General features: G+C 37.5%; 5 protein-coding genes, 1 long non-coding RNA gene and 1 pseudogene across 7 annotated transcripts in view; 2 read left to right on the plus strand and 5 right to left on the minus strand.

Annotated features, from left to right (window-relative positions):
• Positions 1–752, plus strand: part of LOC130472578 (uncharacterized) — a 2,466-nt gene extending 1,714 nt beyond the window's left edge. The window contains exon 5 of the long non-coding RNA XR_008933173.1: positions 556–752. This is a non-coding gene — a long non-coding RNA (uncharacterized lncRNA). The remainder of the gene's footprint in view (positions 1–555) is intronic.
• Positions 753–13,062: 12,310 nt separating this feature from the next.
• On the plus strand, positions 13,063–14,930 carry LOC110784648 (berberine bridge enzyme-like 21). Its single transcript, XM_021989106.2, has one exon. The coding sequence runs from the start codon at positions 13,089–13,091 to the stop codon at positions 14,679–14,681; it is 1,593 nt and encodes a 530-aa protein (XP_021844798.1). The 5' UTR covers positions 13,063–13,088; the 3' UTR covers positions 14,682–14,930.
• Positions 14,931–31,423: 16,493 nt separating this feature from the next.
• On the minus strand, positions 31,424–32,610 carry LOC130472042 (ribosomal protein S4, mitochondrial-like; annotated as a pseudogene).
• A 7,144-nt stretch (positions 32,611–39,754) lies between these two features.
• On the minus strand, positions 39,755–41,020 carry LOC130472043 (uncharacterized). Its single transcript, XM_056842455.1, has one exon. The coding sequence runs from the start codon at positions 41,018–41,020 to the stop codon at positions 39,755–39,757; it is 1,266 nt and encodes a 421-aa protein (XP_056698433.1).
• Positions 41,021–42,013: 993 nt separating this feature from the next.
• On the minus strand, positions 42,014–45,108 carry LOC110784649 (NAC domain-containing protein 76-like). Of its 2 annotated transcripts, XM_021989108.2 has the most exons (4): positions 44,977–45,108; positions 44,576–44,806; positions 43,508–43,782; positions 42,014–42,806 (listed from the first exon to the last, which is right to left on the minus strand). In XM_021989108.2, the coding sequence occupies exons 2-4, from the start codon at positions 44,751–44,753 to the stop codon at positions 42,192–42,194; spliced, it is 1,068 nt and encodes a 355-aa protein (XP_021844800.2). In that variant the 5' UTR covers positions 44,754–44,806; positions 44,977–45,108; the 3' UTR covers positions 42,014–42,191. The 2 variants fall into 2 exon arrangements, with proteins under 2 accessions (XP_021844800.2, XP_056682431.1); XM_056826453.1 differs by lacking the exon at positions 44,977–45,108 and having other exon boundaries at positions 44,576–44,882.
• An 11,856-nt stretch (positions 45,109–56,964) lies between these two features.
• On the minus strand, positions 56,965–58,522 carry LOC110784654 (uncharacterized). Its single transcript, XM_021989111.2, has 4 exons — positions 58,502–58,522; positions 58,338–58,452; positions 57,844–58,232; positions 56,965–57,699 (listed from the first exon to the last, which is right to left on the minus strand). The coding sequence occupies exons 1-4, from the start codon at positions 58,520–58,522 to the stop codon at positions 56,965–56,967; spliced, it is 1,260 nt and encodes a 419-aa protein (XP_021844803.2).
• Positions 58,523–58,624: 102 nt separating this feature from the next.
• LOC130472044 (uncharacterized) lies at positions 58,625–60,205 on the minus strand. The gene is made up of 2 exons (XM_056842456.1): positions 59,992–60,205; positions 58,625–59,886 (listed from the first exon to the last, which is right to left on the minus strand). Exons 1-2 carry the CDS (start codon positions 60,203–60,205, stop codon positions 58,625–58,627), a joined length of 1,476 nt encoding a protein of 491 aa, XP_056698434.1.
• Between the last annotated feature and the right edge of the window lie 11,884 nt (positions 60,206–72,089).

Below are 72,089 nucleotides of genomic sequence, written 5' to 3' on the forward strand. Positions count from 1 at the left end.
TGGTGGATCATTTTGTGAAGGTATTCTCAACAATTACGGTATTGAAAAGCTAAGTGATGTATTATCGATTTATCGGAAACTCACTTGAGAAGGGTGAAGGATAGCTACTGTATTTTGATGTAGTCTAAAACTCACTGCAACCCGCAAGATGTGTATGATGGAACTTAATGTTTTTATAGAAATATAATAGAACTTGCTATTTTCTCATTTTTTGTCTACACTTGCTTAAATCATTGTGGTATGCTTTTGTTATTTTCTCAATATTATTGGTCTGCTTTCTTTTTCTAAATTTCGGAATTAGTTGAGGTTAAGGTTGAGTTTGATTTGTGTTACTCTTTGTTAGCCTGCACTTCCTTGTTAATTGTCTTGTTGAAGTGGCTTCTACATACAGATACACTTTCTTGCTTGACCTTTTCTTTCAGCATTTCATTTTCAAAATAAAAATTAGAAAGCTTTATTTGTTTTGTTCTAATGCATGTCTTTTCATTAATAAAGATATGACATAGGTATGTACTTATTAAATAATTTGACATGCCTTTCATTTTTAATTTGCAGGGACTTCGGTTGAAAAAATTAAGCCAAGTGAATGACATCTTTATTTACTTTATTTTGTTAGATGAATAAACATTTGATTAGTTATTTATTTGTATGTTTTGTATTTGTTAAGTTTAGAAACTTGCTAATGCAAGAGGATGTAATGTATGAATTATTTTTGAAATAATAGAATTTCAATATCAATATTTGTTCCTTAATTACTACGTATTCCTACGTTTATAAAAAAAAAAAAAAATCAAAATATACAAATATTGTAAAACAAGTATTGTAATTGATAATATCATAATATTCAGAAATGCCAGTACATGCATTCCAATAGTTTTGGAAGTGTCGTTACCTTTCTATTGTAACGAGGGTTAAACCTAGTGTAACACTCTGTCCTTGATAATAGCAAGCGTTACAATAGGCTTCTAAAGCCGTTACAATACATCTTACCCTGTTACAATAGGTCTATTGTAGCGGCCGCGGATGTAACGAGTGGAATGGCGTTACAATAGGCCTATTGTAACGGAGTTAGGCCTTTTAGAAACGAATTTCGATGTTACAATAGGCCTTAAAATGTAGTAGTGACGTTGCCGCCCAGCCTGCATCGCTGCGCCGCCGCGTTCCTTGCCCACACCAACCAACGTCTTCCTTCTTCTTTGTATTTCGTTCTCTTTTTTTTTTTTTTCTGTTTCGTTCATGGGCTCATTCGTGTTTTGTTTGTGCCGACAACAACCTCCAGTCGCAGCCACCTCGCCTAGCCGCACCACCCTGTCCGCCGGCCAGCACTCCCCTCTCCCTCTTGAATTGGTTATTTTCTTAAACCCTAAGTAACTAATTATTTTAATTAATTATAGTTTTAATTTAAATTACGTTCTTGATATTAAATTTATAATTTTTATGGCTTGAATTTGATTTTCAGATTTGGTGTTGCTAATTATAAACGAATTATTTTCAGTTTTGGTTAATTAAAAATAAGTTAGGGCTTAATCATGTTTTATTAATTCGAATTATGTTTTCGTGAATTAAAGTTATGGTTTTGTGATTAAATTATAAATTTAAGATTATACGAATTTTATAATAAAGTTATTAATTTTCAGATTATCTAATTACATTGAAATATTGGTTTTTGATTGTTTAAAGTATGAAATTCAAGGTTTTTATGATTTAAAATCATGGTAGGTTGAGTATGGATTATTAAATTTGTTGTTTTGAGATACTAGGAGCGTAGATTGACCTTGGTGAAGCTTTTAAATGAATTTATATTGCTGAAAATTTAAAGTACGATGTTTGCAAAAAGTTTCCAACGAATTTCAATCACTAGTTCAATAATTATGATGCTAGGAAATCAAATGTTTAAGTTTTGATATTGGGGAAAGTTCTAAATATGTTTAGGATGCATTTAGAATGCTTTATTATGGTTGCCAATGATTAGAAATTGATTGGGATAACTTTTTGGTTGTTTTAGGCGGAGAATTCTCTTTAGGCGACTTTTGAAAGTGTTAAAGTGGCCTATCAGTTTGTTTAAACAAGGTACATACATACCTGTGTGCTTGGAATGCGTGCTATTTGTTGAAACCATGTTGAAATTGTTGATGAACTTGGTTATGTTGAGATTGTTGATGAACTTGGTTATGTTGATAGTGTTGATGAACTTGATCAGGTTGAAATTGCATGTTTAATACTGTTGCATGGACATATTGAACCTATATTGCATTATGAGAATTATAACATGTTAGTTGGGAACACTAGATTATTCTATATATGTTGGTTTGAATCGATTGATCATCGTTCCCTTTTTAGCTTTTCACTACTTTATGAGGGCCGTGGACCTTGCTTAGTAAGTTGAAACCTTATACCCATATAGAGGGGTTGATGTATTAAAGGAAAGGTTGGGTTTAATTGGAATGAGTCTTGTTTGATACCTTTGTGATCACTTACTTAATTCCAAGATAAAAACAATTGTGAATAAATGTGGATTGTATGCCTTATGTGATTGTTGAGTCATAACAGGGTGTCAATTTGTAAATCATGTAAAGTGAAACTGAGTAGCAATAGCTTTAGACTGTGCACATCTAAAGTGACGGACAAACATGAGTTGGGGTTCATGGTGGTAGTCCATGGCCTTTATCTCGGACCGGATTGATCACCGTGTCCTATTTTTATTCAAACGTTCCTCGATATCGCAGGTCACTGAGGTTACGGAGTCGCGCCCGTACCTCGTCTTCCTTAGTGAAGCTTCTAGGTAGAAAACTCGGTCCATTGCCTATTTCAATTAAATAACATTATTGTTATAAAAGTCTAGTCCAGTCTAGCCTAGTCTAGCCAAGTGTGGTCGTCAACTTATCATGTTTTGCCTGCCCTTACTTATGTTTAATAGTATCATGTTAGGATTGTTATTGTTTTAGTATGTAATAATCAGCTTTGCTGATTACGTGCTTTGTTTGTGTGTGTTGATCATGGCTATGCCTTATTGATCCTGTGATGACCCATCTTTGGTGAGCAGTCTCTAAGGATCAATAAGCATTGCCCATCTACAGGTTTGAAGATGATGCATCATTGAGATCGTGATTAGAGAGCTTGTATTTAGATTTGTTTTGTTAAACGATTTGGTTTGTTAATTTGGACTTGAAATTTGTCGTACTGTTCGTGTTTCCTTATTTCCGTTAATTGGTTTTTTTGGGACTTAATATGTAATCTATTATTTATAAACCTAAAAGTTAGTTTTATGTTTTCCATTGCAAAATTCTGAATAAGCCGTTACGTTTTCACACGGGAGATAATGCCTTGATAATTCTCTACGTTTTATATTAAAAGGTTTTTTAGAAAAGAGAGAATTGTCGGGGTGTTACAGACTAAGTAGAGGAGCAACAAGTGGGGCTCTCAGATCTTCGAAGCTTGCATACGAACGGGAGAACACGCTACAAAGGTGATTATTCTTTCGTCTTAATATGATCTATACTATTGTTATGCATGTGATCCTGTGATAGATGTTAGGAAATTGTTTCCTGAAATTCCGCTTTATGCATCTATATTATCTTACAGTGGTATCAGTTTTAGCCTCTTGCATAATATTTTATGATCATGATTGTATTCAACATTATTATTATGATTCATTTAAGGGAAGATTTATTTATGGCTTGAATTTGCAAAATTAATATATGATATTAATTCATTGAAATTAATAAATCGTGATTTATTTAATTTATGCTTAAAATAAATTTATAAAATTCAGAAATTTTTATCTTAGGGCCGAAATTAACAGTTAATTTCACACAAAAAAATTTCGGATTTCTTAAAATTAAATTCGTCAGATTTTAAATTATTTAATAATTAATAAGATTAATCATGAAAATAATTTGTTAACAATTAAATATTTGATTTTTTATTTGTTAAATAAATCTACCTATTATCCCCTAATTTTTATACAATAGCCGAAATTATATTTTTTGGTAATTGTTTAACTATTTTTTCGGAATTTTTGTATATTAATTATTGAATTTGGTTAATTTTTATGTTTAATTCGATTAATCATAAATTTAAGGATAACAATTAAAATTCTTGATTTTATTTGTTAAGAAAATTCAATAGATCAACCTGGTAATTAAGTTCGAATTTTTTGGATAATAATTTTTATTTTTCTGAATTTTTTGAATAAAAATTTTGAATTCTTGTTAGATTTAATTTTAATAAAAATTCTAATTGAAATCTAATTTTTTTAACAAACCTAAAATTCAGTTTTAGTTTTGTTGATTTATTCAATATTTATGCCATTATTTGCGTAACAGCCCGCTCAATCGAGCTGTTAATAAAGAACACTTAACCCTTAAAGATCACAATTAACGCTTAACACGCAGCGGAATAATTAACCTTAATCTTAATTAAACACGATTTTGGACCTGTGGATTATGGACCCACAAAATAACCTTAAATATCTCAAATGAATAATCCTTGAATAAATAATAAACCTTTCACCTCACAATTAAACTTACAACAATTCATATACTAAATAAATACAACCTTAATATATAAAACATAATTTAGATCCATTGAATACAATCAAGCTCCATTAGGATTCAACTTAAGCCTCCATAAACCTCTCTCCAGAAATGATGACGACAACAACAACCCGCAGCTAAGGCGGCAGCTATCACACAAAGAAGTTATAACGTTTTATCAAGTTATAATTAAGTCAAACTACGTGCCAAAGTAATATTATATTAGAGTCTCAAGTTAATTTATGTTTAAGGATATCACATTAGAAGTCGAATTATGGGTTAGTGGTTTAAGAAAGTTTAATCAAAGGAGTAAATCAAGAAAGGCGCTCATGTCCTATCAGTTCACTATAGTCTAAGTGTTGTAAGGTTAAAGAGTCAACGAGTCTTGAGGATGATAATTAATTGGGGTTAGAATTTTTCGGAGAAAGGAATTGAGTTGAACTATATAAGAATGAAGCTAACACTTGAATAAGGGAATGCGAATAAGTTTTGGGCAATGAATTAAGATAATTGATAATATAATGCTTAAGGAGGGGAAAGTAGCCGTGTATGTGTTGCATAGTGCTCACGTGCATCGGTGATGAAAAACAATGGAAGCGAGTGCTACATCAGTAGACTCGTGGTAAGCGGGCTTGACCCGTAGTTCGGCGGGATAGACCCGTTAAAGCGGCTTGGCCGTAAAGCGAGTGCTACAAAAGTAGACTCGTAATTAGGGACATGTCCTAGTTAAGTCTTGCAAGCGTATGTTTATCAGGAGGGTGACGACCCCCACCAAATAGAGACAGTTGGTCATAGTGACCCTTCGGCTTTTGTTATGCTTAAAATAGTTTAGAGATTTCTCATTTACTACATTAAAAGAATCCTTTTATATTAACCCTTGATTAAGATAAAATATATGTCCTTGTTGAGTTGGGTGTCATCCTAATGATGATAACAGCCCGCCCTTAACGAGCTGCTTTCTAAACACACTTAGTCTTAATGAAATTACAACTTTAAACCCTGCTAAACAAACTTTAACTCTTCAAACAACTTCAAAGATTTAATCACAGTTTAAGTCTTAATTAAACTTAATTAACTATTAGAAATTTCGGCAGCACTTCCCCTAAATATGGACAACCTAAAAAAGCTCGCAACTTATTACTCATCTAGTTATTACCATACTAGGACTTATTTCCAATCATAACTCTATCGGTCATTTCCTCATAATATATATTTATTCAAAGTTTAATACGAAACTCACTTTCACAAAGTTTTCAAAGTCGTATTACTTTGCTACATAACAAACTCACAAACACCATTCCAACTCACAATACATGTTCGATATAATTTCATAACTCAATGCGAAAAGAGATAATTATTTAACATATTAGTTTGCAACTGGGAAAAGTGAACACGAATAGAGAGGGGTCAGCACGACCAGATGTCTCTATACGGTGGGGGTCGTCACCCTCCTGATAAGCATACGCTTGCAAGACTTTAACTAGGACATGTCCCTAATTACGGGTCTATCCCGCCTCTACGAGTCTACTTTTGTAGCACTCGCTTTACGGCCAAGCCGCTTTAACGGGTCTATCCCGCCGAACTACGGTCAAGCCCGCTTACCACGAGTCTACTGATGTAGCACTCGCTTCCAATGTTTTTCATCACCTATGCATGTGAGGACTACGCCACACATACTCGGCTACTTTCCCCTACTTAAGAATTTAAACCTAATTAAATTCCTTAATCTTTAAACAAACGTTGTTTAAAAAATAGTTTAAAATTGAGTAATTGTTGCACAAATTTAAATGAAATTGCCCACCATGGCTGGGTGGCACCACCTGCGACGGTGGAGCCACGGTGGAGGGAGAATTAGGGCGGCCTTCCGGCAGCAGAAGGAATGGCGACGGGCGACAGCTAGGCGGCATATTGACGCTGCTGTTGTGCCTGGTTCGCGGCAGTTACGATGGACTCGCTGGTTAGCCTGGCTCGCTGGTCGGTCGGGCTGCCGGATTATTCTGGTGGTCGGATCGGCGGGCGTGACTGGGTTATGCCTGTGGAAGATGACCGGCGTTAGTGGATGCTGGCCGGTGGCCCTGGTGGTTGCTGGCCAGCATACTTGGTGAAGTCGTGGTTTGCTGCTGCTTTAAACAATTAAAAAAAAAGAAAAAAGGGGGGGGGGGGGAATTGAAATCAGAGTGACAGTTTCCTTTTAAATGGAAAATCAGATTTTCCTCCTTAATACTCCGTATGTTCTAAAATTGGAAAAGTTCCCTAAATCAACCTTTATAAATTGAATAAGTTTCCTTAAAATCAGTTTTTGTAATTTTGGAAATATTCTTTTTTGGAATATGATTTTCTAAGTTGAGCATAAATTAATATGTTTCTTTAAATGCAAATTCTTGATTCATGAGATTATTCTAGCCATATTTAAATAGTAATTGAATAAAAATATTAAAGTTTCCTAAGTAATATTAAACTTAAATTGTTTAAGTTTTTATAATTATTTTGGAAATGTTATTTGCTTATTAATAGTTAATAAGTAAATAATTTGTGTCTCAAATATTTTGATATTATATGCGTGTATGGAATATATATGATATTTTGTTACAGGCAAGTGACTAGTATGGCCCAAAATAGGACAGAAAATACGATCTGCGTATCGTTTTGTATTCTTGTAAATTTTTGAAATACGATATGCGTATCGTTCTGTATTATTGTAATTTAATTTAAAAGTTTAAATTAGATTATAACGAACGAACAATGTCAACAAAAATTCAAATATTTTTTAGAATCGAATCCAAAATTTTAAATCGTTCTAAACATTTAAATTTCAGATTTTTACCAATTTGGTTTAAGTGACGATTAAAATTAACGAATCTAATCAAAATTTTAATCCAATAATTTAGAAAACTGCCACTTTATATGAAATTATATTCCCTTTCCCAATTAACCAAATTTCCAGATCTAAATTATTTTAAAAATCAATTTGCGATCTAAAAATTACAAATTTAGGGAAAATAAAATTAGGGTTTATAATTAACATTTATGGCCGAAAATTTTGTCATAAATTTAAAATATACCTAAGAACAGTAGGGAAAAATTTCAATCAATTCCGAGTAGTTAAGGTCGTGCAATTATTTGAAATACTTTCCGAAATTGTTAATTTAATTCGTTAATTAACAAAAACGCCCAAAAACTCATACTTCGAGGCCCGTTTTTGCGATTTTGTTACACACGCACACCCGAAGCCCACAGCGCACGCGGGCATCGCAGCCGTGGGCCTTGGGCCTCGCAGCTTTGCCTACTGCCTCGCTGCACTCAGTGCACGCACACAGCAGCCTTGTGGGCTGGCTCCTCGATGCGCGCGAGCTGCTGGCTCGTCGGGCATTGCGCGCATGCGCGCTTGGCTCGATGGGCCGACAGCTTCGTTGCGGCTCGTATTCGCGACCAACACCTTACGGCTATTATTTATCGTATCGTACTTGACGAATCACCGTCGTACGATACGATTATTTGTTTCGTCTAGCTTACGAATATTCGCGATACGATATACGATTCCCATCCAACGTCATATCGCATAATTATGTTTTCCCGAACAAATTCCCGAAAAGCAATTAAATGAGTTTTCGATTCATTTAATCCGGTGATCTGTTACATGTCATTGGTGTTACCTTATAGGTTCAGTCAAGATTAAGATGTGAGCCTAATATAGATTAGAACTCACTGATCGGAAGCATTGCTCCAGCTAGCTGTTCCGATCACATGATCTCACTGAATTAATTGTTCGTAATTAATCTGAACTTTGGTATTAGACTAATGCACCTTGGGTGAAGAACACATTTCGCCCTCGCCCATTCGTCCATTGCTCACAACCCACGACACAAGGCAGGACTGCTGCCTTGTGCTCGTGCACCATGGCCTTGCTCATTGCATTCGTGCCGCATGGGCGACGAGCTCCCTTGCTCGTCGTCTCATGCCCGCACTATACAACACCCCTTAAGGGTAACACGTAGCGTCCATTGCTTTGTGCGTGCAAGTTATATGAGCGAATCGCATAAAATTTAAAAAATTTATATTTAAAATTAATGACAAATTAATAAATAATATTAATTTCATAATTTTAGGGCGAAAAATCGAAAATTTATTATTCAATTGATTTCCGATTAACATGGATTCAAGCCTAGGTCATAAAAATTTAAAATTTATCATAAATTTACAATTTTTATGGTGGTTTTTCATCATAGGTATCTAATTAAATTATAATTAATTATGAAAATCAAATTAATTCTAAATTATTCTAATTTTCAACAAATTAATCATAATTACAAATTAGATTGCATAATTAACAAGGCTAGGCATTCAAACTTATTAAACATATACAGTAGGTCAATCAAAAATTCAAGATTTATCAACAAGAATCGCAAATATTTAATTTAACATCTTAAATTTACGAAATTTTGCATTCGAAAAACTAAAACCTTCGAAAAGTCATAGTTAGGCTTCGAATTTGAGAATTCTGGGTTCGGCCGAAAATAACTATTTTTGTCAAAATTTTAGAATGCCTTTTACATGCGGAATTGACACAAAAATCACTCGATTTGGATGAGTAACGAAGAAACTGCCGAAAAACTGCGTACGTATAATTAAATAAACGCAATTTGCAATTAATTAACAATTACGAAAATTAATCACCCCTTTTAATTCTTGCAAATTTGTAATATTTAACCATGTTCATGAAATTTAGATTATGAAAATAATAAGAGGCTCGTGATACCACTGTTAGGTTATGATACATATGACAATTCATAAATCATGCGGAAAAACCATAAAGCCAGGAAAACATATTATTTACACATAATCATTTAGCCTAGTTTAGATGCATACTCTTTGTTGCGTGCCTTCCCTAGCTGCGCCCGAACCGAACAAGAACAAGTCTTTAGGACTCCAAGTGTCGTCCCTCCGTAGATAGTCCACAGCACGTCCGGATCCGCCTTAAGATTGACCAACTAGAATCGCCCTTAAGGTACTATTATTTCGGCACTTTATAGGCAAATGTATGACTGAATTTTGCTCTCAAAAACTCACTTTGAATACTTGAATAATCTATGTAAATATGTGACCCTAGGCACCTATTTATAGAGTTATGGAAAAGGATTTGGAATCCTATTAGGATACTAATTTATTTAATTATAACCCTACTAGGACTCTAATTAAATAATCATTATCTAATAGTTTTAGGATTTAATCATATTTCGAATCCCGATTGCTTTAGGATTCCCGCACAAGCATTGCACGAGCACCGTACACCCGCGCAAGCCTTGCGGCCCACGCTAGGCGCACAACGCTCGGCCCACTGCTGTTGTGCTCTCGCGCGCGCGCCCCAGGCCTTGGCTGGGCCTGGCCTTGCGCTGGGCCTGGTCGAGGCTTGGCACGCGATGGTGCGTGTTGGCTCGCTGGGCGATGGCCTGGCTTCGTGCTGGGCCTTCGTCTAGCGGGCCTCGTCCGATGCTAATTCGTACGATACGCTTCCGATTAAATTCCCGATTCCGGAATTCATTTCCGATACGAACAATATTTAATATTTCCGATTCCGGAATCAATTTCCGTTTCGAACAAATATTTAATATTTCCGTTTCCGGAATTATTTTCCGATTCCGATAATATTTCCGATTCTGACAATATTTCCATTTCCGGCAATATTTCCGATTCCGGCAATATTTCCATTTCCGATAATATTTTCCGATACGTACCATGTTTCCGTTTCCGGCAACATCTACGACTTGGATAATATTTATATTTCCGATACGATCCATATTTCCGTTTCCGGCAATATCATCGTTTCCGGAGTATTCATTTCTTGCCTGTGACGATCTCAGCTCCCACTGAAACCAAGATCCGTCGATTCCGAATATCCATAGATGGAGTATTTAATGCCATTAAATACTTGATCCGTTTACGTACTATTTGTGTGACCCTACGGGTTCAGTCAAGAGTAAGCTGTGGATTAATATTATTAATTCCACTTGAACTGAAGCGGCCTCTAGCTAGGCATTCAGCTCACTTGATCTCACTGAATTATTAACTTGTTAATTAATACTGAACCGCATTTATTAGACTTAACATTGAATGCATACTTGGACCAAGGGCATTATTTCCTTCAATAATTGTGTCAGAAAATAATTAATTTCAATTTTTTTAATTTTTTTAAAATTTTTTTTATGGAACGGCAATTGGCGCCAAGGGGAAGAAGAGTGAAAAAGGCGCAATTCCCCCAAATTTCCCCTCCTCATTTTCTTCCACATTGGCGCTACTCACCAAAAATTTGGGCCAATCATGTGTCAGGGTACAATATTATTTGGTACCCTGAGGGTACATATAACCTTTTCGTTTATTGATTATATTATTCACATTGTATTCGTTCTCTCTATTCAAGAGACTTTTTCTATCGATGCATTAGGTTTATCTATCTTCGATATAGACTTCAGGCCTTTTTTATTATTATTTCTATAATTAGTCGATTCTTTGATTGAAATTTGTATAGTATTGCCCCATAAACTATTTTTTAATCAACTAAATTTTTTTAGAAGATATGTTTTCTCTATATTGTAACGACAGGTCTTGCATGCACAAGGTGTAAAATAAATTTATTGTGCACCAACATAACTTTTACCCAGTTTTTTCTAACTTTAACTCAGTTTTCTCTAACTTTTATTTTTTTAATAAATAAACATTTTTAAGTGTTAAATGATTAATTTTATTAAAATTTTTATTACTAAAAAGTAGATAACTTTTACATATATAAGGGTAACTTATAAGCATTTTACATCAACTTTAACTTCGGTGTACAATATTTATCGTACACCCCATGTAAATAAGAATTTGTGATATTGTAAAACACAAAATATACTTTAATGCTATTTTCTGTTTATGTTTTCAACACCTTTGGGTCTTGTTGGGCCTAATATAGTTAAATATCTCTACAAATAAGATTATTTTCGGCCCCATTGTCTTCAGTTTTTGTGTTTCAATTTCAATAAATGTACATGTTATGAAGTACTCCGTAGTCAGATTGTGTTAGAGAGCAATCGAGTATGCATATGTTGCGTTTAGGAGCAAAGATAGGGTCAATGAAGATAGACAATAATCAAAAGAAATAGTAGATAATCAATAAAGAGAAGAAAGGATCAACCCAACAAATTAAAGAGGCAATGATCAAGGTAGATATATGAATATCACAGTACAGTACAATATCAGAGAAGATCATCTTATATGAGAAAATATCCCTATAAAAAAAATTGAAAAATTCTTATAATATGAGAAAATATCCCTATAAAAAAGTTGAAAAAATCTTATAATATGAGAAAATACTCACTTGATTTATGAAAATTGGCTCTCAACGCGTTCCGACTTCCGAACACCTAAGTCCAAAGACTTACGTCACTTGGATATGATGTCATTTAAGTCTGTCAATGTTATTTTGTGTTGAAAACATTAAAATATATTTTTGGATAATCAAATTAATTCATTGATAAATATCAAATATATGTAATGAATACTTAGGCAGTTAGCATATATGAGTCCCTTGATCCTTTGAATAAAACCAAATATCAATCAACTGACCAAATCGATCGATTAAGACTATTCCGCTATTAGATAAGATGTCAATCAACTAACCAAAACGATCGATTAAGATTATTCCAGATATACTAAGGGTTGATATATATACAATTCACCATCTTTCATTGTAATTCTTTCAACATTGAATAATGATACTCTTCTCTAAGAATTATCCCATCTAGCTCTTTGTCATCTAATTTGTCCTTTCATTTTCAAACTCCAGTATCATATTTTTCTCCACTTTTTCTCGTTTCTTATCATTTGACTATTCAACTGCTCAAACCTAACGAATTCAGATCTATTATATTGTGCCCTTTCGTCCCTAATTAAACAGGTATGTTTATATGCTTACTAGTGTTTATTTACGCAATACCAGTACATACATAACATTTTATATGAATTTTATAATTTTAATGAAACAAAAGTCTTAGATAAATGAAAGGATTTTATATTTTTGTTGGAATTTAATAGGTTAGTAAGAGTATAATCGACATACAACAGTTGTTCCCGTACATAATAAAGATATTTTTATAATTATATGTGTATATTTTATGATTAAGACGACACATTGAAACAAGATAAGTCAAATCTAAGTTTGTAAAGTCGTTAGACCAGACCAAATGGTTGATATCTTTACAAAACCATGCATTAAAGTTTGAAGATTTTTCAAAACATGCTAAAATCAATTCATAACGTAAAAAGTCAATCTTAAAGAGGAATTACATACAGAAATAGGTAGCTAAACTTGACAATTACAAATTTATGTTTATATCATCTTTAATGATAAGGAGTAAATTAAGGATTGTTATTAATAATATTAAAAGAAATTGAGAAATAATAGGAAAAATAAACCATACCCATTCATTTTTATTTTTTTTAGTTTTTTTTTGTAACAATATATATACTCATAAGATGTAACATACTTTTTTTGTACAGAAAAGTTGAAAACAAAAAATGGGCACAAATATCAAATACTTTCTATTTCCCTGGTTTGTTCTAATCCTGTTCTCTACTTTTTCAAAAACATTATGTTTGGATCAAACATATGATGCCTTCTCCAAATGCCTACAAAATCAAACAATCTCACCAGCAAACATCTCCACAATTCTGTATTCTGCACAAACCCCGAACTTCAATTCTGTGTTACTAGCTTACATTCGAAACCTTAGATTCACATTACCAACAACACCAAAACCACAACTTATTATCACCCCTTTGAACCCGTCGCAAGTATCGGCGGCGGTCATTTGCGCTCGCAACCTCGGCCACCAAGTTAAAATCCGTAGCGGCGGCCACGACTACGATGGGTTATCCTACACCTCGGAACATCCATTCATCATCCTCGACATGCAAAACTTAAGGCGCATTGATGTAGACCCTAAAGCAGGAACCGCCTATGTTGAGGCAGGTTCAACTTTAGGGGAATTATATTATAGGATACATGAAAAAACTAACACCTTTGGATTTCCGGCTGGGGTGTGTCCTACAGTAGGTGTAGGAGGTCATATTAGCGGTGGTGGTTATGGTAACATGATCAGAAAGTATGGGTTATCTGTAGACCATATTATCGACGCAACAGTTGTTGATGCACAGGGTAAGATTCTAAACCGGAAAACCATGGGGGATGACTTGTTTTGGGCTATACGAGGTGGTGGTGGTGCTAGTTTCGCCGTTGTTGTTTCCTTCACCTTTAATCTTGTCCCGGTACCGGAAACCGTAACTGTTTTTAACATTGAGCGTTATCTTTCTGATAATGCTACTGAATTGGTTTATAAGTGGCAGACACTTATGCAAGATATTGACTATAATTTGTTTATCAGGTTATTAATACAGCCAGTAAATGACCCTATCATTAAGAATAAAAAAACAGGCAGAGCCACTTTTATTGCCCTTTATTTAGGTAATTCCAAAGATTTATTCTCTCTGCTAAGCACTAAATTTCCTGAACTTGGTCTTAAGAAGGAAGATTGTTTAGAAATGAGCTGGATAAATTCAGCTTTGTATTGGGCGAATTTCGACAACACAACTAAACCTGAAGTCCTGTTAAACAGGACATTCACAGCTAATTATAACAAGAGAAAGTCGGATTACGTAACAACACCGATCACAACGGCAGGATTGAATCTAATGTGGCAGAAGTTGATTACATTGGAACAAGTTGGGATGGTATTCAACTCTTATGGTGGAAGGATGAACGAAATTCCGGCAACAGATACGCCAATGCCTCATAGGAAAGGAAGTTTTTACAAGATTCAGTACTCTGACAGTTGGAAAGAACCAGGGACAGCGGCTAATGACAAGCATTTGGGACTAATTAGGGAGCTTCATACTTTTATGACACCCTATGTTTCTAAAAATCCAAGGGGTGCTTACCTTAATTATAGGGATATTGATATTGGTGTTAGTCATAATTGGACTTACCAACAAGGGGAAGTTTATGGGAGGCAGTATTTCATGGGGAACTTTGATAGATTAGTCAAGGTCAAGACTTTGGTTGATCCTACCAACTTTTTTAGGAATGAACAGAGTATTCCAGTTCAGAAATAATCATCCGCTGTTAAAAAACCAACAAGTAACGGATTCAACTAAGGTCTTAAAGCTTAGTAGCTCTGCATTGTCGGATGGAATACCCTAATTAAATGTAATACATAAACTAGTTTAGTCCAACACAATTTTATTATTATCATTAGTAGCTTGTCATTGACAAAATTAAAACAAGATATTTTTGTTATGAAAAATAAAGTAAATCAATATTATTAAAGGAGTTGAGCAGAATAAAAGGCCTCCAAACCTCAATTTACTCTTGTTTACCGGCTATGTTAGAAAATAATATAAATTTAGTTTTTTCTAAAACATAGCAAAATCAACATCATACGGAAAGTCAAATCATCAACATAATGAAACCCATAAGGAAACAATAGTTTAACTGTAAGTATTCAACAAATTAACTATATATTATGACAAATTGAAAATAGAAAACAAAACATTAGAAATTAATGTAAACACAACGAAAAACTTAAAAGGGAATAATCAAAATTTACTTCATATTCTACAAACTATAGTTATACCCGGCACAAACTAGTTTGAATTTATTTATGTAGCACTTGAGTTGACTTGGCCTATCCAATTTATTTATGTAGAACCATTTATTTATGTAGCAGTTTCCCTTCTTGGGCTTTTTGTTAAAAACGCAGCAGCTCCAAATGGTAACGGATTAGGCCGGGCAACAAGCAACAAGTTTAAACTCCGTAGAAAACTTTAAGCATGGATTTTACATTGATGGGCTTCATAAGCCATGACAGGCCCACTATGCATGATCCGTATATTCAATGTTGATTAGCCATTATTTTTCATAGTTTAAAGACTTGTCTCAAAGATGAAATTTTAGAGAAAATCTTTAATAAATACTAAGAAACAGTATGTAGTTACGTAATTGAATATTTTAGAGTAAAGTTTTCTTCTCTCCCAAGCTGAGAGGGTGTACGTTAAGGGTGCTTACTAACGTGCGCCACCTTCACTAATGGCGAAGAAGAAGAAGGCTAGCTTGATTGTAACTTCACCAATGGCTTCGGAGGACGATTCCACTCACTCTAAACCTAGAAATGAGACTCTTTTGATTCCAGAAGGGGGCCAAAAATCGAACCCAGCTGCTGCAAATAGTGCGACGAACTTTGAGAACGAAGAACTTATTTACTCCAATCTAGTGCACTCATCGGCTGGTATGATTCCTAAAGCTCTTCATCACACCATTATTGCTTTGAATCAGTCGTTGGGGCTCACTGGGGAGGGGAGTTTGATTCCACAAAGTCGTACGGACTCTGTTTTTCGAAACCCTGGTTATGTGGGTGTTATTGGTCAACCATTGAAGCATCAAGCTTCTCCTAGTGTTTTGACTCAGGTACCTAAGGAGGGGGGAACTGTTAAGGAACCATGGGTGAATCTATTTGCTGTGGCTAAGCTTGCCTCCAAAGGAGCTCCCCTGGAATTTGTGACACATTTGGTTAAAGATGGGAAAAAAGTAGCGCAACTGCAGCAATCAGAGCTTGCCACTATGGTGGATAAATGGCAGGCTTCACTAGTTATGTATGTTGTTGGAGAATCACCAACATTGGCCTCTGTAAGGAGATTTATGGCTGCTGTGTGGAGTGAGGTTGCTACTCCTCAAGTGTTTTTCCATGATGAAGGGTACTTTATCATTAGATTTGATTGTATTGAGGACAAGAACCGCATTGTTGCAGGGGGTCCTTATGTTAGGTTATGATACATATGATATTACATAAATCATGCGGAAACAACCATTAACCCAGGATTACATATTATTTACACATAATCATATAGCATAATTTAGATGCATACTCTTTGTTGCGTGCCCTCCCTAGCTGCGCCCGAACCGAGCAAGAACAAGTCTTTAGGACTCCAAGTGTCGTCCCTCCGTAGATAGTCCACAGCACGTCCGGATCCGCCTTAAGATTGACCAACTAGAATCGCCCTTAAGGTACTAGAATTTTCGGCACTTTTGAGCAAGATGTGTGGCTGAATTTTTCTCTCAAAAACTCACTTTGAATACTTTGAAACTCGTTATAAATTGTGAACCCAGGCCACATATTTATAGGGTTATGGAAAGGGAATTGGAATCCTATTCAGATACAAATTAATTAAACCTAGAATCCTACAAGAACTCTAATTTAATTAATTTATCAAATAGAATTAGGAATTTAATCATTAACCGAACTCTGCACGTTTTAGGAAACGTGCACGAACACAAACACTTACGCACACACACACGGCAGCCTCGATGGGCCGCCCATGCGTGCGTGCGAGCAGCAGCCCACGCAGTGAGGCCTGCGCGAGCCACAAGCCCACGCAAGCATCCGCGCGCGCTGCGCGCGCTGTGCGCGCTGCCACGGCCTGCTGGGCCTGGCCTTGCGCTGGGCCTGGCGTGGCTGTTTGTGTGGCGCGCTTGGCTTGCTGGGCGATGGCCTGGCTTCGTGCTGGGCCCTCGTCCGGCAGGCCTCGTCCGATGCTTATTCGTACGATACGCTTCCGATTAAATTTCCGATTCCGGAATTCATTTCCGATACGAACAATTTTTAATATTTCCGATTCCGGAATTAATTTCCGTTTCGAACAAATATTTAATATTTCCGTTTCCGGAATTATTTTCCGATTCCGGTAATATTTCCGATTCTGACAATATTTCCGTTTCCGGTAATATTTCCGATTCTGGTAATATTTCCATTTCCGATAATATTTTCCGATACGTACCATGTTTCCGTTTCCGGCAACATCTACGACTTGGATAATATTTATATTTCCGATACGATCCATATTTCCGTTTCCGGCAATATCATCGTTTCCGGAGTATTCATTTCTTGCCTGTGACGATCTCAGCTCCCACTGAAACCAAGATCCGTCGATTCCAAATATCCATAGATAGAGTATTTAATGCCATTAAATACTTGATCCGTTTACGTACTATTTGTGTGACCCTACGGGTTCAGTCAAGAGTAAGCTATGGATTAATATCATTAATTCCACTTGAACTGAAGCGGCCTCTAGCTAGGCATTCAGCTCACTTGATCTCACTGAATTATTAACTTGTTAATTAATACTGAACCGCATTTATTAGACTTAACATAGAATGCATACTTGGACCAAGGGCATTATTTCCTTCAGTCTCCCACTTGTCCTTAGGGACAAGTGTGCATTTCCTAATTCCTTTGTCGCTCGATGCTTGCTCTTGAACATAAGGTAAGAGTTGTCATCCTTATTATGTCCAGAGGTGTTCCTCGGTTTCAGAGTTCAACTGATCAAATAAACAGATAATCATAGCCTATGATTCATCCGAGCACGGCCATGCATTTCACAGTTTCTAGCTCTCCGAGTGGCCTTGTACAACTTTTAAGCATCTCATCCCGATTTATGGGAGGACAATCCCAATCTTGCGATCTTGAGATTAGACTTCGTTTGATAGGTGATTACCTGAGCGTTGCTTTTATAGCCTCCTTTTACGGTGCGACGGTTGGTCAACGTCAAAGCAACCAGTTCTCAAACAAGTAATCTCAAATCACTCAGGTATTGAGGATTTAGTGTCTAATAATTTAATGAAATTTACTTATGACAGATTTTCATCTCTTACAGTAAAGTTTCATAGGTCTTGTCCGATACTAGTCTTCCCAAAGTAAGTATCTATGCAAATGATTATAACATTGCCATGTCCACATAGTTCAAGAAACAGAACTACTAGTCATCTTGCATTCTAATCGTCTAACGTTTTCTATGCGTCCAATTTTATAGAAAACTCCGACTAGGGACCATTTTCATCCTTTGACATTCAAGTTCACTTGATAGACATTTCTTAGTCACAGGACTGGTCCTGACAGTCTATCTTGAATATATCGTCAAATTGAAGGGACTCATCATTTAATAAACCACAAATTAAATGGAAAAATGAATTCTTTTCATTTATTGTGAATGATTAACCAATAATGTTTTACAAAGATTTAAACTCTAAAACTTTAAAACATTAAATAGAGACATCAAAGCCATTCTCCAATATGCTTGATTCCCATAGCTGCAGTGTGCGAGTTGTGCTTCGCCTGCGGCAGAGGTTTAGTTAATGGATCTGATATGTTGTCATCAGTTCCAATTTTGCTTATCTCGACTTCTTTTCTTTCAACGAATTCTCGTAGAAGGTGAAATCTACGAAGTACATGCTTGACTCTCTGGTGGTGTCTAGGCTCTTTTGCCTGTGCAATAGCTCCGTTATTGTCACAATACAGGGCTATTGGTCCTTTAATGGAGGGGACTACACCAAGTTCACCTATGAACTTCCTTAGCCATATAGCTTCCTTTGCTGCTTCATGTGCAGCAATGTACTCCGCTTCAGTTGTAGAATCCGCAATGGTGCTTTGCTTAGCACTTTTCCAGCTTACTGCTCCTCCGTTGAGGCAGAAGACAAACCCAGACTGTGATCTGAAATCATCTTTGTCGGTTTGGAAACTTGCGTCCGTATAGCCTTTAACAATTAATTCATCATCTCCACCATAGACCAGGAAGTCATCTTTGTGCCTTTTCAGGTACTTCAGAATATTCTTGGCAGCAGTCCAATGCGCCTCTCCTGGGTCTGACTGGTATCTGCTCGTAGCACTGAGTGCGTACGCAACATCCGGGCGTGTACATATCATAGCATACATTATTGAACCAATCAATGATGCATATGGAATCCCATTCATTCGTCTACGCTCATCAAGTGTTTTTGGGCACTGAGTCTTGCTTAGAGTCATTCCATGAGACATGGGTAGGTAGCCTCGCTTGGAGTCCGCCATCTTGAACCTATCAAGCACCTTATTGATATAAGTGCTTTGACTAAGTCCAATCATCCTTTTAGATCTATCTCTGTAAATCTTGATGCCCAATATGTACTGTGCTTCTCCTAGATCCTTCATCGAAAAACATTTCCCAAGCCAAATCTTGACAGAGTTCAACATAGGAATGTCATTTCCGATAAGCAATATGTCGTCGACATATAATAATAGGAAAGCAATTTTGCTCCCACTGACCTTCTTGTATACACAAGATTCGTCTGCGTTCTTGATGAAACCAAAGTCACTGACTGCTTCATCAAAACGTATATTTCAGCTCCTGGATGCCTGCTTCAATCCGTAGATTGACTTCTTTAGCTTGCATACCTTTTTAGCATTCTTTGGATCCTCAAAACCTTCAGGCTGTGTTTAGCTGTGTCATAAACACAGTTTCCGTTAAAACGCCGTTTAAGAAAGCAGTTTTGACATCCATCTGCCATATTTCGTAATCGTAATATGCAGCGATTGCTAACATTATCCGAATAGACTTTAGCATTGCAACTGGTGAAAAGGTTTCATCGTAATCCACACCGTGGACTTGCCTGTAACCTTTTGCAACCAATCTAGCTTTGAAAACTTCAAGTTTCCCATCCTTGTCCTTTTTCAGTTTGAAAACCCATTTGCTTCCAATGGCTTGGTAGTCATCTGGCAAATCGACCAAATCCCATACTTGGTTTTCAGACATGGAGTCTAATTCAGATTGCATGGCTTCTTGCCATTGCTTGGAGCTAGGGCTCGTCATAGCTTGTTTGTAAGTCGCAGGTTCATCACTTTCAAGTAATAGAACGTCATAGCTCTCGTTCGTCAAAATACCTAAGTACCTTTCCGGTTGAGATCTATATCTTTGCGATCTACGCGGGGTAACATTTCTAGATTGACCATGATTCTCACCAGATTCTTCTAAAGATCTCTGAGTTTCATCCTGAATGTCATCTTGAGCATTCTCTAGAGTTTGTTGTTCGACTCGAATTTCTTCGAGGTCTACTTTTCTCCCACTTGTCATTTTGGAAATGTGATCCTTCTCCAAAAAGACACCATCTCGAGCAACAAACACTTTGTTCTCAGATGTATTGTAGAAGTAATACCCCTTTGTTTCCTTTGGATAGCCCACAAGGATACATTTGTCAGATTTTGGATGAAGTTTGTCTGAAATTAATCGTTTGACGTATACTTCACATCCCCAAATCTTAAGAAAAGACACATTTGGAGGCTTTCCAAACCATAATTCGTATGGAGTCTTTTCGACAGCTTTAGACGGAGCTCTATTTATAGTGAGTGCAGCTGTATTTAGTGCATGTCCCCAAAATTCTAATGGAAGTTCGGCTTGACCCATCATTGACCTGACCATGTCTAGCAAGGTTCTGTTCCTCCGTTCCGACACACCGTTCCATTGTGGTGTTCCAGGAGGAGTCAACTCTGATAGAATTCCACATTCTTTCAGATGGTCATCAAATTCATAGCTCAGATATTCACCGCCTCTATCAGACCGCAGTGCCTTAATCTTCTTGCCTAATTGATTCTCTACTTCACTCTGAAATTCCTTGAATTTGTCAAAGGATTCAGACTTATGCTTCATTAGGTAGACATAACCATACCTACTGAAGTCATCAGTGAAAGTGATAAAGTAGCTGAAACCACCTCTAGCATTTGTACTCATTGGTCCACATACATCTGTATGGATTAAACCCAATAGTTCATTTGCTCTTTCTCCAACTTTAGAGAAAGGTTGCTTTGTCATTTTGCCAAGTAAACATGATTCGCATTTACCATAATCCTCTAAGTCAAATGGTTCTAGAATTCCTTCCTTTTGAAGTCTTTCTAAGCGTTTCAAGTTTATATGGCCTAATCGACAATGCCACAGATAGGTGAGATCTGAATCATTCTTTTTGGCCTTTTTGGTATTTATGTTATATACTTGTTTGTCGTGATCTAATAAATAAAGTCCATTGACTAATCTAGCAGATCCATAAAACATCTCTTTAAAATAAAACGAACAACTATTGTCTTTTATTAAAAAGGAAAATCCCTTAGCATCTAAGCAAGAAACTGAAATGATGTTTTTAGTAAGACTTGGAACATGGAAACATTCTTCCAGTTCCAAAACTAGCCCGGAGGGCAACGATAAATAGTAAGTTCCTACAGCTAATGCAGCAATCCGTGCTCCATTTCCCACTCGTAGGTCGACTTCACCCTTGCTTAACTTTCTACTTCTTCTTAGTCCCTGTGGATTGGAACATAAGTGTGAGCCACAACCTGTATCTAATACCCAAGAAGTTGAATTAGCAAGTATACAGTCTATAACGAAAATACCTGAAGATGGAACGACTGTTCCGTTCTTCTGATCTTCCTTTAGCTTCAAGCAATCTCTCTTCCAATGCCCCTTCTTCTTGCAGTAGAAGCATTCGGATTCAGAAGTGGGTTGACTGACCTTCCTCTTTGCAGATTTGGCGCCAGTTTGCTTAGTTGGGCTGGCCTTGTTGCCACCTTTCTTAGCATTCCTCTTCTTTCCAGATTTCTTGAACTTGCCCCCACGCACCATAAGCACATCCTGCTTATCACTTTTGAGCGTCTTTTCAGCGGTCTTCAGCATACCGTGAAGCTCAGTGAGCGTTTTGTCCAGACTATTCATACTGTAGTTCAGTTTGAACTGATCATACCCGCTATGAAGAGAATGGAGGATGGTGTCTATAGCCATTTCCTGAGAAAATTGCTGATCCAGCCGACTCATATTCTCAATGAGTCCAATCATTTTGAGAACATGTGGACTTACGGGCTCGCCTTTCTTAAGTTTGGTCTCAAGAATTTGCCTATGAGTCTCGAATCTTTCGACTCGAGCCAGATCTTGGAACATGTTCTTCAACTCACTGATGATTGTGAAAGCATCTGAGTTGATGAACGTTTTCTGCAGATCCGCACTCACGGTGGCGAGCATTAGACATTTCACATCCTTGTTGGCATCAATCCAACGATTGAGGGCTGCCTGAGTGACCCCGTCGCCTGCAGCTTCGGGCATCGCCTCATCTAGGACATACTCCTTTTCTTCCTGCATAAGAACTATTTGCAAGTTCCTTTGCCAGTCAAGGAAGTTTTTCCCGTTCAACTTCTCCTTTTCGAGAATTGATCGAATGTTGAATGAATTGTTGTTTGCCATATTAAAAACTACAATTGAAAAGTATAAACAAATAAATAACCATTCACAGTTTCTCTTAATAAACTTAAATTCTAGCATACATGCATAATTCAATGTTTATTAAGCATTTTATTCAAATTATGTGTTCCGGCAGGTGTGAATAAAATGATTCCAAGATCCTAAAATCATTGAAGAACTAAGCACAGTTTGTCGACTTAATCCTAGAACATCTTAGGTAAGCAAAAGCCTTTTGCTAATAGTCTAGAAACTATTCTTGGTTGATAGGTACGTCTAAGAACTTATTAGGTAAACCTATCGATTTTGCCACGACATAAAAGGACTCCTTACTTATATCGTTGAGTTTCACCAAAACTAACATGTACTCACAATTATTTGTGTACCTTGCCCCTTTAGGACCAATAAGTAACACCTCGCTGAGCGAAAACTATTACTAGATTGATGTAAAGGATATCCAAGCAAGTGTATATTTTGGCATGGCACCTTTTAACTCAATTTTTAAGTTTGGAACTTAAGGCTCTTACTATGTTGGTTAGATTTTAAGTGAACTAAAATCCTTAATCATGCAACATAATCAAGCTTTTGATCTCATGCATTTTAAGACATATTTAAAAGCAATAAATAACTTAAAACATGCATAAGATATTTGTGATCTAGTATGGCCCGACTTCATCTTGAAGCTTTGACTTCAAAGTCCGTCTTGAAAATCTCCGTGGGAGGCACCATTTTCTTCAAATAGGATAAGCTATAACTAATTACAACTATTTGATGGTTCGCAGACCATATTTGAATTGAAAAATAACTTTGGTACTTTAGACCAATTACATTCAAATTAATGGTACGCAGACCATATTTTCTATCCTATTTGGGCCATACTAGTCACTTCATAACCTGCAAAACAGTACATATACAATATATACCATTCACCCATTCATTATCATGAATGGCCCACTTAGCTGGTTAGTAAAACACATTATGCATCGCGTAAATATTTGCAGCAATTAATCAAGGGCACCAATAATCTACCAATTATTCAGTCCTTATTAATTCTAATCAAGTTGTTTTAACCTTAAGGATTTGTAGACCTAATCAAGAGTTTATGACTAAAATACGCTCCCACTTAAACCAATAAATTCATATGCTTTACTAATTTTAAACATAAAAATGTATTTCTAGTCTAACCGGAAACATACAAATTTAATTAAAATTTAAAGCTCATATAAATTTATAATTGAATCCAAAAGTTTAATTTAATTTCAGTCGTGTTTAAATTAATTCATGATTTTAATTTTAGTAAAATAATTAGAATAAATAAAATTTATTATAATTACAATATTCAAAATTAAAATCCAAGAAAATAATTTAAATTATTAATTTTAAAATTAATTAAAATTACGTGAACTGAAATTTTCAAATTAAACATTCAAAACGATCTAATCGTAACGCAAACACCCTACGCATTGCACGCCCATGGGCCGCACGCACACAGCCATCGCTGGCCATGTGCGCGCAGCCCATGCGCTCGTCGCATAGCTGCTGCATCTCCATCGCAAGCCATCGCACGCTGTGGTGCTTGCTGCGCGCGCGCCAGCGCTCGTCGCACGCGAGCCATCGCTCGCAGTGCGCGCGCGACATCGCTCGCTGTGCGCGCGACATCGCTCGCTGGGCGCGCGACATCGCTCGCTGGGCGCCCGACATCGCTCGCTGTGCGCGCGAGCAACGCTGGGCGCAGCGCTCGTGGCACGCGAGCTTGCGCTCGCTGCGCGCGAGGCTGCGCGCTCATGCGCGAGGCAGTGCGCGTTGTGGCGCAGCTCGCTTGCTGCCCACACGCGACTGCCTTGGCTCGCCCTTCGCCCATGCCCATTCGCCCATTGCTCGTGGCCCACGACACAAGGCAGGGCTGCTGCCTTGTGCTCGTGCACTACGCCCTTGCTCATTGCATTCGTGTCGCACGGGCGACGAGCTCCCTTGCTCGTCGTCGCATGCCCGCATTATACAACACCCCTTAAGGGTAACACGAAGCGTCCATTGCTTTGTGCGTGCAAGTTATATGAACGAATCGCATAAAAAATTTAAAATTTATAAAATTAATGACAAATTAATAAATATTATTAATTTCATAATTTTAGGGCGAAAAATCGAAAATTTATTATCCAATTGATTTCCGATTGTTATGGATTCAAGTCTAGGTCATAAAAATTTAAAATTTATCATAAATTTACAATTTTTATGGTGGTTTTTAATCATAGGTTTCTAATTAAATTATAATTAATTATGAAAATCAAATTAATTCTAAATTATTCTAATTTTCAACAAATTAATCATAATTACAAATTAGATTGCATAATTAACAAGACTAGGCATTCAAACTTGTTAAACATATGCAGTAGGTCAATCAAAAATTCAAGATTTATCAACAAGAATCGCAAATATTTAATTTAACATCTTAAATTTACGAAATTTTTGCATTCGAAAAACTAAAACCTTCGAAAAGTCATAGTTAGGCTTCGAATTTGAGAATTCTGGGTTCGGCAGAAAATAACTATTTTTGTCAAAATTTTAGAATGCCTTTTACATGCGGAATTGACACAAAAATCACTCGATTTGGATGAGTAACGAAGAAACTGCCGAAAAACTGCGTACGTATAATTAAATAAACGCAATTTGCAATTAATTAACAATTACGAAAATTAATCACCCCTTTTAATTCTTGCAAATTTGTAATATTTAACCATGTTTATGCAATTTAGATTATGAAAATAATAAGGGGCTCGTGATACCACTGTTAGGTTATGATACATATGATATTACATAAATCATGCGGAAACAACCATTAACCCAGGATTACATATTATTTACACATAATCATATAGCATAATTTAGATGCATACTCTTTGTTGCGTGCCCTCCCTAGCTGCGCCCGAACCGAGCAAGAACAAGTCTTTAGGACTCCAAGTGTCGTCCCTCCGTAGATAGTCCACAGCACGTCCGGATCCGCCTTAAGATTGACCAACTAGAATTGCCCTTAAGGTACTAGAATTTTCGGCACTTTTGAGCAAGATGTGTGGCTGAATTTTTCTCTCAAAAACTCACTTTGAATACTTTGAAACTCGTTATAAATTGTGAACCCAGGCCACATATTTATAGGGTTATGGAAAGGGAATTGGAATCCTATTCAGATACAAATTAATTAAACCTAGAATCCTACAAGAACTCTAATTTAATTAATTTATCAAATAGAATTAGGAATTTAATCATTAACCGAACTCTGCACGTTTTAGGAAACGTGCACGAACACAAACACTTACGCACACACACACGGCAGCCTCGATGGGCCGCCCATGCGTGCGTGCGAGCAGCAGCCCACGCAGCGAGGCCTGCGCGAGCCACAAGCCCACGCAAGCATCCGCGCGCGCTGCGCGCGCTGTGCGCGCTGCCACGGCCTGCTGGGCCTGGCCTTGCGCTGGGCCTGGCGTGGCTGTTTGTGTGGCGCGCTTGGCTTGCTGGGCGATGGCCTGGCTTCGTGCTGGGCCCTCGTCCGGCAGGCCTCGTCCGATGCTTATTCGTACGATACGCTTCCGATTAAATTTCCGATTCCGGAATTCATTTCCGATACGAACAATTTTTAATATTTCCGATTCCGGAATTAATTTCCGTTTCGAACAAATATTTAATATTTCCGTTTCCGGAATTATTTTCCGATTCCGGTAATATTTCCGATTCTGACAATATTTCCGTTTCCGGTAATATTTCCGATTCTGGTAATATTTCCATTTCCGATAATATTTTCCGATACGTACCATGTTTCCGTTTCCGGCAACATCTACGACTTGGATAATATTTATATTTTCGATACGATCCATATTTCCGTTTCCGGCAATATCATCGTTTCCGGAGTATTCATTTCTTGCCTGTGACGATCTCAGCTCCCACTGAAACCAAGATCCGTCGATTCCGAATATCCATAGATAGAGTATTTAATGCCATTAAATACTTGATCCGTTTACGTACTATTTGTGTGACCCTACGGGTTCAGTCAAGAGTAAGCTGTGGATTAATATCATTAATTCCACTTGAACTGAAGCGGCCTCTAGCTAGGCATTCAGCTCACTTGATCTCACTGAATTATTAACTTGTTAATTAATACTGAACCGCATTTATTAGACTTAACATAGAATGCATACTTGGACCAAGGGCATTATTTCCTTCACCTTACACCTTTTATGGTAAGCCAATGATCATTAAGCCATGGGCAGCAGATTTCAACTTCTATGAGGAGGTCCTCAAAGTGATTCCCTTGTGGGTTAAATTCCCTAATTTGCCTTTGCATTGCTGGGGGAGTGATTCTCTCAGTAGAATCAGTAGTTTGTTGGGGGTTCCCCTGTGTGCTGATGAGTGTACAACAAAACAGGAGAGAGTTTCATTTGCCAAGGTTTTGATTGAGATGGATATTACTACTGTGTTACCAGACCATGTTTGGATTGAAGATGTTAGGGGTGTTATGTTCAAGCAAGCTGTAGTGTATGATTGGAAGCCCCTCTATTGTAAAAAGTGCAATACAGCAGGCCATGATTGTAACAAGCCCTCCAAAGTAGCTCCCAAACCTGCTGTAAAGAAGGTTTGGGTAGCTAAGCCAACTCAGCAACATGTATCAGCTCCACAGCAACAGACAGGGGGAGTCCTTACTCCTCATCATGATCCACCTGTAGTCCAATCTAGTGGCCAAGATTGGAACATTGTAACAAGGAGAACTAGGGGACCTAGCAGGATGAGGAATTTGAGTCCTAGTAATCCTTTCACTGTGCTTTCTGGTGATTTGGGATTCAAGGAGATTTCTGGAGAGATGGATAGTGATGGTGTGATTGTGTGATTGTGCAGAATACCCCACATGAACCCCATGAAGAAGGTTAACTTATGCACTTGGAATGTGAGAGGCTTTAATGATCCTGTTAAAGCTTCTGAGGTAAAGCAACTGTTGCAAGTTAACAATGTTAATATCATTGCTTTATTAGAAACTAGAGTAAAAATAGCTAAATTCCCTAGGATGTCTTCTAAACTTGGTAGACACTGGAGTTGGGGGAATAACTATAGCTTGAACCCTAGAGGTAGGATCTGGTTGGGTTGGCAACATTCAGAGGTTGATCTGTCAATTTTGCATACTCATGAGCAGTTTTTGCATTGTGTGATTAGGGATAGAACTGGAGATGTTTCTTTATTCTTTACAGTAGTCTATGGTTTGCATACCATTGAAACTAGGAAGGACCTTTGGCACTCCCTTTTGCTTCTTCTCCCTAGTGTTGGTTCCCACCCTTGGCTCTTATCTGGTGACTTTAATTCTCTTTTGTCTGATGCTGATAGGATTAATGGCTCTCAGGTTTCTGTTGCTGAAACCAAAGATTTTAATGAGTTTATTGTGACTGCTGGTCTTTGTCCTCTACAAAGTGTGGGTCACTATTTCTCATGGCATAAAGGTTCTGGTGATGGGAAAACAGCTAGTAGAATTGATTGGGGGCTTGGTAATGCTGGTTGGATCCATAAGTTTAGTGGTGTTCCTATTCAATACCTCAACTCTTCCATTTCTGACCACTCTCCACTCTTGGTGAACTGTTTGCCTGACAAAGTTGAGGGAGGCAAACCTTTTAGATTTCTGAATTACCTTGCAGATCATAGTAAGTTTGCTTCTTTGATTGAGAATAGTTGGGGTACTAGTGGGAAAACAGGTTCTGCTATGTTTAGGTTGTGGTCTAAATTGAACCTTGTGAAACACAAGTTGAAAACACTGCATTCTGAAGAGTTTGCTGGCATAAAAGAGAGAATTGATATGTCTAGATCTCAGCTAGAGATTGTTCAAACCTCACTTCAATCTAACTCTTCTCCTGAGTTGTTTGAACAAGAGAAAACTTGCACTGATAATTTGAGGAAATGGCTTAAGGTGGATGAAATTGCTTTGAGGCAAAAATCAAGAATTCAATGGCTCCAGGTGGGGGACTCTAACCACCATTTCTTCTTCTCTTCTGTCAAGGAAAGGAATAGGCAGAACAGGATTACAGTTCTGTTTGATGATTGTGGAAACAAATTAATTGAAGCTGGTGCCATTCAGGGTGAAATTGTTGGTTTTTATAAAACTTTGCTTGGGTCAGCTGCTCAGTCTTTGTCTGCCGTTCACACTCCTACTTTGAGAAGTGGTAGCACTCTCAGTATTACTGCTAAACAATGGCTATCCAGAGAGGTCACCACTTTAGAAATTGACCAAGCTCTTAAGGGGATTGGTGATGACAAAGCTCCTGGCCTTGATGGTTTCAATGCTGTTTTCTTTAAAAGAACTTGGCATGTTATTAAGGTTGATGTGTATAAAGCTGTACTTGAAGTATTCAGAACTAACATTATGCTGCCTCAGTACAACTGTACTTCCATTACTCTTGTCCCTAAGGTTCCTAACCCCTCTAAGGTTAAGGACTTTAGGCCTATAGCTTGTTGTACTGTTATATATAAGCTAGTGGCAAAGATTCTCACAACCAGGATGCAGAGAGTCATTGGTGATGTTGTGAATGAAGCTCAATCTGGCTTTATACCTGGCAGGCAAATCTCTGATAATATTCTCCTTGCAACTGAGTTGATCAAAGCATATACCAGAACTCACATTTCTCCAAGGTGTCTCATAAAAGTGGATTTGAAGAAAGCTTATGATTCCATTGAGTGGTCTTTTCTGAAAAGTGTTATGGAGGAACTTGGGTTTCCTGTGTGCTTTGTGAGGTGGGTTTTCACCTGTATCTCTACTGTTTCCTATATCATTTTGATCAATGGGAAGCCATCACAACCTTTCAGAGCAAAGAAGGGATTGAGACAGGGAGATCCAATGTCTCCATTTCTCTTTGCTATTGGTATGGAATACCTTACAAGACACTTACAGCAACTGCAGACTTTGCCAGATTTCAATTTTCACCCTAAGTGTGAAAAGTTGGCCCTCACACACTTGATGTTTGCTGATGACCTTCTTATGTTTTCAAGAGCTGATACTCTGTCAGTTGAGATGTTTTTTGCTGCTTTCAACAATTTTTCAAGAGCTTCAGGTCTGGAAGCTAACTTGGACAAAAGTAACATCTATATTGGAGGGGTTCCTGCTGCTACTAAAACAACTATTCTTGATGTAGTTCATATTCCAGAGGGACAATTCCCCTTTAGGTACCTTGGTGTGCCACTTTCTACTAAAAAACTGGTTTATAACCAATGTAGAACTTTGATTGACAAGGTGGTGGCTAGAGCTAAGTCTTGGACAGCTAGGCACCTCTCTTATGCCGGTAGACTTCAGCTGGTTCAGGCAATCTTGCTTAGTTTGCAAGCTTTCTGGTGTCAAATTTTTATTTTGCCTAAGAAAGTGTTAAAGGAAATCCAGAACTACTGTAGGATTTTCCTTTGGACTGGTCTTACTGATCCTTCCAAAAGATCTCTGGTGGCATGGCATTCTCTTTGTCTTCCTAGAAGTGCTGGTGGGTGGAATATGAAGGAAATGGGGCTATGGAATAAAGCTGCTGTAGCTAAGCTGCTTTGGGCTCTAACTCATAAAAAAGACAGATTGTGGAGCAGATGGGTTCACACCTATTATATAAAAAATAGGCCTCTATCCACTCAATGGCAAGCTATAATTTCTTGGTCATTGAGGAAGATTTTGGACTCTCACACAATGATTGATGATGTAGGTGGTTGGGATTCTGTTGTGCAGAAAGGGAAATTTTCTATTAAACTGATGTATAAACATCTCCTTGGTGTTCATGATAAAGTCCCCTGGAAAAGAGTGGTCTGTAATAATAGAGCTTCCCCTAAAAGTGTGTTTATCACTTCGCTTACACTGTGGAACAGACTTCCCACCAGAGATAGGCTTCTAGCTTGGAAGATTGTCACTGCTAACAGCTGTCCTCTTTGTTCAACCATGCCTGAATCTACTGGTCACTTATTCTTTGGGTTTTCTTACTCTTCTGCTATGTGGGGAAAGGTCCTTCAGAAGTTGCAGTTTCACAGAAATCCTGCTCAATTTTATCAGGAACTTGCTTGGATTTTGAAAGCTACTAAAAGAACAGGTGATATATACAAATTGCTGGTGATGTTCTTTTCTGAAAGCATTTATAGTATCTGGCTTCAGAGAAATGAGATGGTGTTTAACCAAAATTGTCGAAGTCCTGCTGATTTAGTGCAAGATATTCAGTTTAGGGTGGCTTGTAGGGCCACTGATAGTCAGAAGCTGCTGTGTTGATTTTGTTCTAGAGGTGTCTAGCTTTGCTAGTGTTTAGCTTTGTGCTTGTTGTTTTGGTGTTCTGGTGGCTTGTGCCTAACACTGTGCTAGTTTTTTGCTAGCCCCCCTCCTTTTGGTAATAAAATAACTTTATTTGCCAAAAAAATTGAATATATTGATGCTCAAATATTAATTTTTGTTCACGAGGAGCAGGGGCGCGCGAGAGGAATTGGACGCTGGGACACGCAGCAGCAGCACGACACGCGGGCACCGAGGCACGCAGCGACGAGGCAGCAACAAGGGTGATGGGCGCTGCTCGGCTGGGCACACGCAAGGAGAAAGAGAGAAAAGAAGAGAGGAGAGAAAAAGAGAGAAAATTGGGGAAAAGATAAAGAGAGATGAGAGAGAATTTTGAGGCTTTCAAGAATGTGTGGTTTGTGAAACATTCAAGGGTATTTATATGCTTGAACCCTTGGAGATTAGGTTTTTAGGGAAACTTTGTTGGGTTACCTTAATTGGGCTTTGGGTTAAGATTGAATATGCTCTTGAATTATTCACTTGAGTTCCTTACGAAAACTGGTTTAAGCTTTGGAATAATTCAAATCGTTTTAATTTCAAAACCCAAATAAATTATCAACTTGAAAATTAAATTCACTTCATAATTAATTAAAATAATAAATACTTTTAATTAATTAAACAATTTAAATAACTTATTTAAATGCGATTTAAATTCGTAAAATCCCAAAATACTTTATAAATATAATAAAACATATTTACAATTACTTCAAAAATACGAGGTATTACAACGCCCTTTTCCTCTCCGGATATGTATGGATCTTTCAATCCTATGCGGTGAGGGATGTGATCTATGTTAGGTCCATAAGATACCACAACTTTTAGTGTTCTATGATTGACCTCCGAATAATGAGTAGGTAGTTCTATCATTTTGATTCTTCTTTTCCTTCTCTTCCTTCTCTTCTTCACCGAGTGATCAAAATTCCTCTTCATTCTGTTGTGCTCAGCATCAGATCCAAACTTCTTTGTTCTTTTTAAGTCTTCTTTTTGCATAGAAGAATGTAACTTTTGCAAAAACTGGTCTTTGTCTTTTAGTAGTAGGCGCCATTTCTTCTTAGTTTTGAGTTGGCGGAACCATTATGTTTTGCTTCTTCTCCACATTCTTACTCGGCGGAACTATTATTTTTTGCTTCTTCTCCGCATTCTTACACGCCGAACCCTTAATTTGCATATGATTTTTTCAACTGATATTTTGATATAGAAAAATCTCCTTGTTTCTTCATTGCGGGTTCTCGTGTAATTTTCTTGAAAAGATATTATATCACCGTGGAAAACTTTGAAATGACGAATGTTTACTATTCCATTATTCACACACAATTTTTGATGACTTATCGGCTGCCTTGCTTGAGGAATAGTTTCAGAAAAATGCAGGCGAACCAGAATAACGTCCAATCTTTTTCATGGATTTAGTAGAAAAGGGATATATGAAGTTCATTTTGTTCTTCTGTGCATCTTTGTGATGGGTAAATTACCATGAAAAAGGGACAACTTTCATGTAGTTTGTAATTGTATGTAACTGTTACGATTTTTTCTAGGACAAATATTTTTCTTAATAGATCTTTCCTTCATTCTCAAATTTTGGAGAATGCGACTTTGAACTATTGTAAGTTCCTTATTCCGAACATTTCCTGAAAGTTGATGGAAAGTTGTATACCTTAATGCGGGAATTATGTTGAATTAGTCAGTCTTTTTCGCCACAATGGGGCTATGGGGCAAAAAGTTCTTGGTAGAAAAAAAAAATGTGAATGAAAGATCCCACTAAATTGAATTGGGTCCAAGAATCTAAGAAATAGTGAGAATTCTTAATGTCTCTCAATATCTCTCTAAATTCGAAAAACCAGGAGTTGAATTGATGTCCTTTCATTGATTCCTCCCAAATTGCTTTGATTTATCCTAAAGATTTCATTTCAATTGGAATTTAGTTATTCACCATGTACGAGGATCTCCGCTAAGCATCCATGGTTGAATGGTTAAAGCGCACAACTCATGATTGGCGAATTTGTAGGTTCAATCCTACTGGATGCACGTCAATGGGAACCACCAATAAGTCTATTGAAATTGGCTCTGTTTCGATGTAATCTCATCATCCATACATAAACAATTGAAAAGGAATAAATCTATTTCGTATTCTAGCTCTGTATTCTTTACCCCTACAAAATACCAGACTAACCAGAATGATTTGAAAACGGATAGAAAGAAATTCTTTGATTGGTTCTTTTTCGAAGAATGATTCCATTTTATTTGACTAATAGACCAAAAAGAATTATAATAAAATAATTTTTTTTTCTTTTATTCGAAACGCGTGGGGAAGATGAATAAGTTAAATTTGAATTTCTCTTAATGTATAGAATAGAGAAATTTACACGCGTGCCCCTTTACAACAAAATTTTGGTGAAAAAACGAAATTAACATTCGGAAAAATGATTTTCTGGCCGGAAAGTTGAGTTAAGGTGTCATTTTTAATAATGTTGTTAAATTAAGGTACTAGTTGACAAAATAAACTAAATAAGCTAGGTAATAATATATAACAAGGTACTTTTGAACAATTTTGCCTAGTTTCTAATAATCATTTTAATGTCCAATGTACAACCAAGGCTTATATTTTGTTGGTTTGTTCATTTGTAAGCTCTACATGAGCAAATTAAAGGAGAAAGAAAGAAGAAAACCATGGAATGTGCATTAATTACAAGATACAACTGGTTGTACCTAGAAATTTACTTTAATATTTACTGTTGGAACTAAAGCTTGGAAAAGGGCTGCGCCCGATAGTACCAGGCGGAGTGGCCCGACCGGTGTTAAGATAAACTGGAAAGATTAAGTCGCCCAATCGGGTAGGGTTCGCATGACCAGGAAGATAATATTTGTTCTTCTGTTGTTGTATGCGCGCCGGACATGGTAGGCTCGCCCGATCTGGTCGGGCGACGGCCACGTCAGTTTCCTTGTGATTCTTTTTCCCATTGAGATGCTTCATGTAATAACCAATTTAATTGGTTTACTAATGAGATTTATGGTTCATTGATTCATTTAATCAAGGTGATTCCCTTATCCATGATTAGGGGGTTACATGCATTTCATCTTCTTGAGTTAAATATCTCATTACTCTCTCTTGATGACATTGTTTTGCGTATGGCTTTTGCTCATCTTTGGTTGTTACAATTTGATGATTTCCCTTCTTCTTCTTTTCTGATTTTGATAAGTGAATGGATGGTTATATATTATCCTTGTTTAAGGATTGTTTAAGGATATAAAATAACTCTTCATTTCATGAATTAAATCTATTAATCAATCATTGATCTCTTTAGATCTTTGGACTTCTTTTGGTGATTGGTTTTCCCCAAAACCCTTATAGCTTCCTTCACTTCTTAATTGGAATATCATATATTCTCGTCCATTTGGAAAACCAATATGAGAAATATGTGCACTTCTTGATTATCTCTTTCTCTCCTTTTTCTTCCTTCTCTTTTTGGGCGTGAATTCTAGTGACTTCATCTCACACCCAAGAGTGTCATTGTGTGTTAAGAGCTGTGTAAATTTTAGGAGATGAATCGGTGAATACAATTGTGCATCCCGGTTGCACCGAATCTCGTTTTCAAGGCAGTTTTTTGGTTACCATGGCACAACAATTTTCTAAACTCGTTCTTATTCTTGTTCTAGTAATTTGTTTTGAAAACCCATATTTACAACATTAACATCCCCTAAAGACTTCCCTTTAATGAAATAATTGAAGCTAGGTATCGTATAGTTTGCTCAACAAACTTAACTTTTGTTTGGGTGCCCAATTGACTCCAATTGGGCCTACAACCCAAAATCCCAATAGGCTATAATAACAACATAACAAGCCATTCACCCATCAAAGGCTAACCAGCCAACCATGACCCATGGCCCATCAAGTAATAAATGACCTAAGGGCATTTACTACACAAACACTATAAATAAGCAGCCAAGACTCAACACTCAAGGTACGTCCAATTTATTGCCTTATAACACTACTTTCTAGAAAGCTCTCTCTAGAATCCGAACTAAGTGCTTACTTAGGCATTGGAGGGGCCTTCCTCGGAACACCCCTGAGACCAGTTACTTTGTTTATTGTGCAGTTATATTCGGACACTACACAACCATTCAAGCTAGATCTTCCACATCAACAAAAGGCCCTTCAATCCGAAGCCCATTATTTCAACACCGGAACAACTTTAACAAAGGATAAACGAGATGTATTTTATGCGTAGTAACACGCAATCAATCAAAGATGCGGCTAGCTTCTGCATGAAAGTAGATCAAAGTTTGTTGTGGGTTACGGAGTAATTAATTAGCATGCTACTCATTGATCCACTTAGGGGCAGATGCATAGTATAAATTGGGTAGATAAATGTCTACCCGGTTTTTTAATTGAAAAATCATTTTAATAGGCTGAGTTTCAAAAAAGAAAAAAAACACAAATTTATTCAATGTAGGAGTCAAACCCATGACCCAAGGGGGCAATATCATTGCTAGATTTTCTTGCTAACCACTCTAACATCTTGCCTTTATGTTTATATGTTGCAGATTAAATATATAAACCTTATTTTTAGTTCGCCAAGTATTTAAAATTCCAGTTTTTTTTTTCTTTTTTCGGGGATGACACGTCATATTCTCATATGATTTTTAATTTCTACTTCGTATATTTTTAAAGTTTTGTTGTTATTTTCTTATATAACACGGAGTACTCCGTATACATTTATCTTGTATAATCTTTAAAATCTTGCAATTTATAAAATAAGAGTGAACGGTGAAATTGGTAAATTTTATGTAAAAATTGTAATTAGTACTCCGCAAATTGTCATTTTCATTATATCTTTTTTTTAAAAAAATTATAGTTTTAATTTCTTTTAAAAGTGTCTACCCTGTTTCAAAATCCTGGATACCCCACTGGATCCACTAATGTGTTATGACTTGTATGTTATCCTTCGCGAGATTATTTATGAGACGGCACATGTGATGGCTCGCATTTGCTACATGGATTACCACTACAAGAAAAACAATTAAGTTTGGAAGACATTGGGCGATGTCCACGCTTGTTAATTGGATATCCTGAATAACAAAGTATAACCAACAAAAAACGCAGGGAGTATGTATACCATCTTCAAATGATAAATAATTTAGGGAGCCAACAATTATATATCTTCTCTGTTCTTTTTTAAATGACACAATTATTTAGGCACGTTTGCAAACGCATGATTTGAAATATTAATATCTTTGAAGAAACTGAAAGTATTTGGAAGAAGCAAAGAGAAACTTGATTGAGAATTAATCGAATGAATTGCTTGAAATGTCAGCTAATACATGAGGGTATAAATACAAGTGAGCATATTTGCTTCTAACTAACTGATAATAGAATTCAGTTAGAAAAATATATTAAAATAATATTATATAAAATGAATATTCCCTATACTCCCCCTTCAAGCTGGACTTTGGATAAAAGGCCAAGCTTGGCAGATAACACATGATGATGAGAGGAAGCAAGGGGTTTGGTAAGAAAGTCTGCCAGTTGCTGAGAGCTAGACACATGGGAAGTTTTGATGAAACCAGCTGCCACTTGCTCCCTTATGTAATGCATTTCTCTCTTGAGATGTTTGGTCTTGTCATGATAAACTGGATTGTGTGCAAGGTGCTCAGCTGAAGTATTATCACAATGAAGAGTGATTGGTAGTGGAACATTAACCCGGAGATCCTCCAGAAGACCTTGCATCCAAACCAATTCACTTGCAGTGGCTGACATGCTCCTGTATTCTGCTTCAGCAGAGGATTTGCTGACACTCTTTTGCTTTTTAGTCTTCCGAGAAACAAGATTAGAACCAAGAAATACAGCATATGCACTAAGAGATCTACTGTTGTACTGACAAGAACTCCAGTCAGCATCACTGTAAGCAGAAAGCTGTAGATCACAACTAAAAGAATACTACAGTCCATGATCCAAAGTTCCTTTAAGATACTTGAGAACATGTAGAGCAGCACGCAAATGTGGTACCCTAGGAGAATGCACAAACTGACTCAAATGTTGAACACAATAAGATAGATCAGGTCTTGTGACGCTTAAGTACAATAATATCCCAACAAGTCTTCTGTAAATGTCTGGTTCATCTAGGACATCACCAAATTCAGTGGATAGTTTCAGTCCACAAGATAGAGGAGCAGGACCAGGTTCACAATCTAACATACCAGCATCAGCAAGTATGTCATTGATGTATTTCTTTTGTGAGAGAAAAATACCCTTATCAGTTCTGTGAACCTCAATGCCTAAAAAATAAGCCAACTGACCCAAATCCTTGATTGTAAAGGCTTGATCCAATGCAGATTTGACTTCCTCCATTTGAGTCAAAGATGTTCCAGTTAACATAATATCATCAACATATACTAAAAGCACCAAAAATTCACCATCAAGACTTCTGGTAAATAAAGAGTAATCATGTGTTGATTGCTGAAATTTTAACACTTTCAGAAACTTACTAAGTTCCTTATTCCATTGTCTTGAGGTTTGTTTTAAGCCATAAATTGACCTTTTAAGTCTGCAAACCTCACCAGGTTTAGCCTTTGTATAGTCAGCAGGAGGCTTCATATACACTTCTTCTTCTAGGAAACCATGCAAAAAAGCATTGTTTACATCAAGTTGACACAATTGCCACCCTTTTACAGCAGCTAAGGCTATAACTATTATCACAGTGGCTAACTTGGCAACAGGAGAAAAAGTTTGAGTGAAATCTTTGCCTTCAACTTGTTGATAACCAATAGCAACCAATCTTGCTTTGTGCTTATCAATGGAGTAATCTGGATTCAGTTTGGTTCTATACACCCACTTGGAGCCTATTGCCTTCTTGTCCTTAGGTAAAAAAGTTAAATCCCAAGTATCATTGCTTTCAAGTGCAATAATTTCCTTTTCCATGGCTTGTATCCAATTAACATCATCTTTAGCTTGATTATAGGTTTTGGGATCATTAGGAGAAGGAAATACAGAAAAGGCAAGAGAATCCCAAGTATCAAGGTTATCCAAAGCCAATCTCAACAACCAATTGTCATCAGTATGAAAAGAAAGTTCTTAAGTATGAGGCAAAGAAGGTGCAACAGAAAAAGAGAGAGACTCACTAGAATGTGATTCTGGAATGTCCCTATGAGGAATATAACCCCCAACAAAGTTCTTTAGAACCACAGAAGGTTTGATAGGCCTACTAGATTGTCTTTGGACAGGAATAACAATTTCATTTGGTATAAGAACATGATGAGAAGTAGGAGAATCAGAAGTAACAGAATCAGAAACAGATTCTGCAGAATTAGAAGGTGTGGATTGAATGAGAGTTATAGGAGAATTTTGAGTAGAGGATTCATTGTGATGAGTAGGAGAAAAAACAGGAGAAGAATTGTGAGAATGAGTGGAAGAAACAGGAAGTGAAATAGGAAATTGGTAAGATTCAGTACTGAAATCAACCAATGGAGGATTGGGAACAACAGATGTAATTGTGTCAGAAGACAATTTGAATGGGAAAATTGTCTCAAAAAAGATCACATCCCTAGAAACAAACACTTTGTGAGTGTCAAGATCATATAACTTAAAAGCTTTATAACCAACAGGATAACCAATGAATAAGCATCTTTTAGTCCTGGAATCAAACTTGTCTATGTGAACATGAGAGTTGTGAGAAAAACAAAGAGATCCAAAAACTCTGAGATTATCATAAGCAGGCTGAGTGTTAAACGTAATCTCAAATGGTGTTTTACCATTCAAAACCTTAGAGGGAATCTTGTTGATCAAGTGAGTGGCAGTCAGAATGCATTCACCCTAGAACTTTTTAGGAAGATTTGCATGAAACCTCAATGCTCTGGCAATTTCCAGCAAACTTCTATGTTTTCTCTCAACTCTACCATTCTGTTGTGGAACATAAGGGACACTCTTTTCAAGCAAAATTCCTTTACTAACAAACATACTTCTGCAAGATTCTTTGACTATCTCAGTCCCATTGTCAGTTCTTATTTTCTTAATCTTTTGACTGAATTGAGTTTCAACCATTGCAAGAAACTCATATACAACTTTCTGAACCTGTAACTTGTTGTGAATCAAGTATGTCCAAGTGATTCTGCTATGATAATCAACTATGGTCAAGAAGTATGAGGCTCCATCCAAGTTTCTTATTCTATATGAACCCCTAAGATCAATATGTATCAAATCAAAACATGCAGCATCTCTGCTATCACTCACAGGAAAAGGAAGTTTATGATGTTTAGAACTATAACATGCATCACAGTTATATTCAGTAACACCTTTGCAAAATTCAGCATTTACAAATTTCATTTTTGACAAAGAGGGATGTCCCAACCTAGCATGTAACAAATCCAGATGATTTCTAGAATCACCATTAGATTGAGAAATACTGGTAGCAGTTTGATTAGGCAATCTAGTCATATGTACATCAACCAAGCTATCAACAGTGTTGCAACTTGGCAACTGAGAAGATATACCTTGACTGACATCAACTGTAGTCTTGACAAAATAGTAGAGTCCATTTGTCCTTTTTCCAGCACCAATTATCTTGGAATTAGAAGGGTCCTGGAAAATATATCCAGTTCTTGTAAATGTTACAATAGTACCAGTGTGTTCAATCAGTCTCCCAATAGACAATAGGTTATGTTTAAAACCTTTGACTAACAACACATCATGCAAGGTCAGATCATCACTCAGTATAGTATCACCCAATTTCTCAACTGTCATCTGAGTTCCATCAGGCAAACCAACTTTGATAGGATGAATAAGAACTCTTATGTTGGTCAATACACTCTCATCTTAGGTCATATGGTCACAAGCACCAGAATCAACTATCCACACATGATCAGGACTGCATTTAGTTGTACCACAATTAAAAGAATGAGAAATTGTACCTGCATAGTTTGCATAGGAACAACTAGCTGCATTGTTGTCACCATTCTGTGTCTGTTGTCCTTTCATCACCTTCATAACTTCCTGACAAATAGCATTGAGCATTGCACTATTCATCACACCAGCATCACCAGCAGCATTATCAAGAGGATCATCCCAGATATCATTTGCAGAATTTACATGAGCAGCAAATCTGGCACCATTTGAACTACTGGCTTTGGATGCCTTGATAGAGTTATACCAATCTGGATAACCAATTATCTTGAAACATTGGTCTATAGTATGTCCTTTTCCCTTACAATGAGTGCAAATCCTGTTCAGTTTCTCCTTCTTTAAATCTTTCCAGTCTTTCTTTCCATAATTTCCAGTATATTTCTGAACCTGACTACCCTTGTGAGATTGTGCAGCCATGGCACTACTGCTTATAGCACTGTATTTAGCAGCAGTATTACTCACTTCCTTTTGTTTTCCTATTTGCTGAGTAATTGAAAATACTCTATTCAGGTTACGCATAGGATCCATAGCCAACACATTAGTGGTGGTACTGTCAAAACCTCCATTTAAGCCAAGCAAGAACTTTATCATTTTGTCTTCTTCTTCGAACTCAGCCACTTTCTTCAAAAACTGACAACTACAGGTCAGCATTACACCACAAGTACAAGTAGGAAAGGCTCTTAGAGTCTGCATTTCATCCCACAGCTTCTTCAGCTTACTGTAATATGACACTATAGTCATGTTTTCTTGAGTCAAATTCTCTATTTCCTTCTTTAACTGATAGATTAATGGACCATTAGATTGTCCAAATCTTTCAGTTAATTCATGCCACAAATCAGCAGCATTATCAATGTAGCCAAAATCATCAGCCAGATCATGATTCATAGAACTTAGAATCCAGCTCACAACCATGAAATCAGCTCGTTTCCATTTCGTGTAATCCTTGTGATTAACAGCAGGTTTGTTCAATTCACCATTTATGAAACCTTCTTTATTCTTAGCTATCAAAGCTCTCTTCACATTTCTACTCCAGTGAACAAAATTCACACCAGAAAATGGAATTGCAACTAAAGTAGAAGTAGGATTATCTGAATTAGCTATGAAATAAGGATCAAAATTGTTGTTGTTACCTCCAGAATTTGTTTGAGAGCTGTCACTGTCATTGCTTTCAATCGCCATTTTTCAGTAATCAATTCTTATAAGAATCAGTTTCAATCGATTTTGTGCAAGAAATTTCCCAACAGCAAGAAATTTCGCAACAAAAATTCAGCAATCCTTCAATTTCAGATACTCTCAGTTCAGAAAATCACGAACAAGAATTAATTCTCAAATTTGAGAAAACCTCAATCTCTTACTAGAGATTATTGCTCTGATACCATGAAGAAACTGAAAGTATTTGGAAGAAGCAAAGAGAAACTTGATTGAGAATTAATCAAATGAATCGCTTGAAATGTCAGCTAATACATGAGGGTATAAATACAAGTCAGCATATTTGCTTCTAACTAACTGATAACAGAATTCAGTTAGAAAAATATATTAAAATAATATTATATAAGATGAATATTTCCTATAATCTTCCATTATGTATAAGAAAAATTATAAAAGTTAATATTAAAAAAAATTATTGAGATCAATTTAATAAGACCCCACACGACTATATTTTTTCTTATGTATAAATCACAAAAGGAAGTCAAATAAGCCTGTGTGAATAGTATCAAAAACTCAATTGTGTCATGTAAATAAGAACAGAAGAAATATAAGATTAGTTAATTAAGTACAATAAAACTAGTGATAGTTTATTGGCGAAGTTAGTTATGTTTATCAAAATAGATTAGAGGAAATCACAAGGCATTGCAATATTTATAGGCAAATTTGTCAAAATTTAACATATAAATTGAGTTCTTTTGAAAAATTACCTTATAAAAAACATGTTAAAATTAACTACCTATACTACATTTTCCCGAATTAATTATGAATGTTTACTCAAACTTTCGGGATTGACTTTACCATATCTTACGTATCATTTATTTACCTTTTTTGCGATTAGATACCACATGCAATGCACCTAGTAAAGTCAATCATGGAATCTAGAATCAATGCTCAAAATTTGATAATAGGTAGTATTATAAGGTAGTTTTTCACAAAAACTAAATTTTATATCAGGTAATTTTTGATAAATTTGCCATATTTTTATATAAAACTATAAATTCCTAAATAATTAAGTTTATCAGACCGTAGAATGAAGAAAATGAATAAATACAAACTAGAAAGTGATAGCAAATAAAAGTCTATAAACCCTTGGCCCTTAGTTTCAAGGTTACACGATCTTAATTAGAAAAAAAACAAAACATCAACAAAACTTATGCTGGTGATGTAGTTGAAGAGCATTAGTTGAGGTCATTCCTAAAGAATGATCATGATGATGATGATGATTCGGCGTGCCAGCTACGATCTTGTTTTGTAATGGTTGTTGTTGTTCATGCTGACGTTGATGTTGATGTTGATCTAAGCTTTGGTAATTTGCAAGAAGCTTATCCAAGAACCCCCATTCGCCGCCATTATTAGACAACAATTGTTGAGTATTCAACAGTCCTCCGGCGGCGGGTGTACTTAGTCTCAATATATTGTCCATGGTAGTGAAGAGAGTACTACCACCGGGGACTGATATCGGGTCGGGTGGACTAGCCAATTGTGGAAGATGCATGGCGCCATCGAAAGTGTAATCGGTGTTATAGTAGTTGTTAGGGAGCATTAATGGTTGGATGTTGTAACCATGTTGCCTTTGTGGGTATAGGGTTGGAGAAGTATTAGGGTTTGTACTAAGCTTCATCATCTGGTTAGAGGAGTGGTGATTGTTTGGTGCGCTAGTATTCTCGTAATCGTCTTCGTGTAATACTTCAGATTGTAAACCTCTTGTATGATTCTTCTTCTTGAATACTCGGCACACCACCCACCCATCTTCTTGCTAAACCAATAAAACACACCAAATTAATTTTATTAACAACAAAAACATCTATTAATCTATTATGCATGCACCTGAGTCCACCTAGCTAGCTCTAATCTATTGCACCCCGTCACATTCCCTGCTCACGTGCAAGATGCATATATGTAAAAGTTTCAAAGATCACCTTTCTTTGGGACGTTAAAGTCCAAAGTTTGAATCTTGGATCTGCCCTTAATTATAAGGCGACTTTCTAGATAAATAGGTGCGTGATTTATGTTCTACAGCGTATTCCGTAATAACTTAGCATGGACGGAAAAAACTTTATCTACCCACCTGGTAAACTATCCACCACTAATAGAGAGTGTGGTAGTGGAATCCACATCAGCTTTATTCATTGTTTTTTAATGTTCTATTAGTAGTGGGTTATCTACCCAGTGGGTAGATGTAGCAATGTCCAGCATGGACGTCGAAACTCAAAACTCGAAACAAAATATATCTATAGTAGATATAGTACATACAAGTACCGATGTGCGTGTAATTTGAAAAAATAAAACTAAACAAAATTTATTTACTTTGGTGAAACCTATAATATATCATGATTAGTCCTCACTTTAAGGGTTAAAAGTTTAACGTGAACCCCATTATTGATAATAAAAGTACTCCGTAGTTAGTAATCTGGATCTAAATTAAAGCAATAATATGTTATGGATAGTAAAAATTACCTGGAGTTGAGGATCATCATCGTTAAGTCGATATTCATGCATGATCCAATCCGTTTTGTGACCATGAGGAGCACGTCCAGTGTAAAAGACTAAGGTTTTCCTCATGCCAATTCGCCTGGCATTATTGCCAAGGTAGATTGCCTTGTCTCTACCAGTTGCTTTCCAAAATCCGGCTGCAGTTGCACGGTTTGTTCGAGTACCTGTTGGATACTTTTTGTCCTTATGGCTGAAGAAGTACCATTCGTTCTGAGGTCCTGACCCTATCTTGCATCTATCTGTATCACAACATTTTATGCATGGTTACGTTTTAGCATAACTAGCTTTATACAAGCATCCTGATTTCCTATCATACACTTTAACTTGTACTAGTTTCGAATCAACCTACCCAAACCCAAACTCTTGCCAATACTACATAATATGAACACGACCTGCAATATTCAAAGACTTACCACTTAATATTCCTAAAACGAATTTGATCCAATCTAATCTAAATCATCCGTTTGCCATCACTATATATGTTAGAGTTCTAAAGTCACTTTCCTAAAGAAAAAATTACCAGACTTTGGTTACAATAAGATGATCATATTAACCAGAGTTCAACATATATAAGACTACATATACAGATCTCTCTTTTTTCATCCGGATGAGAGTACTTAAGAAACACTCTCATCCGGATGAAAAAATGAATATGACTTTTCACAAATACTAGAATAAGGACACCCTCGAGATCCCACCAAACCCGATCACCTTTTGTGACTCCCTATGAAAGTATGAATCGAACCGAAGACGATGTGAAAAGATTGGTAGTATATGATCCAGAGTATCTATGGGATCATATGGTAACCCTAGCGCGCTAGCCTTGCATATATAGTTGCATCATGTAGTCGACGAAGACGAACAAAGGACAAATAATGAAGAAAGGGATTGATATATATTTCAACAACAATAAAATTAAGGTAAGACATATATAACCAATATAAGCAAGGTTTAAGTTGTACTTATATGCATGCAAAAAGGAAAAATAAATTTAAAGGTACTTAATTATAAATGAGAAGAGGTCTATCTAACCTTTGAGATCCCATGGCTCAAGCTTGTTAAGGTCAACCTCTCTAATAACATCAAGATCAATAGCTTCATAAGAAACCTTCTTCTTCAAATAATAGTATAGTAGCTCTTCATCAGTTGGATGAAAGCGAAACCCCGGAGGAACGGAGATTTGCCCACTCCCACCATTTCCCGGCATCATTGTAATAACTTGCTTCTTCTACTTCAAATATATTCAACCTAATCTCAAAATCACTGAAAAACAGCAACAAGAAACGGGTCATAACATGCACGACATAACAACGTCGCTTACAAAATAATCAACTACGTACGTACATCTTCTTTTTAAAAATAAAAATAAAACTAATAAGAGAACAAACAATGAACAAAGAAGGAGAGGATGATGCGGGAGGCGAGCGCCGTACCCTTAAGGTAGAGTAAGATGTAAAACTCCTAGAGAAGGTGATAAAAAATGGGGTCAAGTGAAAGATAGGGGAAGAATGGATTAATTAGTACTAAGATCAAGAAAAGGGGAACAGAAATAAAGGAAAGCTGGGGGATATAATAGTCAAAGGAATAGAAGGAAAATAATCATAAAAAAGGGAATAGAAGGAAATAAATAATAAAAATTAATGTTAAGGAATCTGAATGTCATGTGAAGGTATATGAAAGCGTACGTATAACGGTGCACGGGGGAGCGGTAATCTGACTAGGGATTCTGTCCGTTGAATAGGAGACCTTTAGCCACATTTTCGCCTCATTAATGTCATTGAAATCTGGATGAATTGGAAGGAAGCTTACCAGCTTGACAAATTAAGGATAGTAATTACATTATTAATTACTCACTAAATTACAGATGAGGTGGATGTAAGTGTTGAATACTATATACTCCATCCGTTTCTAAATATTAACCATTTTACGCGGTTATTAAGGAGAAATGAATATTATAAAATTAACTACCATCGTTGTACTTTAATGGGAAATTGTTGTTTTTTTTATTGCATTTTTACAAGAAAATGAAATAGTTATAAGGGTTATGAGCCAATAGAATTTAAGGAACAAAAATGTCAACTCATTAATCCTTCAAAACTTAAACAAACCAATGAGATTACAAGTTCTTTTATTGATAAGCCAATAGAATTACAAGGTTAAGATTACAGAGAGGAGATTAAAAAAAAAAAAAAAATATATCATTTTAAGACACCTTAAACGAACACGGGAAAAAAACAAAGAACGCAGGGATATATATTTTGTCTTCTTAGAGTGCATGGATTGATTGGCATTAACTTAGTTACTGGTTGGATTTTGTTTCCCAAATACTACGTACTAGATTTTAGCCCGTGCGATGCACTGATTTTATCAAATTGTTAAGTTAAAATAAAACTCTTATATATACAAACTGCTATATTTTGTATTAGATTTTGATTTTGGATTGAATTTAGAAGTATATTAGATTAGATTAGTTTTTGATTTTGGATTGAATTTCATTTTAGATTTATTTGGGATGGGGTTGTATATATTAGTAACTAGACTTTAGCCCGTGCGATGCACGGTTTCTATTAAATTGTTACGTTAAAATGAAACTCCTACATATATCAACTTCTATATTTTATATATTAGATTAAATTGATTTTTTTTATTTTGGATTGAATTCCATTTTACATTTATTTTTTTTAATTATTACAGTGTTTGATTTTGGATGAAATTGTATATAAGAAATATTAATAATTATTTAATAAAAATATTTACGTGGCACCTAATTATTTATCTACGTGTCATTCGACTTTTTAATTCAAAAATAATTTTGAAGTCTTATTTTTCATTGGCTGAAACCATTAGATTTCCTACGTGGCGCTCTAATATTGGATTAATGTTTGATTTTGGATTTAATTTTTTAGATTAGTGTTTGATTTTGGATGGATTTTATTTTAGATTTATTTTTTTAATTATTAGAGCGTTTGATTTTGGATGGAATTGTATATATTAGTAATTAATTAATTAATTTAAATATCTACGTGGCACCTAAATAATTATCTACGTGGCACTCAATTTTTTTAATTCAAAAATAAATTAGAAATCTTATACTACTATATATGAGAATGAATCTAATCCGTAGGATTAGATTCAATATAATGGCTAGGATCAAATAAGAAAACCCATCAAACTTCCAATTAAAACCAATCACTTTTTCATTAAACCCACGTAACTTTCTCTCTCCAGACCCTCCTCTTCACTCTTTCCCTCTCACGCGATTTTGAACTCCCTGTTATCCCCTCAATTTCCTCTCTCCTTTGAAGAAAACCGCCATCGCAGCCTCCAAAACGGCAAATCGCTCCGTCGTCGCAACTCCAATTATTGATTTAAGGTAAATTCGAGTTCAATTGTTCTACATTTCTTCTCGCCTTATACAATTTTTCCTAATTTTAACCTAACATTTCAATTGAAGATGATTGGAGTAGAAAAACAATACGAACGACGAAGGTAAGAGAATTTGTAACCTAATTTCAAATTCGTTGTTTTTATACATTAATTGAAGATAATTTTTTGTTAAATATTGATTTTCAGCAAAAACAAACACGACAAACTAGCAAAAAATCCAGACGATAATGAAAAGTAAGAATTCGGTGGTTTAATTGTAGCGAAATTTATTTATTAATTTCGAAATTTTGTAATTATTTTCGGAATTTCTCATAATTTATTTTTGTAATTATTTGGTTTGCAAATATTTGGATGTTTCTAGCGATTTTGAAATTTTTATATTCCTTATATTTGATGTTTGATGCAATTATAAATGTTCTGAATTTTATGAATTTTTAGTATTTTTAATTAGAATTTAATTTGTGATTTTTTGAATTGTTTTGAGAATTGAGAATTTTAAGATATTTTCGTCATTTTAAGATATTGTTTTGATATTTTTTGAATGTTCTGAACGACATCATGAATAATTTAGAGTAATATTTTATACTCTCAATACTTTAGAACATGAAGCTTAAGAATGTAGAACATCATACATCACTATGTAGAACATCACATATCACTTTGTAGAACATCGTAAATCACTGCGTAGAACATCATAAATCACTGTGTAGAACATCATAGATCACTTTGTAGAACATCATAATTGCATATGTTCTAATTACAAGTGCACATGTTCTGAATTTGAAAGCTAGCTAGTGAAATTAATTATATGTTGTCTTATCTGACGTTTGACGGTTTTACTAGTTGATATTATCTATTTCCATCTATTAGTTTAGGTGTTTGAGTTTCCCTAATGGTCTGTTCCTATGTTGCTATTACATTGTTCAAGTGTTGTTGGTTTGGTTTGTAGTTCCATGCCTTACGTTGTTTTGACAGGTTTAAGAATCAATGTGAATATGTGATATGTTCATCTTCACTTACTTATTGTTCACTTCCCGAGATTCTTATCATACTTTTATTATTACTGATTCCTATTGACTAAATTTGTATTAGAGCTTGAGTCGTTTTTCCTGGTGTATCAAAGTGTGTTTAGGTGTGAATTTGATCACTGTGTTTTGAATTTGACAGTTGCTCCAGAGATAAAGATAACTGTATCATAGAATTTGTGAACCTTTGTCGGGATAATATGTGCGATGGCAGTTTGATTATTTTGGTGGAAAATGTAGAACCCAGAGGGCAAGTTGCCTAATTTTCTGGTTGATGATTGATGATTCATGAGTGCAGTCTCATAATAGATGCTTGAAGTGTCTCCAACATTGAGTAGTTTCTCCTTGGTTTTTCAACCTTCCCAAGCTTGCTAACCATGATATGAAACCAACTTTCTAAGTGAAATTGAGCTGGCCAACTCTCATCTATGTGCTTATATTATATTTCAACATTAAGAATTCAGAAACAAGTCATAATCCATATAACTGGTGCCTTTGAGCTCCTTCCTTGATATCTTTTTCTGAATTCAGAATTCTCTATTTGAGTGAGCCATATTACCCCTGATGTGCTTTTTGTTCAAAATTCGCTGTCTTTCAGATTCCTCTTCCCATCTCTGCAGTAGGCAGACAATTCCAACAAATTATAAGTAATTGACATCTACTGATCTACGCATAAAAATTCAGAATGGGAAGTGTCAAACACAGTCCGTTAGTTGCCCACCTGCCTCAATGTGTTCAATCTGTAGAGGTTTTTGCCCTTAATTAGAAGGAGATTGTCATTTTCAATGTTTCATGTGTTGTTGTTAAGTTGTTCCTATATTGTTATTTTGGTTTGTAGTTCCATGCCTTAAGTTGTTTTGCCAAGTTTAATCCAAAATAAAATCTCTCAAATATAAAACTATATCTCTCTAATATCTCTAAACATCATATCTTAGAACATACAGATTAACTGCTTAGAATATGTAGCTTAACTGTTAGAACATATAGGAATAATGTACAGAACATATAGCTTCACTTGTTAGAACATATAATTCAATTGTTAGAACATATATACATTGTTTATAACAGAACTAAATTTGTTTCATGTGATGCAGGGTAATCGAAACTCACAACAATAGAGAAACTGAAGCTAACCTCAATGAAGAAACCGATGTTAATGTGAACAAAGAACAAGAGGAAGTGAATAAGAAACATAACAAACTAAGGAAACATGTTGCAAAGAGGAAAGAGAGTACAAAAATTGTTGTTAGAGATGTCAAGAAGCACAAGTCTATTGTTGAGGTGCGTTCGGGGTCACAAGACTGCGTAGAAGTGGATAACAATTCAAGGTCGGTGAAGAAGGAGGAAAGACTTTTGATCCAAAGAATACCAGCAAATTGGTTCATGGCACTTATTCCTAAAATTCCCAGACAACACAGAGCTTCCATTAGGAAGATAGGCTTTGGTGCCTTCCTTGATTTGCATATTGGTGCCCATAAGTCAAAGTTTTCTGTTGAACTTGTAACAAGCTTAGACACCAATATAATTACTTTGGTCATGTATAGCAAAGAAGAAATAGATATTGAGTTGGATGACATACACCTTGTCTTATGTTCTAAACTAGCATTGCATATGTTCTAAATTAACATTGCATATGTTCTAAACTAATGTTGCTTATGTTATGAATTAACATTGCTTATGTTCTAAAGGTTTACATGTGTGTTCTGGGCTTCCATTTTTGTTTCTTTACATAATTTTTTGTCAACAATGAATAACTTGTTTGAATATTTTTTAAAATCTATTAGCTCAAATGGTAGAGCAATGTGCCATTACACATGGATGTAGGTTCAAATCCTACATAGGTTGTTCTATATAAGTTAAATACATTTAAAGCCTTTTCGTCCGTGTTCTAAAAAGTTAAGTCTCGTGTTCTAAATACTTTTTCATATGTTCAAGAATTTAAGAGAAATGATAATTCACATTTCAATGATAATAATAATAATAATAATAAATAAATTCAATGTGTAATTTATTTAACCTCTTTTATTTTAAAAGTTGAAATATATATAATGAAATTCAATATTTTAAAATACGTGTTGCTTATGTTCTAAATGTTTGTGACTTCATGTTCTAAAAACAAAAGCTAATGTTCCAAAAACTGATACTTATGTTCTAAATTAAATAGAACTGATTCAAAAGTAAATAGAAGTGATTCAAAAGTAAAGAATCATCAAATACGAGTTAATACCATAAACGGAATACAAAGAATTGCCTATGTAGGATTCGAACCTACATCATTGTGCAAGCGCACAAAGCTCTACCGATTGAGCTAATAGGCATCACTTGACCAACAAACTTACAGCAGCAGAAGGCCAACATCAACAACAATAAGAATCAACTAGGCAGGAAGTCATCATCACTGGTCCCAGTTGACAAAACACAACAATAAGGTCTTACCTCGTCTTCCTTCCATCCCCCAAAAAGCTTATTATACGATTCTTCTGTTGGAAATCTATGATAATGTCAAATAGGAGCATAAAGATATGCAATTCTACGAGAGATAAAATAACTAGGCCAACCTTATGGGTCTGCTTGATTTTTTTTTCTAGCAAAACCAGACCTTCGGGTTGCTACCTGTGCTACCAGATACGATTTGATGGCTGACACGTGACTTCTCTTCTTCCTGCTTTTCTGCATTGGGGTCAAAGTTGCTGATTTGTATCAAGTAAAGCATTTAGACAATTGATAAGCCATTGTTAATCTTGATTAATATCAATCATGTTCCCATTGAAATTCACCTCCAGCAAATTGTTCATAAACCATTTCAACAGTAACAAAAAGTCATATGTTCTAAAAGCAATGGCAAATGTTCTAAAAAACCATAGCAAATGTTCTAAAAGCCATAGAAAATGTTCTAAACCTTAACCCATATGTTCTGAAATCCATAGCAAATGTTCTATAACTCAAATCATATGTTTTAAAACTTTAACCATATGTTCGAAAAATATGGAAAATGCTTTATAAACCAAAAATATGCATCAGAAGATTCTTTTTTTTACGAACGATTACAGACATATAAGATATTTATGCAACTAGTATGGCTGCATGAGGATTCATATTCTAATCTCGTTGTAACAACTAGTATGGGTGCATGAGGATTCATAATCTAATCCGATAGAACATTATGTTAAACTTTCAGAACATGTAAAGCAATAATTCAGAATATAAAAAACAATTGAAAATAAGAACAACTATACAAAAAACTAGAATCAAGTATTCAGAACAAAAATACTATTACTCAGAACATTGGAACGATTATTCAGAACATGTAATGCAATCATTCAGAACATGAAGAACAATTTCTCAGAAAAATGAGAGCAAATATACAGAACACTAGAAACAACTGTACAGAACATAAATCACTATTATTCAGAACATTTATAACGATTATTCAGAACATTAAATATAAGACACATTAATAAGAAAACTCACTGGATTTCGTCAATGATGAGGTCGGACTAGGATGAAGTTCCGATGACATTGCTAAATCAGTAAATAAGAATTTGAACACAGAAATTAAAATACGAACTGAGCAGAACAATTCGATAATTAAAAAAAATTAAACAACAACAAATCCAAAAATCAAAAAAATAAATCAAAAACAAATTAGGAAATCAAAAAAATAAATCGAAAACAACACAGGAAATCAAAACTAAATCAAAAAATCAAAAGCAAAATAGATCAATAACAAAATTAGAATTCAGTAATCAAAAACAAATTTAAAAACACAGCTCAATAATCACGTAATCAACAAAATTTTAAAGTGCAAATCGACAATTTAATAATCACGTAATCAACAAAATTTAAAAAGGCAGCTAAATAATCACGCAATTGGCAATTAGATAATCAACAATTCAATAATTTTGATAAAAAGAATAATTACGGATCAGATGTAAAATTAGGTCGAAAATCAGCAAATAATAACTTAAATATGAAAAACAAAATTGCGAAATTGATAAAATACCTTTAAATAAGCAATTAGATGAATGTATTCGAGAATATGATTGAATTCTGAAGCAAATTTGAAGATCAAATCGACCTTGATTGAGGTCCTACAATGGCGGCATGGTGAAGAGAGAGAAGAGAGAAAACAAGGAGAAAGGAGAATTTAGAGAGAGAAAGAAATCAGCGTGAGAAGGAAAAAAATCAGATGGGTATATATTCAAAGAATTTACAAAAATGCCATTAGTAATCCCTTGATTTTCAGCGGTTAGATTAGAAACGATCCAAAGGTCAAGAATTATTCTCATATAAGATTGTGTTCTCACATAGAAGGGGTGTTCTCACATGAGCCTTCCTCTATATATTATGTTTATTAGAGTGTTCACTTATATATCGTCGTCTTAGAATAAATGCAGACGTGGTTATTTGGATTGGAGTATTGGACGATATGGGTTGTGGTATGCCAAGTTACGTGCTCCTATTTCAAGTTTACGAGAGAAAGGGCTTAGGTTTCCCGATAGAAATTTATGATATTAATATTAACATGAAATATTGTATTAATATTCTCATGTGGACATGATCTGAGAAGATCGGTTATTTCTGGACATATCGATTCTGATCTTTACATGATTTGGACATATCGGTTTTAATTTGGATATATTGATTCTGATCTGGACGCACATGATCAGGATAAGTGTACCGATTTTGTTCTAAACAAATCTGTATACGTGGTTCTGATCTGGACAGAACGGTCTTGATCTTGACATATGGCTTCTAATATGAACGTACATGATCTTGAAAGAATGTTTCTGATCTGGACATGTTCCAAACAGGTCTAGACATGATTTTGGCAAATCAATTACGGCATGAACATAACCTGGAAAAATTGGTGATTCATACATGATCTTGATAGATCGGTTCTAGCCAGTACACGATCTATACATATCAGTTCAGATAAGAACATCATCTAGACAGATCGGCTCGAATTTGGACATGATCTGGACAAATCGATTTGAATCTGGACATGATCTAAACAGATTCATTATGATCAGAACATTATATGAACAGATCGGTAATTCAAAACTGGACAAGATATGGATAGATCAATTATGATCAGGACATAATCTGGACACATCAGTTGTAATACCTCGTATTTTTAAGTAATTATAAATATATTTAATTATATTTATAAATAAATCTATTATTTTTATAAATTAAATTCGCATTTAAATATTTATTTAAATGTATTTTATTAATTAAAAAAAATTATTATTTTAATTATAGAGAAAATGAATTTATTTTAGTTGGGAATTTAATTGGGTTTTGAAAATAAAAAACGATTTAAATTATTCTAAGTCCAGTACAATTCCTATTGTGAACCCAGACAAATATATAATTCAAACAACCCTTTTTATTTCAAGCCCGATCTTTCTATTCAAAGCCCAACTCTAATGTTTCCTCATCCTAGCCCACCTTGGATATGAAACCTACAAATACCTTTTACAATTCATTAAATCCCTACTTCATTAAATTTCACCCTCAAACTCTCTCCTCTCTTTTCTCTCTCTCCCTCACGGCACTATCTTTCTGTCTCTCTTCCTTGCACCGAGCCAGCCTCGCCAGTCCCTGCTGCCCCTGTCTTCATCCTCCCTCTCTGCCTCGTTGCTGCCTTCGTTGCTGCTCCGCCTGCACACCCGCGCGAGCCCGCCCACAGCAGCAGCAACACGTGTGCCTTGTGCTGCCACATTGTGCACCACTCCCTCTGTTCCTCTTGTTCTCTTGCGCCCAGTCACTCGACCACCACCTTGATCGTTGTCGTGCTTTAGGCCAACCGGTATGCTCTCACTTCTTCCTAATCTATTTTATTTAAATTATGTTTTAAATTATGGATTTTATTATTGGATTATTGTTTTCAATTGTATTTGGGATTGGTTATGAACACCAAAGTTGAGGATTTTGATTATTAGAATGTTGAGGATGATTTTATTTGAAGTAATATTAATTTTTAGATTTAAATTATAATTAAAGCTTTATTTTTTATGAGTTTAATGATTTTTAATGTTGAATTAGGGTTAGGGTTTTATTTAAACTCATATGGTTAATTGATTGGCATAACTAGATGTCAATTTGTTTTAAGTTTAAAAGTGTCGATTTTTAATGATTTTATGCATGAAATTAATTGAATTTCATGGTAGGGTTTTAAACTAATAATTAGAATAATTATTTTTATTATTAACGATTAATTTCTAATTAATTCAAGTGATTTAAAACTAAATAAAGTTGCTGGAAATTTAATGAACATGGATAATAATTAAGTTTCATTTATTTAATGATAGGAGGAGACTTCTAACTTAGTGGATTGAATCCCAAAAGTGGCCCCTTTACTTAGATATTCAAGGTACGTACAAGTTTAGGGCGACCAACTTAATTCATGTGAATACATGTTATGTTTATATGTTTCGATTCATATTTACTTGGTTTATAGGATTCATATTTAAATAAGTAAAAAATAATGTTATGTTTGATTATGTTTGTTGAATTTAGATAGCAAGCATGTTGTCCAACTATGTTTTATGCAAGTATGGTGTATTCGCATGCAAGGAATGATTTATGCTATTGTACTTAAAGTCTAGCATTTTATGAGCCAAGTCTATTCGTGCCTTGTTGCACTATTTTATTGACCACATATGAAGGGTCTGCTCTCGTAAGCTACCGCATATGTAGGGTATACATTAAATAGTCAAGGTGAATTGAATTAGGAAACTTTCGTGCCTAGTGCACAACCCTCATGTTAACAACCATGTCGTGGACTCAACATTTTGTTGAGAGGGAACCCTGGAGTAATTTCGATTGAGTCTTGAATGTACTGATCACAAGTCCTAATGATTCTAAAAGACGCATTGTTTGATTGTTGGTTTATTAAATGCCTTATTTGGTTACGTTGTGTCTTCAGTCGGCTTTCAAAGAAAATATTAATAAACGTAAAGTGCAATCTGAATAAGCTTCAAAACTCTTGTAACGTAGATACCTTGAGTATGAACTATGGGGGGTGTATCAAGCCAAGGATTTGTACTCCTACGAATGATACAAGACGTTGTTTCATTATTTTTATGCGCTGGAATTCCGTCGGTATGGTTCGACATGGTTACTTTTGATCTTTTGGTGTTTGGTGGGCTCTCAACACCCATCCGAATGGACTTTTCTTTTTGGTCCAGTTCGATATATGCTTATTCTAATAATCTATGAGTCAAGAGTTGTGTCTTGATCCGAGCCTTATCTTCATGATTAAATGTTTATTAATTGGCTTTTGCATGTGGTTTCAATTATTATTATTGTTTGAATGAAGCATGTGTTAGGTTATGAACAATCCAATGTGATGCGGAAAAACCATAAACGCTAGAATCCAAATTAAATGCAAATAATCATTTAGCATAATTTAGTGAACACACTTTGTGATGCGTGCCTTCCCTAGTTGTTCCCGAACCGAACAAGAACAAGTTAGAACGCCAAACGTCGTCCCTCCGTAGAAAGTCCACATCAAGTTCGGATCTGCCTTAGATCGTACCAACTAGGATATAATATAAGGTTTATGATTTCAGGATCTCACTTTTAATTAGGTGATAGGCAAAGTGCATTGAATTGTATTTCAATTGATGTGTTTATTCATGACCATAGGCCATGTATTTATCCTAGGAAAAATCCTAGGAGCCAAAACCCTAGCACGATTTTAGGAAAGTCTAGGAAATATGCCAAAAACCAATATTCCTAAAAAGCTAGGGCTGGCCGGCAGCTTGCAAGGAAAGCCAACCGACCAGCTGCCTTGTGGCTCAACCAAGCTTGGCGCCATGGGCCAAGCAACGCGCAAGGCCCGCAGCTATGCGCCGGGCGCTGCGCCTTGTTGTCTGGCGCTGCGCTTTGGCTCATTGAGCGATGGGCCGTTGCTTCATGCAACGGTCCGTCCCTCGTTTCGTGCTTCCGATTCGTTTTTCCGATTCCGGAATTTATTTCCGATTCTAACAATATTTACGTTTTCCAATAATACTTCCGATTCCAATAATGTTTTCGATTTCGACAATATTTCCGATTTCGACAATATTTCCGATTCCGGTAATATTTCCGTTTCCGGCAATATTTCCGATTCCGGCAATATTTCCATTTCCGATAGTATTTCCGATACGAACCATATTTCCGTTTCCGGCAATATCTTCTACTTCGGTAATATTTTTATTTCCGATACAAACCATATTTCAGTTTTTGGCAATATCTTCGACTTTGGTAATATTTATATTTCCGTGATGAACCATATTTCCGTTTCCGGCAATATCTTTATTTCCGGTAATACTCCTTTCTTTGTCTTTTGACAGTTTGTTTAGCTCCCACTGAAACCAACATCCGTCATTTCCGAATATCCATAATTAGAGTATTCATTGAATACAATATTCAACCAAATACTTGATCCGTTCACGTACTATTTGTGTGACCCTACGGGTTAAGTCAAGAGTAAGTTGTTGCATTAATTACATTAATTCCACTTGAACTGAACTGGCCTCTAGCTAGGCATTCAGATCACTTGATCTCACTGAATAACTAACTTGCTTAATTAATACTGAACCGCATTTATTAGACTTAGCATTAAATGCAGTAAATGAAAACTTGGACCAAGGGAATTATTTCTTTCAGCATGTTAGTTTAGGATTCGTAATAGCTTGTTGTACTCGGCTTTTGCTGATTACGTGCTTTGTGTTTTGGTCATGGCCTTTTCCATAATGACCCAATGATGATCCATCATTTGCACTTGCATTGTCGGGGAGTAGATTTTCAATAACAAGTTTTAGAGGTGACTTTCAATGAAATTATCTAGCAATGAGAACGTTTATTTTACTTGCAATGTTTTTAAACTCTATTTATTTATTTTTTTGGCAAATAAGAGATTTTATTATTCACCAAGTAATAGGTTACACCCATACACCACACACACCAAGTCTTAGATCTCACACATGAGACTGAAGACTAACAACTAAAACAAAATCAAACCAAACACTTCCTCATCTGATCATCACATCTACAAGCAATAAGGAAAACAATCCTCGAGCTAATTACATCAACATAATCAATACTGCTTTTAAAAACTTTAGAGTTTCTTTGCAGCCAGATATTGTAAATTGTTTCCACAAATGCCATATTGCAGATTTTGTCCCTTGGCTTTGTACCTCTGCTCTTCTTTGCTTCCCAATCAATCTCTCCTTGCCAGGTCTGAATTGTTATGTCTACTCCAATTTTGCTCAACACAGAACTCCACACCCTTTTTGAGAAAATACACTCATAAAATAAGTGTTCCAGTGTTTCAACCTGTGTCTGACAACTAACACAGCCACCATCAATCTGCATATTCCATTTTAGCAATCTCTCTTTAGTAGCTAATCTATTCTGAAGGGCTAGCCAAACAATAAATGTGGCTTTTGGACTAGCTTTACTGTTACATATAATTCTCTTCCAACTAACTGTAGTTGCATTTTGCCTCAAGTGAAGATACATCTTTTGAATGCTGTATTTTCCATGAGTGATGAACTGATCAATATCCCCAAAATCCACAAACACTTCTCTATTTGCCCAAAATTTCCTCATAGACCAAGTAAGCCCATTAGGAACTTGCATAGTCCAGAAGTTATGATGTTTCACATAGTATGTATGCATCCACTTGATCCATAATCTGTCTTGCTTCATTGACAAAGCCCAGTAGTGCTTCAACACAGCTGCCTTGTTCTAAATAGTTAAGTCCTTCAAATTCCACCCTCCACAGGACTTGGGCAAACATAAATTTTCCCAAGCAACAGGAGCTTTTGCTGACCCTTCACCAGTACCAGATCACAAAAACAGTCTGCAAATCCTCTGGATTTCCTTCATTACCTTTTTAGGCATGACAAAGATCTGGCACCAATAGAGTTGAATCCCAAACAGCACTGATCTTACTAGTTGCAGTCTTCCAGCATAAGGCAGAAACTTAGTAGCCCAACTTTTGATCCTAGCAACTGTTTTTTCAATCAAAGGCTTGCAATCAGTATAACTAAGTTTCCTGGTAGTAAGTGGGACCCCCAAATACTTAAAAGGAAATGAGCCTTTAGCTATGCCCAAAGCATCAACAATTTGACTAGCAGCAGTATCAGATACACCAGCAACGCACACATCACTCTTATGCAAATTAGCTTCCAAACCAGAAGCTTTTGAGAATTTAGTAAAAGCTTGAAAAATAGCAGACACAGAAGGAATATAAGCCCTAGCAAACATCAGCAGATCATCTGCAAACATCATATGGGTGATGTTTAACTTTTTACATATGGGGTGATGTTTGAACTCTTTACTCTTTTCAACCACAGCTAAGCATCTGGACAGGTATTCCATACCTATAGCAAACAGATAAGGGGACATGGGGTCCCCTTGCCTCAAACCTTTCTTTGCTGGAATTGGTTTGGTAGGAAATCCATTCACTAGGATAGAATAAGAGACAGAACCAAGGCACTGCATTATCCATTTAACAAAAAGAGCAGGAAATCCCAACTTAACTAACATACTTTCCAGGAAGGGCCATTCTATAGAATCATAGGCTTTCTTCAAATCAACTTTAATCATACACCTGGGGGAAATGTTCTTCCTGGAGTAACACTTGATTAGCTCTGATGCAAGGAGAATGTTATCTGCAATATTTCTTCCAGGAATGAATCCTGCCTGGGCACAATGAACCACCTTCCCAATTACACCTTGCATTCTTGCTGTTAAGATTAATTGGCTTCAGCAGAACACCAGTATCAAAAAAATCCCTGATTGCATTGTAAATGTCAGCTTTCACAATATTCCAGGTTTTATGAAAAAAGAGACTGTTAAAGCCATCCAAACCAGGAGCTTTATTCACATTGATTCCCTTAATAGCAGTATCAATTTCCAAGTCAGAAATTGGAATAATGAGAGAGTCTGCATCAGCAGCACTCAATTGAATCCCATGTCTAACAATAGGAACATCAATACCAGTTAGAGAAGTTGCAGCAGAACCAATCAATTTTCCATAAAAGTTTTTAATTTCAGCCTGAATGTCAGTCTCAGTTGTCAGCTTTGTACCATGATCATCATATAAAACATCAATGCTATTAATGGCATACCTCTCCTTCATGGCACTGAAGAAGAATTTGGAGTTAGAGTCCCCAAGCTGAAGCCACTGAATTCTAGACTTCTGCCTATATGCACTTTCTTGAACTTTCAGAAACAATTTAAGCTTTGCCACACACTCTTTCTCCTTTTCCTGAGCAACACTATCATCAGGATTAGCAATGCTGATAGATTGAGCCATTTCCAAGTCCCTTATGCATTTCTCAATATTAGTTTCTAACTGAGAAAATTCCTTTTTGTGTAGAGCTTTAAGTTCTACTTTAACTGCTTTAAGTTTGCTCCATACATTCTGCATTACTGAAGTTGTTTGATTCTTCTCCCAACCTTTCTGCACAGCTTGCAAAAACTGGGGATGATCTGCCATGTAATTAAAGAACTTGAATGGTCTACCTCCCTTCTTCATATTCATCTTATAATTCATAACCAGAGGAGTGTGATCTGATAATCCAAGATTCATGTAATCAACCACCACATCAGAGTAAGTACCATGCCAACAGGAATTGCCAAAAGCTTTATCAATTCTTGAACTAATTCTATGCACCTCATGCCCCTTATACCAAGAATAAAAATGTCCACAGCTTTTGAGTTCTGTGAGATCAGTCTGACTCAAACAGGTTTCAAAATCAATAGTTTCTGCATTAGTGACTGAATTGCCATTCACCCTATCCCCAGAATAGAGAATAGAATTAAAATCCCCCATCACCAACCAAGCTAGATTATTAAGGGCACTTAAGCTACTTAATTCTCTCCACAATGATCTTCTAGTTTCAATGGAATGAAGACCATACACTGCTGTAAAACCAGAAGTGAAATCAGCTGATTTAGCTGACACTATCCCATGAATAATCTGTTCAGACTTGTACACCACTGTGAGTGTTACCACCCTATGCTTCTAACCAATCCATATTCTCCCCCTATCAGAATGATCATAATTAGAGACCCAATGCCACTGAGCCCCAAACTTATTCTGGATTTTGCTACTATTCTTCAACTTAACTCTAGTCTCAATGAGAGCAACTACACTAATTTTATTGACATTAACAAAGTTCTTAATATCTCCAACCTTACTGGGGTCATTCATACCCCTCACACTCCAGCTACAGATGTTCATTACCCTTTATCAACACAATCCTCCTCCTCACCTTCACCTCCTCCATCAAAAGAAAACCCCCTAGTAACAGCTTGAACTTGTGCCAAACCAAGCACATGGCTAGCTGGTTTAGGATCCCTTTTCCTCCTAGTAACTATTCTCCATCCATCATCATGAGTAACAGGAGTGTGTGTAACTTGGCCATCTGCCACTGGAGTGTGGCTAACATTCTTATTTTCAGCAGTAATGTCAGTTGTTGCTGCTTGTGCCACTACCTTTTTAACAGGCTGCCACACCTTCTTCACCTTCACAGGCATAGCAGGTTTGAACCTAGCAGACTGCTTTCTACCCTCCCCACACACATGACCCACCACCTTACATGTGCCACAATAAGGTGGGAGCCAATCATACAGAACAGGTTGAGAAAAAGTGCTACCAGAAGGATCTTGCAAAAGGACTTGCTTTGGAAGGGGTTAAGTAACATCAATCTCCACCAGCAGACTAGCAAATGAAACTCTCTTTTGAGCAGATGTACAATCATCAGCAAACAATGGTATGCCCAACAAGCTACCAATCCTACTCAAAGAGTCTACCCCCCAATAATTCAAAGGCAAATTTGGCAACCTAACCCACACAGGTATAACCCTAAGGATTTCTTCCTGGAAATTGAACTTGGCAGACCATGGTTTGACAATCATTGGCCTATTGAAAAATGAATAAGGTCCAGCCATCAACACACTATCTCTGTCTCTTTTACTAGTAAACCTTATGACAAAGTAACCTTCATCATGAAGGAATACTGTTGGAGCAGCAACATTCACCCATTCTTTGGCAATAAACCTAATAACAGCTCCAATAGAAGGCATTTCCCCCACAATATACATCACAATCGAACAATTCCAGATAGCAGCCATAGCATCAATATCAGTTTTATCAAGAAGAGCAGTAGGCTTACCATCCACAATAGTGGGAGAGATGAAACTCAATGAGGCCCCCTTAGCATTCAAAGAGGTTCCATTAACAATATTAGCCCATGATTTGTGGCCTGGCTGCTGCTGGACCACAGGTTCATCCTTCTTTTCCTCTCCTTCATGCTCTGTTTCCACATGCTCTGTATAAGGGTTGGGAATCATATCATTCCCCCATGAAATCCCATAGTCACCAGAAATTCCTAAGGCATCATTAACCTTGGTCATAATTGCATTCATCCTCATCCTCGAGCTGATATTTTCAGTATCCTGCTCCAATCGAGAAACCCCCTTCTCCAAGCTACGTGTCTGCAAACTCGAAGGAGTCAATTTTTGAGGAAAAGGTTGCCTAACAGAGTTATGGTAGGCTCTAATCACTTCCATTAGCTCCGGCAATGGCGGTCCGTTGCTTGGATGAGGTGGAACAACTTCACTCCAGTCGAGATCTACTGTTCCAATGGATTCAGAACTGGGTTCCTTCTCATTCTGTTTCTGCTGAGATTTCGACCTTGAAACGTTCTCTAATGGTGTAGACGAAGATCCCTCAATCATTTCTCGCAATTCAGATCGTTGTGGCTTCTTCTTCCTCGGCATGGTGAGAGTGCGTATGATAGCAGATCACCTTATCATGCGCATCCCCCCATGAGAGAGAAAGCTCCAAGAAAATAACTATTTTGCTTAATTCACTTGGATAACTCTATTTATTTTATTTAGTCTAGACTTTAATGATTCAAGTTTAGTTAATGGATGTGTTTTAAAAGTACTTTGGTTTGGGCCGTTATGGTTCTAACTTGTAGTAAGATCGTTAACTACTATTTAATTATATTTTGAAAGTTAGTTATTTCTGCTGCGTAATTTTGGTACTAGCCTTAGCGTTATCACGGTGGCGGTAATACTTTAGTAATTCCTTTATTTTAAGTTTGGAAATGGTTTTATAAAAGCAAGGAATTATTAGGGTGTTACATCGATTCTGATCAAGTCATGTAGACACATCGGTTATGATCTGGACATGATCTGGACATATCAGTTCTATTCTAGACATGAGCTGGATAGATATGATCGATTATGATCTGGACTTATCGGTTTGGATTTTTACATGACCTGGACAAATCGGTTCTGATCTGGACACATTGGTTTCGACTTGGATATAACATAAACATGATCTGGACAAATCGATTATGATCAGGACATGATATGGGACAGATTGGTACTGATCTGAACAAACTAGAACTGATCTGGACATGATCTGGACAAATCAGTTCTAATCTAGACAAATCGGGTTGCTTTGGCTATTATTTAGACAAATGAGTGATTCTGAACATGCTATGTTCAGATCGTTTTTTATTTAGACATTATCTTGACAAATTGGGTATGATCTGAACATGATCTGGAGAGATTGTTTCTAATTTGAACATGATATGCACAAATCAGTTTTGATCTAAACATGATGTGGGGGAAGATTAGTTCTAATCTGGAAAAATTGGTTATATGAATTTGAAAGTTCTTTATTTTGTTGTGTTTTTAATTATGCCTTAACGAATACGTAGTGTAGACACCTACTTTTGTCCCCATTCCCGAAAGGGAAGGTTCGATGATGAGAACACAAATCTCCACTTGGCAACGCATCTCCTATAAAATAACGAATCTCAATCACCCTTTCATTTCAGCCAAAGCTACTATTTATAGAAACCTGCTAAGAATAGTAACTGCCGTAAAAGGTAGTTGTTAAAAGTGGCAAAGTCATAAAAGATAGAAACCTGTCAGAAATAGGTGTTGCACTCCAACATAAATCCTATTTGCAAAAGTAATTCTATTCCTGGTATAATTTGAAAGTAAGAGTTACGTATTAATTAAAATCCTAACGAACCTAGAGTTCGTAACGGGCCCAGACGTATTCCGTCATACAGTTAATACGCACTAAGGAACTCGGATAATTCTCAAAAGCTCCGTGTTTAAGAGTCCAACTCTGACAAAAAGGCTCGGCCCAGATCCTATTTTCAACGCCTGGGTCTGGGCGCCGAAATCTTCGGCGCCCAGCCCTGGGCGCTGAAAATACCTGGGGCCGTTTTATTTACGGATTCTTTTTGGATTCGTATCTTAAAATCTATCTTTCCACACACTCTTTTCCTATAAATACAGCCTCAAAACCGACGTGAAGGGGACACACAATTCCATAACATGAGTATTGACTCTAGCCTTAAGCCTAGCCTCACGCTGCGAAATTGATCCGGCGTTCTGTCGCAATCGACCCAAAAGTCGAACAGAACGCATCCTGTCCCTTGTAGCTGATGAATTAAGCCTAAATACAGGAACATTGCTTGGAAACCCGAGATTCGTTAAATAAAAGAAGAAATAGCAAAGCCAAGTGGTTAGTTTTCTGAGAACCGTAACGTACCTCTCAAGGGTGCGTTGTAATGTGTCCCTCATATGATTTAATCGTTTTCATCACCCTTTTATAAAATTGTCAAACTATTAACTTGATTGATCTATCACGCCTAATAAGATAATACCCTGGACAATTGAATTATCATGCTAGGTACCTTAAATCAATCTAAATAAGATAATCACGATCGATTTAGTGTTATGTGTTGCATATTGCTAAAATCAATTCAGAATAGTTTAATAGTTTAAACGCATGTCCCTTCAATTATTTATGTTGAGCTAGTAAGGATAACCTGCCTCTGGAGTTATCGATGAGCACTCCTCTCGTTATTAGGAAAGCACGCAAAATTAAGTCGTATGAAAAAAGGATAGACGAACAGAATACGAGTACCAGTCAGGGACGCATTTTCAACGCCCCTGGCTGAGCGCCGATTATTTTCAGCGCCCAGAGCTGGGCGCTGAAGTTGCTGCCTGGCCTTTTGGTCAGGCACAACAGCCTCGGTGCCCGCGCGTAAAATATACGTAGCAATAAAAAAAATTCGCAACAAATTTGCTACGAGGACGTATGAAAAAAGGCACTCGATTCTAAGAACGACTTATAAAATAAATAACTCTTTGTGTCGTTGTTAGGCTTCCCGTAACGACAATGTTCGGCACCAAAACCGAGCATGCTAATTAAAATAACTTTGAATGTCACACGGGCAAAGATTTTCGAAAATATAAAAGAGTTCAGAGTGCACACACAATAGTCCAAATGTACTAGTCCGACTTAAGGGTAGTCATAAAGTGTCTAAAAGGCCAACTCATAAAATAAACTAATGTGTCTCCTACTCCATAATGTTAATACAGGGTCCCTAAATACCTACCCGTGATAGCCATCAAGGATCGCAATGGAAGTGGCATATCCTGAACATCCACTCCTAGAGGTCGCACAAACCCAAGAGATGCATGCTCTGGGACACGACCCTCTACGTTCTAAAAGGCCACTCACCTCAAAGAACGTACTACACCATGCCAAAAGCCTCCCCCAACGCACATGCTTTCGGGCTGTTGTTTGGGTTAGAAAAGAAAAGAACCAGGAACAAAACAGAAATCATGGCATTGGCCCTTCAAGATGAATTATTTGATCCCACTAAACTGATCGCTCCATCACCCCTAAAGGTCGACTAAACCCAACAAGGGTGGCGCAAGACCTTCAAATGGACTAATGCTCGTGGAATGAAGTTCAAGATATATGCTGGAGAAGGCCCAATGTGTGAAGAATCCGAGTCTGAATCCGAGTCTGAACCTAATAAAATTGTAATCCCTCCCAAAACTAGTTTAGACCCGGAAATATCCACTCCGGGAGATCTTTTTGATGTAATGCTTCACGACTTTAATAAGATGAACAAAACTTTTGAGTATATGCCGCTTAAAAATCCGAGTAGTAATGCAGAATGTCTCGCCACTAATGAGCACGAAAAAGAGCCAGAAGAAGAATATACCGAATTAATAAAAGCTGTAAATGAACAAGAACTCAAAACCCCTATAATTGAGGACACAGAATCGGTAAATATTGGAACAGAAGAAAATCCTAAATTCATTAAGATTGGCCTCACCTTAACTCCCACCGAAAAAACCGATCTAATCTCCACTTTACGGGAATTCGAGGGTGTCTTTGCTTGGTCCTACAAAGACATGCCCGGAATAGATCGAGGAATCGCTGAGCATAGGATTCCGCTGGATCCCAAAATGACGCCAGTAAAACAAAAGCTAAGACGGCTTAAGCCGGAAATAGCCTTGAAAATAAAAGAAGAAGTCACTAAACAATTAGACGCGGGCTTCATAGAGGTCTCTAACTACCCAGAATGGATGGCCAATATTGTCCCCATAGCTAAAAAAGATGGACGAGTGCGAATGTGTGTAGATTTTCGAGATCTCAACAAAGCCAGTCCCAAGGATGACTTCCCCCTACCTCACATTGACATATTGGTAGACAACACAGCGGAACACGCGCTTCTCTCCTTTATGGATGGCTACGCAGGATATAACCAAATACTTATGGCAGAAGAAGATATGGAAAAAACAACCTTCATTACCCCTTGGGGTACATATTGCTACACGGTAATGCCTTTTGGTTTGAAAAACGCGGGGGCCACCTATCAAAGAACAACCACCACGTTACTTCATGACATGATACACAAAGAAATCGAGGTCTATGTAGACGACATGATCGTCAAATCTAAAGACCGGCGCGGCCACCTCCCGGCACTTAGGAAATTCTTCACCCGAATCCTAAAATATAACATGAGACTAAACCCACAAAAATGTGTGTTCGGGGTAACCTCTGGAAAATTACTAGGATATGTGGTTAGTACACGGGGAATCGAGATTGACCCATCCAAGATTAAAGCCATTACCGAAATGCCCCCACCAAAAACTGAAAAGCAGATAAGGGGTTTCCTAGGAAAGCTGCAATACATTAGTATGTTCATTTCTAAGCTTACCATGACTTGCGAGCCAATATTTAAAAAATTAAGAAAAGAAGAAAAAGCTGAATGGGATGAACAATGCCAAACTGCCTTCGATAAAATCAAAGAATACCTAAGCAAACCACCTATCCTTTCCCCTCCTTTGCCCGGAATTCCTTTACGTCTATACCTCACCGTCACGGATACTGCAGCGGGAGCTATGCTCTCACAGTGTGTACATGGATCCGAGCGAGCCATCTACTACTTGAGCAAGAAGTTCATACAGTACGAGACGAGATATAAAAAACTTGAGAAAACTTGCCTCGCCCTCGTTTGGGCGTCCAAAAAACTCAGACATTACCTATTAGCCCACACTGTCCATATAGTGTCACAACTAGACCCCTTAGAATACATGTTCGAAAAGCCCGCACTAAACGGTCGCTTATCCAGATGGCTGGTCATGCTCTCAGAATTCGATCTAAAATTCATGCCAGAAAAAACAATCAAAGGAAGACCGGTAGCCGAATTTCTGGCCGAACATGCTACGAACGAGGAAACCACGGAAGCTTACCTCCTCCCTGACGAGGAACTTCTGATGGTACGAGACGACTATTGGACACTATACTTCCACGGAGCATCCAATCAAAAGGGATGCGGTGTCGGAGTTCTCCTAGTCAGTCCCGAAGGGGCCCATATACCAATTTCCGTCAAACTTGATTTCGAGGCCACAAACAACGCCGCCGAGTACGAAGCCTGCATAGTCGGGCTAGAGGCCGCGGTTAGCCTCGGAGTCAAACATTTACAAGTCTTCGGGGATTCTTCCCTAATAATCAACCACATATCCAAAAGATGGAAAGTCCGAAGCACTAGTCTCTCAAAATATCAGGCTCACTTAGACCAAATAGTTGAGCAATTTGAAAAAATCGAGTATACATACTTACCAAGAGACGACAACCAATTCGCGGATGCACTAGCAAAATTAGCTTCGATGCTAAACATCCCGAGTGGGTGGGACGGAATGACCCTTCGGGTCGAACGAAGAAAAGAGCCGGCTTATTGCTGTGCCATAGACTCCGAACCTGAAAATATCGAAGAAGAACCATGGTATACGGACATCCTTCGTTATAAAATGAGTGGGGAATTCCCCCCAAACACCTCCCCGCGAGCACAAAAGGCCCTACGCCTCCTCGCGTCACAATATAGCATAATCTTGGGAGAATTGTACAAATACACGCCGAATAAAACCAAGTTACTTTGTGTTCACCAAAACCAAGCCCAAAGACTAATGGAAGAGTACCATAACGGTGTATGTGGACCTCATATGAACGGCAAAATGCTATCCCGAAAAATATCCTGCTTAGGATACTATTGGACCACCATGGAAACCGATTGCCATCACTTTGTGAAAACCTGCCCAAAATGCCAAATTTTCAGGAACCTTAACCACTTACCTCCCTCAGAACTATACACATTCACCTCCCCATGGCCCTTTTCTACCTGGGGTATCGACATAATTGGCCAAGTAACACCCACAGGTGTAGGGGGACACAAGTACGTTTTAGTCGCGATTAATTACTTCACTAAATGGGTAGAGGCAGTCTCCTACGCAAAATTAACGGCCAAGCATGTAGCTCGCTTCCTCGAAAAGAAAATATTCTGTCGATACGGGGTTCCACATGGAATCATAAGCGACCAAGGTTCCCACTTTAGGGCCGAAGTCCAAGACCTACTCGAAAAATATCATGTCAAACATCATAAATCCTCTCCCTACAGGCCAAAAAATGGACGGCGCGGTAGAGGCGGCCAATAAAAACATTAAAGTCATAATTGAAAAAATGGCCGAAAATTATAGAGACTGGCCCAACAAATTACACTTTGCATTATGGGGTTATCGAACCTCAATCCGCACCTCCATTGGGGTAACACCTTACTCCTTGGTATACGGAATGGAAGTAGTCAAACCAATCGAGTTGGAAATTCCCTCCCTCCGGATCGTCCTAGAAAGTAAGTTACCCGAGGCCGATTGGGTTCAAGCTAGGTACGACGAGCTCGTTCTTTTAGACGAACGGAGGTTGAGAGCTTTACATCACGTGCAAGTGTATCAAAAGCGTATCGCGAGGCAATTCAATAAAAGAGTCAAACCTCGAAATATCAAAGAAGGTGATTTCGTGTTAAAAGAGGTCCGTGCATCTACCACGACCCCCGAGGAAAATTCCGGCCTAATTGGACCGGACCATACTTTGTAAAAACCATCCTACCAGGTGGGGCAGTCCAACTGGCTGACATAGATGGAGCGGAATTCGCTAACCTCACGAATTTAGACCAATTGAAAAAGTATTATATTTAATAAAGTTCAAGTCCGGAGTTAAGATATTTAATAAACGTTAAACTCATAAGCAAGCATTCTGCACATTACTCTAACAAAACGGCATAGGACTCAATAAAAATAAAAAAACGGAAAAACTCGCAAGAACTCAGTTTCAACGCCCAGGGCTGGGCGTCGTTATTTTTCACGCCCAGACCTGGGCGCCGATCTTTTCCAACGCCCGTACCTGGGCGTCATTCTCTTTTGCCACCAGTCCTCCCGCTTCTGCAATTGTTCGTACTTCTTTCTCGAATCATCAAAAGAATCACGAACACTTAGGGGGGTCGCAGACGTGTAATAAACACCGATTTTCAAAAAATATATAGTTAGAACTACGCACGACCTGATTCTGACAAAGATACATAGGCAATCCTTATCAAGGATTCGGTCCGATAAAAAAAAAAGAATAATAAAGTCATGGAACACATCGAGAAGGAAAGACACTACAAGGGCACTATACCCCGACCCATGCACGAGTAAGGCTAAAAGTCCAAATAAAACAAAAAAGGGGTAGCCACAGGAGTCCACGAAGGTACAAACCCAACAAAGGAGTATGGCACGAGTTGACAAGGACGAAGATCCCAAATGTAGACATGAGAAAATATACATATGTAATACCCCCCAAGTAGTCGGCTAGTCTAGTACATGTGCACTCTTGTAAGAACTCACTCTTTTTTTAAATACAATATGGAATCCTTTCTTTTTCAAAAAAATTGTCGTTGGTTTGAAAGTTTAGTACCGTCAATAATGCTACATGTTGAGACCTCATGTGATAAAGGCAACCTAGCAAGCCCAATGAAGGCTCAAACATTCTTGCACCAAAGATTCGCAAAAAAATATAATAAATCATATGTACACGCGAAATACAAAAATGAATAAAATACAAAAGTGGAAGCAAGCCTAAGACTCGTCCTCGGCTTCACCCCTCCAAGCCTCACCGGTCCATCCCGTCCACCCCCTATGGTGCGAGGACACCCAGGCTAAACCTCCCCAATGCTGAGGCTGCGGCTGCAACTCGGGGCTAGACTCACGAGCCACTGACATGGAACGCCGCCCACGCTCCCGCTCAGGTCGTTCCCCGGCGGTACTCGTCCCCATGCCAGAACGACGATGTCGTAGGGGCGAGTGCCGTTCCCGTTCTCTCTCCTCAGGGCCACGTCCGCCGAACCCCGACAGTCCCGCGTCATCGGCCCCGGCTCGCCCTGTCTCCGTCTGTAGAAACAAAAGAAAAGTAAGTGACAGAAAACCAAAGGAAATGTACATCTCAAAAAAAAAAAAAACCTCAAAAAGCAGGCACGTTACCTGAGTAGAGCGGGGGCTCCTGCAAGAAAGTGCACATCGGGCCCGAACAAACGCGGACTTCAACCGGTTGATCACCCCCACCATCGCATTGGCCGTACGGGCCGGGACCTAAAATGGGAATGTCAGTAACAAAAGAAAACAAAAAGATAAGAAAGATGCATAAATGAAAGGTGCCTACCGCCTGTACTTCCTCAGGGAGCGGAGCATGGAAAACCCGGCCCTCCGAGATAATCTCCACAAGCTCGGATCCACCCTCCCCAATATATGAGATCCGAGCATCGGGAAGCACCCACCCTCCTAACACAGGATCAGGACACTCCTGCACGAACACGATAACATGAATATATGGGTACGAGCATGGGAATGCAAAAAGAAATAATAAAAAAAAAGCGACTTACAACGCCAGGCTCCGGGAGACGAAGAGAATCCAAGATGAACTGATGATAGCTAGCTCCCGCTATCACCAACTCAGTCGCCGGGACGCCCCCCTCGAATGAACCCTCCAGGCCTCGCCTATCGAACGGGTGGCCAACATGGTCGCAGGTGGAGGATGAGGCACTGAGAAAACTCCAATGGTCTGCATACGTACCCGCTCCCCTAGCTACCAGACGGGGTCACGGCGAAATACAAGAATGAATAAAATACAAAAGTGGAAGCAAGCCTAAGACTCGTCCTCGGCTTCACCCCTCCAAGCCTCACCGGTCCATCCCGTCCACCCCCTATGGTGCGAGGACCCCCAGGCTAAACCTCCCCAATGCTGAGGCTGCGGCTGCAACTCGGGGCTAGACTCACGAGCCACTGACATGGAACGCCGCCCACGCTCCCGCTCAGGTCGTTCCCCGGCGGTACTCGTCCCCACGCCAGAACGGCGATGTCGTAGGGGCGAGTGTCGTTCCCGTTCTCTCTCCTCAGGGCCACGTCCGCCGAACCCCGACGGTCCCGCGTCATCGGCCCCGGCTCGCCCTGTCTCCGTCTGTAGAAAGAAAAGAAAAGTAAGTGACAGAAAACCAAAGGAAATGTACATCTCAAAAAAAAAAAAAAAACCTCAAAAAGCAGGCACGTTACCTGAGTAGAGCGGGGGCTCCTGCAAGAAAGTGCGCATCGGGCCCGAACAAACGCGGACTTCAACCGGTTGATCACCCCCACCATCGCATTGGCCGTACGGGCCGGGACCTAAAATGGGAATGTCAGTAACAAAAGAAAACAAAAAGATAAGAAAGATGCATAAATGAAAGGTGCATACCGCCTGTACTTCCTCAGGGAGCGGAGCATGAAAAACCCGGCCCTCCGAGATAATCTCCACAAGCTCGGATCCACCCTCCCCAATATATGAGATCCGAGCATCGGGACGCACCCACCCCCCTAACGCAGGATCAGGACACTCCTGCACGAACACGATAACATGAATATATGGGTACGAGCATGGGAATGCAACAAGAAATAATAAAAAAAAGCGAATTACAACGCAAGGCTCCGGGAGACGAAGAGAATCCAGGATGAACTGATGATAGCTAGCTCCCGCTATCACCAACTCAGTCGCCGGGACGCCCCCCTCGAATGAACCCTCCAGGCCTCGCCTATCGAACGGGTGGCCAACATGGTCGCAGGTGGAGGATGAGGCACTGAGAAAACTCCAATGGTCTGCATACGTACCCGCTCCCCTAGATACCAGACGGGGTCACGGCGAAATACAAGAATTAATAAAATACAAAAGTGGAAGCAAGCCTAAGACTCGTCCTCGGCTTTACCCCTCTCAGCCTCACCGGTCCATCCCGTCCACCCCCTATGGTGCGAGGACCCCCAGGCTAAACCTCCCCAATGCTGAGGCTGCGGCTGCAACTCGGGGCTAGACTCACGATCCACTGACATGGAACGCCGCCCACGCTCCCGCTCAGGTCGTTCCCCGGCAGTACTCGTCCCCACGCCAGAACGGCGATGTCGTAGGGGCGAGTTCTGTTCCCGTTCTCTCTCCTCAGGGCCACGTCCGCCGAACCCCGACAGTCCCGCGTCATCGGCCCCGGCTCGCCCTTTCTCCCTCTGTAGAAACAAAAGAAAAGTAAGTGACAGAAAACCAAAGGAAATGTACATCTCAACAAAAAAAAAAAAACCTCAAAAAGCAGGCACGTTACCTGAGTAGAGCGGGGGCTCTTGCAAGAAAGTGCGGATCGGGCCCGAACAAACGCGGACTTAAACCGGTTGATCACCCCCACCATCGCATTGGCCGTACGGGCCGGGACCTGAAATGGGAATGTCAGTAACAAAAGAAAATAAAAAGATAAGAAAGATGCATAAATGAAAGGTGCATACCGCACCTCCATTGGGGTAACACCTTACTCCTTGGTATACGGAATGGAAGTAGTCAAACCAATCGAGTTGGAAATTCCCTCCCTCCGGATCGTCCTAGAAAGTAAGTTACCCGAGGCCGATTGGGTTCAAGC

This window comes from Spinacia oleracea, chromosome 4 (genome assembly GCF_020520425.1).
Source record: "Spinacia oleracea cultivar Varoflay chromosome 4, BTI_SOV_V1, whole genome shotgun sequence".
In the NCBI taxonomy this organism is placed as follows: domain Eukaryota; kingdom Viridiplantae; phylum Streptophyta; class Magnoliopsida; order Caryophyllales; family Amaranthaceae; genus Spinacia; species Spinacia oleracea.

Excerpts from the sequence above, each read along its gene's own strand:
- LOC110784648 (XM_021989106.2), top strand. The coding sequence starts at position 13,089 with ATGGGCACAAATATCAAATACTTTCTATTTCCCTGGTTTGTTCTAATC.
- LOC130472043 (XM_056842455.1), bottom strand. The coding sequence starts at position 41,020 with ATGGCGATTGAAAGCAATGACAGTGACAGCTCTCAAACAAATTCTGGA.
- LOC110784649 (XM_021989108.2), bottom strand. The coding sequence starts at position 44,753 with ATGATGCCGGGAAATGGTGGGAGTGGGCAAATCTCCGTTCCTCCGGGG. Across the intron at positions 43,783-44,575 it reads TGAGCCATGGGATCTCAAAG|ATAGATGCAAGATAGGGTCA; the intron begins GTTAGATAGACC and ends GTTGTGATACAG. Across the intron at positions 42,807-43,507 it reads ATGATGATCCTCAACTCCAG|CAAGAAGATGGGTGGGTGGT; the intron begins GTAATTTTTACT and ends TTATTGGTTTAG.
- LOC110784654 (XM_021989111.2), bottom strand. The coding sequence starts at position 58,522 with ATGGCCCTTCCTGGAAAGTAT. Across the intron at positions 58,453-58,501 it reads TGGCCCTTCCTGGAAAGTAT|TGCCTTGGTTCTGTCTCTTA; the intron begins GTTAGTTAAGTT and ends TGGATAATGCAG. Across the intron at positions 57,700-57,843 it reads TCTTTGTCATGCCTAAAAAG|AACAAGGCAGCTGTGTTGAA; the intron begins GTAATGAAGGAA and ends TTAACTATTTAG.
- LOC130472044 (XM_056842456.1), bottom strand. The coding sequence starts at position 60,205 with ATGAACATCTGTAGCTGGAGTGTGAGGGGTATGAATGACCCCAGTAAG. Across the intron at positions 59,887-59,991 it reads TAGGGGGAGAATATGGATTG|CAGTGTATGGTCTTCATTCC; the intron begins GTTAGAAGCATA and ends CTGGTTTTACAG.